The 72089-nt window shown below is 37.4% G+C and overlaps 4 protein-coding genes across 4 annotated transcripts; 2 read left to right on the plus strand and 2 right to left on the minus strand.

Annotated features, from left to right (window-relative positions):
• The first annotated feature begins 19003 nt into the window (after positions 1-19003).
• Positions 19004-20517, plus strand: LOC127105113 (tubulin-folding cofactor C). Its single transcript, XM_051042280.1, has one exon. The coding sequence runs from the start codon at positions 19284-19286 to the stop codon at positions 20328-20330; it is 1047 nt and encodes a 348-aa protein (XP_050898237.1). The 5' UTR covers positions 19004-19283; the 3' UTR covers positions 20331-20517.
• Positions 20518-27548: 7031 nt separating this feature from the next.
• Positions 27549-30052, minus strand: LOC127102232 (protein FAR1-RELATED SEQUENCE 6-like). The gene is made up of 4 exons (XM_051039631.1): positions 30008-30052; positions 29381-29399; positions 28965-29072; positions 27549-28405 (listed from the first exon to the last, which is right to left on the minus strand). The coding sequence occupies exons 1-4, from the start codon at positions 30050-30052 to the stop codon at positions 27549-27551; spliced, it is 1029 nt and encodes a 342-aa protein (XP_050895588.1).
• A 2658-nt stretch (positions 30053-32710) lies between these two features.
• Positions 32711-34114, minus strand: LOC127102233 (protein FAR1-RELATED SEQUENCE 6-like). Its single transcript, XM_051039632.1, has 3 exons — positions 33482-34114; positions 32989-33057; positions 32711-32791 (listed from the first exon to the last, which is right to left on the minus strand). Exons 1-3 carry the CDS (start codon positions 34112-34114, stop codon positions 32711-32713), a joined length of 783 nt encoding a protein of 260 aa, XP_050895589.1.
• Positions 34115-51820: 17706 nt separating this feature from the next.
• On the plus strand, positions 51821-53078 carry LOC127106900 (zinc finger protein STOP1 homolog). Its single transcript, XM_051044190.1, has one exon. It carries the CDS (start codon positions 51933-51935, stop codon positions 52833-52835), a length of 903 nt encoding a protein of 300 aa, XP_050900147.1. The 5' UTR covers positions 51821-51932; the 3' UTR covers positions 52836-53078.
• Positions 53079-72089: the final 19011 nt, after the last annotated feature.

Here is a 72089-nt window from a genome sequence, read left to right on the forward strand (position 1 = left end):
AGGTCTAACTTGGTCGTACATTAGACTGTATTTGAGCAGAATCTGAGGACTTGAAGGTCTAACTTGGTCGTACATTAGACTGTCTCTGAGTTGTTGAAGGTCAGAATGGATCGTACGTTAGATCGCATCTGAGTTGAAGGAGTCAGATATTGAGCTGAATCAGAATGAACCGTACGCTAGGCTGTATCTGATAGTATTTGTATATGTTGTATTTGCAATAAATGTCTGGGATGGGCTTATAGATGCCATCACTAGGAGGATGTCAGAATGAATGTTGACATGGAGTATATCTGAAAGATGTAGTTGAATCCTGAACGTAATTGATGAGGATGTCCGTCTGAACGGACCTTTGTTTTGACTATATCAGGGGAATAATTAACCTGAAAAATTAAGTTAGCTTCATGCCATGTCATGATGCATGAGATGTTTTATGCTTTCGAAAATAACTGCGAACGATGTATGCATGCGTATGCTGTGAAATAATGTAATGAATGAATTATGCATCTGAAAAATTCTTCCAGAGGACTCTACTGGGGAAAACAAATCTCAATCTTCTGGTTGGGAGATACTGGTATCGATGACCCTTTCTTAGCCGGGGATGCTTGATTTCTGTCTGATGGTAGAAATGTTCAACAGAAGCCCGGCTGGGGGTGGAAGAGATGACCCATTTGTCTAGTAATGCCACTCTCTTCTGGGAATGACTGGCTTTGCTGGGGGATAGGATTAGCAACGGATTCATTGGAAAGCATGGTTAGACCTTCTCCTCGATCCTGAAGTCTTTCAGTAACTGTTATTGCTATTTCATGCATGTATTTTGATAAACATTGATCATATTCAAATGCATATATCAATTCAAGTTAAATCAATGGACGTTTACGCAAACAAAACAGAGAAAGTAAAACAAAAGCATCTTTTTGGAAATGAAATTGTATTGATTTTGAAAGAGGGCCTATAAACAGGCAATTCGTGTACAGGGAGACAGAAATCCTAGTAAGAGGAAGTTGTCAAGAAAACGAAGACAAAGCTATGTAGAAAAAGTCCTGTTGATTTTAATTCCACTACTGTCATTATGTCTTCAAGCCTCTCATCTCCTGCTGTTGGATAAAAGTGATTGGCTTGTTCAGTCCCTTTGGCTCGGGTGAAAGCTGACCGAGAACGGGACATAGTCATACGCTTTAATCCCTAATTTTTGCCTGGACCGCCTTTTCAGGTTTTCAGTCCACCAGGATACCCTTTTTTGCCCAAGCTGCCTTTTCAGGTTTTCGACTTGCCGGGTGTACGTGCGTAGTATTTTTTTTTAACTATGTTCGTGTTCACGGGATGCGGGAAGTCTTCGCCGTCCACTGTAGCAAGCATCATGGCTCCACCAGAGAATACCTTCTTAACTACAAATGGCCCTTCGTATGTGGGAGTCCATTTGCCTCTGGGATCACCTTGTGGTAGAATGATACGCTTTATTACCAAGTTGCCGCTTCGGAATTATGGTGTTTTAGTTTGAACTGCGTGCAGAGTTTAGTAATCATCTTGTTGTTCAAATTAGCACCATTATCAGCGATAGCTCTTTTAGGAGACAACAGGTTTCTCAAATGGATATTTGATAAGATCCATCTTAGAAATCAATAAAGCGGCATGGTTCAACATATATTGTCTTAGTCGGCGAGCAGCCCAGGCCAAAGCGCAGCAAGCTTTCTCGAGCTGTGGGTATCTTGTTTCACAGTCGGTACCTTTTTGCTAAGGTGGTATATTGCATGCTCTTTTCGACCAGACTCGTCATGTTGCCCCAGCACACCCTATTGAATTTTCTAACACGGTCAAATACATGATTAGAGGTCCTCCTTCAATTGGTGGCATCAGAATTGAAGGTTCTTGGAGATATTTCTTGATTTTGTCTCAGTAATTTGGAGATGGATTTGCAAGTAGCGGTCGAATGGGAGCTAAATCGGGCGACGTGGTCCAAATTCACCATTTCGATCGATGCCTCATGCGGCTGAATAGTAGTCTGGCAAGTTCTCAGGTACTTCACAATCTTCCTCACTTCCATCCTCGGCTTGGTAGATCGGATTTTCAAAGTCATAATGAACAGTAGAAGAGTTATTACCAACAGGATCCAGAGTGGATATGGATCGGCAAATTGTTACGTGAGTGTGTGCAAGAAAACATAGCTTATTTGAAAGATTACAGGAAAGATAAAGAGCGCAATATTTGAATGCAAAAGGTCCATTGATTTATTGAATATGAATATGCTTATGAAAATGACAGAACCCTTGAAAAATTAGCCATTTTGCCCCGGGTATAGACACAATGCCTTAAAATGCTAAAACAGCAATAACAATTACTCCTGACTAAAGGAAATCGGGATAGTGTCTTCAGCCTTCCAATTATTGAGTCCGTCACCAATTGTTGGAAAAATCCAGCTATCCAGGTTGCAATCGTTATCAACATCTTCTACAGCATTAACAGTCTCGTCATGATTTGGCAGAGGAGCAATGATGACATTAGGAGTCTCCGGAGGATCAGAGGTAGCCACCTGTATTTTTCCACTTCGAATGCCGTTTTCAACATGTTCACCTGTTAATATAAGTTCAGAGAAACCCAATGAGGAACTCCTTAATAGATGGCCGTAGAATGGGCCAGTCAGTGTGCTCATGAACATGTCCACTAATTCTCGATCAGTCATAGGGGGTTTGACTCTGCCAGCCAAATCTCTCCATTTTTGAGCATATTCTTTGAAGCCTTCTTTAGATCCCCTGGTCATATTCTGCAACTGTAGCCGAGTAGGCGCTAATTCAGAATTGTACTGGTAGTGTTTGTAGAAAGCTGTCGCTAAATCAGTCCAGGTGCGGATGTCAGAGCTCTCGAGCTGATAATACCATTCCAACTGTGTGCCAGACAGACTCTCTTGGAAGAAATGGATCCATAGTTTCCTATTGGCGGTATATGGTTGAATCTTTCTCACATAAGCTCTCAGATGCATCTGAGGACAAGATGCCCCATCATACTTAGTGAAAGTGGGGGTCTTGAATTTGCGAGGAATGACCACATCAGAGACCAGACCCAAGCTTTCGAAATCCAGACCGGGCGCCTTCTGAGCCTCCATAGCTAGCATACGTTCTTCCAGCAACTTGTACTTGCCATCTCTTGGAGAGTACTGTTCATTCTCATAATCTTCATCGTCGTCCTCAGGGTTGAAGAGATCAACATTCTCATCTTCTGAATCTGTTCCCTCTTCTTGGTCCCTCGAAATTCTGATTTTGACTCCCGCAGCCTGTCCTTTAAGCCTTCCCGGGTTAATGTAACTCACAGCTTTCTCGTCTTTCTTCTTCTCGAGCAAAAGAGCCTTCAGTTCCTCCTGCCCCTTGGATAAGTTCAAGATCATCTCCTGGAGTTGAGCATTCTGAGCCTGGAGATCTTTGACAGCTTGTTCGAGGGTCATTTTTCTGCTTGGAGGAAAACCGTGAGAACACTGATCCCTTAGAATACCTGCTATGAAATGTTATGTCATGCTATGCAATGTATGAAATGTTTTCAATGTTTAAAGCCCTTGAAATGGTTAGTACAATGCCACGATGTCATGATGTTATGATGTTATGATGTTATGATGTTAGGTGAATAACAAGCACAAGCAAGTCACACAACAATCATTCCTAAGTTTAAGGCTTGCATGAGTTCCATAGGTAAGTACCCTCCCCACTGAAGTTTGGTTGGTTCAACCTGTACTAGAATAGTAACCGGGTTCTAGAAGGATCTCAAATCACCGACCTTCCTTTAAGTCCACTTCAGTGCAACTCCAAGTGGTTGACCGAAGCTTCCCTAAAGTCCAATCTCAAAGAGTGTAGTATCGAGTATCAACCAACCCCAGTCGGAACCGAAGCCAGTTATCTCACTACTTTCTAATGGCTAGGATGAGTCAATTAGGGTTCTAAAGGTCTGGTTAATGCTTTGATGACACCACGCGAATGCCAAATTTTTCCTCAAGTAAACATGAGGAACATCAGGACATCCAAAGTGTCACATTAACCGTAGCTATCATTTTAACCATTCCAGTATACGCCGGATAGTCGCGATGATCTATTGCTACTTACCTAAGGTACACTAGATCCGGGTGTAGGATCTTTCACTCAAGAATACCCAAGCAATCCCTTAAAAGTAAATCAGACAATTTGAATAAGTGATCTTGTTTTTAAGGTAACCTCTCTTTTGATTTCCCCAGCAGAGTCGCCAGTTCTGTCATACGGTGAACTGACTTTTGTGTTTTGCTTTTAATCGCAATGTCGCGGATAGCAAGAGTCGCCACCGACTTTTCTTTTATCCAATAAGGAAAGGTGGAAAAGAACAGGAAAGACCTCAATAGATTTTGGGTTCGGGAGGTACATTATACAAAGGGAAGGTGTTAGCACCCTTTGTATCCATGGTTATCCATGGGCTCTTAATTGCTGGATCACTTATCTTTTTGTCTGAAAAAGTGTTGGTGAATTGCTTAAAAATGTTTGAAAGAGAGTTTAACCTTGTAATGATTCTCGTATGAATGTATACAAAGTATTTATCTCGTTTAATTTTGAAAGCGGTTTAGAAAAGGGTTTTGAAAAGAGAATTTAACTTTGTAATGATTCTTGTATGAATGTATACAAAGTGGTTATCTCGTTTAGTTTTGAAAGTTGTTTAGAAAAATATAACTCGGTAATGATTCTTGTATGAATGTATACCAAGTGGTGATTTTCTAATAATTGCAAAGTGTGAGGTGTGGAAATGTTTTAGGTTATGATCCAGCAATTGAGAGTTATACCTTCCTAAGGTCGTTATGAACTTCTCCTATCCTTATGGGGGTAAAATTGTCCTTACTATTGAGAAGTAAGTAATTTTACCCTTTTGGATGTTTAAGGGTCATCGTAGGGTCATCGATTGGTCATTGAAGGCAACAGTTGTAAGGATACCTTAGCATTCGAAGGGACGATCATCATTTAACCGTAGGCTACACCGAAGGGTCATCGAGGGACAAAATCGTATTTTCGAAGGCAACATCCGAGGGACCATGATTTATCTTATGATGATTTAATCGAAGGGTCTTTGCTAAGTGTATCCCCACATTCGCGGGACATGACCATAATACCGTAAGGCAACAAAGAGAGGTCCCAAGATCACATATTTAAAGGCCCTATTTTAAAGTCAATTAGGTGATTAGGATGAATCTCCACATTAAAATCAATACATTAAAATTAATACATTAAAATTAACACATTAAAATTAATTAAGCAATTTAGGGTGGATCTTCACAAGGGTATCCCACAAAATGGAAGACCTAAACAGCAATCTTCTCCTGGGACATATGAACCTTGGCAAAATTCAGCAAACGGGTTAGAATACCAAATCAGGGTGCAATCGAGGATCACACCGCAAAAGAAACACAGCAGCAAAAATGTCATGCAAAACAATGTATGATGATAAGGGAACAGATCAGAGAAGCATAGCGCAGAACAAACGAAATATGAGCGACTGTCCCGTTCGCCTCTGCCTCGCCTAGCGAAGGCCTAGCGAATACTCGCTACATGCTCGCTTAGCGATGTGCTAGCGAGCGGCTGCGGGTTTTGAATTTCAGAACAGTATGATCTCCGAAAACCTGGACTTGTATGGCACTTGATTACAGGAATAGCATGGACAAACATTCATGATATTTAAGCATATTTAAATTCGCATGTGAAATCAAATTACATACTCGAAACTTCAATCATGATGCTTTATGTATATAGAGATTACCGATTGAAAGCATAAAGCAATAGTGATACGCAAACCTGCTTGCAACTAAGCTGCTATGTTGAAGAGACTGATCGCTTTTGGTATCGGATGGAGTTGGGCGGCGGTAGCTTCGGAGCGGCCTTCAGGGTTTCTTCACTCGGAACTCTCTAAAGTAGCCTCCGGGGTTTCTGTGCCAAGGTTTCCGTCCGTCCTCCTCTGTTTTCCCCCTTTTCGTCTGTCCCCTTTTCGTGACTGAAGCTTGGCTATTTATAATGCTCTTGTTGTGACCTAATGGGCTCAGAATGAGGCCCAGAAATTCTGATATTCGCAAGCTTCGCTAGGCGAAGGAATTGCTCGCCTAGCGAGCCAGCTAGTTTGGGCTTTTACTGGATCTGGTGCTTCGCTGGGCGAAGTGTCATAACGAGGTGTTCGCTAGGCGAAGGAGTTGCTCGCCTAGCGAGCAAGCTAGTCTGGGCCTTTTCTTGGATTGGGCCTGTTGTGAGCTGGGCCTTTGTTCCTTTAAGATCAGTGCCTTGCAGAATAAGTCGGAGTGTCTTGAAAAGTGCCTTGTAATATTAACGGGCAAATTTTGGGGTATGACAGTTATCCAAGGGAGAAAACTCAACCTAAAAACCACAAATCCACCATGTGAGGATAGCTTCAACATGCTAGTGAGGGGTTAACCCTATAATAAGCATGGAAGACTCATTGTCCATCACTAAGGATATAGGTGAGTATTATATCAACCCTAAGGATAACTCAAACCTAATAGCTAAAGGTTATGAAAAAAACTTTTGGTAAGAAGTGCCCATTGAAACCACAAAAGCATTTGAATGAGTTATGTTTACCAATGAAAAGTATTTACAAAATATGGTCAAAGTTGACTTAAGGATTCAATTCAAAATAAGTGTTATGAAAAGAAAGTTTGAAAATCAAAAGCATAATGCTTAGGTTTCTAATGTTTGAAAACAAATGTTAATGTTTGCACCAGAGTTTTGGCTTGGGTTAGAGTGGAGGGAAGAAGAAGAATGACTAAGTCCTAAACATACAAAGGTGAAGGAAAAGAAATAAGACCACAAATGGAGTTCCCTTCTTGAGATCATAGTGATGATCCAAGTAGCTCCCATCCCTTGGAATAAGCAAGCAAATAAGCAAATACTCAAGCAATCAATCAATCAAGCAAGCTCTTAGGAATCTTCCAATGACTCTTGTATCTCTCACTTTAGATGCACATGACAATGGTTTTTCAATTTGGCTCAAGTTTGGGATCCCTAGCACAAGAATACACACATCAAAAAGTTCCATAAGGCAAACAATGAATGGACAAGAGTGAGTTTAGAGATTAGGTCCTTCCAATTCATCTTCAACATTAAGGCCTTTTTACTCCATTTTTACATAGGGAATGTCCTAAAGTCTAAGTCCTTTTTGTCCATTTTGCATTTGGTTGACAACAATCAAAATAAAACACAAGCACAATAGTATATACACAATTATGTGCTCAAGTGAGCAAAAGGCAAATTGCGTTAACATAAACATGTGCTCAAGTGAGCAAAGGGCAAAAGCAAATGAATAATATGTACAAGAATATTAAATTGCATTAATGTAAAGTGCAAGAATTAAATGTTAATGGTTAATAGTTAGTGTTAGTGTGCCATAAGGCAATTTAGCGCTATGTTAAGCAATCGTAAGTGGACTAATGTAGTAGTCACACCTATCTGAGGCCGGTCAATAAAATATAGGCAACAAACACAAGTTAGAGATCTTGATTAGTAAATCAAGCTCCTACAACTTGCCATGCCAAAAGAAAGTGAGAAATGATCTAATATTGATTTAGGTTTTCATGCTTGATTAAGAAGTAACCTATCCTTAATGCAAAGTCATTCACTTGATCTATGATCAAGATGAATTAGATTTGAATCAAGGAAGGTTAAACCTCCCATACATCAAGGCTAACCACCAATCTTTAACTCATTGATCAAAAAAAGAAAAAAAGATGAAGAAGAAGATGAATAAGAATGTACATTAATTGATCTTCAAATGAAATAAGCAAATTGCACTGACTAAAGACAAATGGAATCAAGGTCAAAAACTAGTAAACAGAAGCAAAATGAAACTTAGAAGTCAAGAAACAAATAAAATATTTTTGGTATTTTTCAAAATTAGAATAATACTTGAATTAAAATAAACAATTAAATGTCAAACTTCAAATTCATCTCAAATCAACTTTGAAAAGTTCAAATGGATCATCCTAAGTTCAACACAAAAAATTTCAGCATTTTTAGAAACCAGAAACTATTTTTAATCAATTAAAATGCATAAAAAATAACCTAATTGAACTAAAATCTCAAATAAATCTCAAATCAATTAATAAATTGATGAGAATATTTTTCATAGATCCATCATCATTCAAAGAGGTTAAGAAAATATTTTGGTATTTTTTGAATATTGAAAACTATTTAAAATGAACTAAAAATAACCAGAAAAGAGAAAATTCATAAAAAATATCAAATGCCAAAATAAAAAATAAATAAAAAATCATTTTTAGAAACTAGAAATAAAAAGAGAAATAATGCAATTGGTCTCATATTTTTTGGAATTAAAATGAAAGAGTTATGATTTTTTGAAATAAAATGAAATAAAATGAAATAAAAGAAATAAAAGAAATTAAAATCAGAAAAAAGAAATTAAGAAAATATGTGATGCGTTGGATCCAGGCTCATTAATTGAGCTGGCACATCCAAAGGTCCAGGCATGCGCGCGCACCAAACGCCTTGGTCAATGAGAAACACAAGGCCATTAAAAAAGTCATAAAAATGAAAGGACGAGATTAGATCTGGAAATTGCATCGCACGACTCAGATTTGATTTGGCAAATAGACGGTGGTGTACACCACCGTCTTCTCCGGCGAGCTCATCAGCTCCGGTGAGAATTGCAGACATGGCAATCTCAACCAAATGAAGCGATCTATACATCAATGGAAAGCTGGGGTGACGTACATCACCCCTGTACCATTTATTTTCACTCTAGATCTCCATGGGAAGAGAAATCAGAGGTGGAAAATGATGGTGTTCAACTTGAACTTAATGGATTTTCAAAATTAAAAGCACAGTTTAATTGCCTCTGATGAGAGGACTTCAGCCAAACCAACAAATGCAAGAAACAAGCTACAATCAGTGTGTTTCGAAGAAGAAAAGTTTGTGTAGCAACCTCTGAAATGTGGATCTATAGAGCACAATTCCTCTTAGTTATTGATTGCAGTGTGATCTAGAGATGAAGATGAAGCAAGGCCAAGGAATTTTGAGTCTGATAATCAACCAATGAAGTTGAAAATCAGATCTGAAATTTTGAAATGAAAGAGTGAATTCCTTTAGGTATGGCTATGGAGTGAGTTTTGCAGCATAACAGGCGCCTTCAGGTTGTTGAATAATGAAGCCAAGCACTCTTATTTATAGCAATTGGCAAGGCAATACATGAAAGTTTCATGTGCATGAATGAAGAGGACCTCCATGCATGGGCCTGTACAGGCGCATGGAGGGCCCAAATCCTATTGGTTTGGCAAGCTTAACATCAGCAAAGAAGTTTTGGACGTGCAGATGAGGTGTAATTGGCTTATGCAATGAGTTTTCAAGTAGTTTCCAAAAATGCACCAAAATGTTCTCCTCTTTGAAAATGCCTTTTCCAAAAATAAAACATGGTCTTATGGGTAATGGTTGGAAAGCTCTTGACATGAGTATCAATTGTTATGTTGAGCAAAACTTAATTTGGAATTGGGAAATTAGTGAAAATTGGCCATAAAGTTCAAGGTGCAAAATGTGTGTATGTGAAAAATTCCAAAATGGGCCAACTTCAAGCCCTTATGTTTCAATGATGAAAGCCCTAAATGACAAATCCTCCAACATTAAAGTTGTATATCTTTTCAAAACAATCAATTTGGACTCAAATTTTGCATAATTTGAATTTTTGATGAGAAAGTTATGGGCACTTGAAGTTGGATTTTTTCACATTTCAATGCATTCGGTCCAAAGTGACCTATAATGTTTTGCATTATCACATGTATTTCTTTTAGGATTATGAAAATTTGTTCAACATAAAAAATTCAGTATACATCTTAAAATTTCCAATTCACTTGATCCCACCTCAAAATCATAAAAAATGAATGAGTTATGTCCTTGGGAAGGTGGCCCAAAATTAGGGTTTCAGTTAAAATGACCTATAATGTTTTGAAATGGATGATGACTTTCCAAGCTTCAAATCAATTTTTGATGAACATTAAAGTTGTTCATATGGTTCTTAAGAACATGTTTTCCCTTGGGGTCATCTCCATTTGACAAACACATAAAAAGTTAGGTCTCAGTGTACTTCAAAATAGTCAGATGAATTGACTGATCAACTTCTCAAGTCCAAGCCTCAAATCTTGAGGAATTGATGATTGAGGATACTCAAATAAGCTAAAATATGCACGAAATGATGAATGAAAGAACTTCCCTTGATTTTATTTGATCATGGGTTGAGGTTGCTTCATGAGCAAGGCACAATTGATGAACAAATGAATTAGGGTTTCCTTGGGAAACAAGCCTTAAGCCCTTTGGTTTGCTTTGATCAAAATGACAAATTGAGATTATTGGGAGGAATATATGATGAATGAGAGATTTGGGAACCATTGTCATGATTGCTTTCATCTTCACCTGGCCATATCAATGAGCATAGGGTCTCCTAGGAGCCTTGGATCTTATGATTGCTCAAGCTACAAAATAAAAGATGTTAGTGACATATTTTTGTGCTTTTGGTTAGTAAACAAAGTAAGAAAAGCAATAATATACAATTCAAGCATGCTTGGTGATCTCAAACCAACTCAAAAGTGTTCCCACCCAAAGGTTAGGAGCCAAGATGCTATGATCCTTGAGGCAAAAATGCAAATGCAATGATATAATGCCATGAGGGATCTTAAGGTCAAAATTAGGGTCTTACATGAATGCTAATTGTTACTACAATATCCTTCTTTGACAAAAATCAAGAGTGGCGTGCCACATTAGCTTCCACTAGAGGATTTTGATGTCATGGACCAAAATTGTGTACATAAAACTAATTGCATCTAGGTCTAACATTATGTTTAGTGCATGCATGTGCACTCGATATTGTAACGCCCCAATTTTATTTAAATTATTTTTTGTAATTTAATTATGTGATAGTTGTGGTTGTGTTGTGTTGAATGGTGTTTTGATGTGTTGTGTATCCTTGGTCTGGAGTAGTTGCCTTAGAAATTAAGGTGTTGGGGAGTGTGTTAGCAAAAGTGTAGAAGGGTGGTGTGGTGAGTAAAACTAATTAACTATTTTAGTTATTATTTAATTTAATTAGTTAATTGAGTGTATTATTATTGTTATTATCATTATTATTACGAAAGAGATTAATTACTATACACTGTCAGTGTAAAAAGATTTACAATGTCGATTCATCACCATCACCCGTTTGCATTACTTTATAGGTTTTTAAAATAAAAGTCAAATTTATTTCAATATCCAACGTCTAAGATTAACTGACGGTGTAAAATCTTTTTACACCTTCAATTAAATCCATTTAGTGATAATATAATAAGTTAATGAAATAATAAGAAAAATAAAAATAGAAAAGAGGGGATTTGGGATAAAAACTCAGGGAACATAATATTTGGGAGAAAAGAGGAGAAACTGAGAAAGGGAGAAGAATATGCTATGGCTAAAGGGAAGAATTCACCATCGTTGAAGGTCAAGAATCTATTGATAGGAACTCTAAGATAAGGGTGAGATTCTGATTATCTAAGTGTTAACATGATGATGGTGGGTAGGTTATGCCATGTAAGTTTTGTGTTTTTTTCTCTATGTTCATTATCATGGTGATATTGTTAATTGTTGAATTGTGTGAATGATGAATTGTTGCTGTTAGAATTATGAAATTTGATTGAATTATTTGTTATCGATGTTGTGTGAATTGATGTTGTTTTGGGTTAGAGTCGGAACTGAGTTATGAATGTTTTCGATGTAAATAAGTTGGGGTTTTGAACTTTGGAAAAATGATTTTTGTGTTAAAATGTGGTACAAATGATTTGAGAGAAAATGGGGGTTTTAGGATGAATTTTAGTTTTTGAAAAAGTTGCAAAAAAGTGCTTATGCAACAGTGTAATCGGTTACCAAAATTGAAGTAACTGGTTATACTGCTTAAAAACATGTTTTTGGGCAAAGCTTAGAGGGTGTAATCGGTTACAAGTTTTTGGGTAACAGGTTACCCTGTGTAACAGATGTCACGCAGGGGCTGGAAATGGGGGTGTAATCGGTTACCAGTTTTAGGATAACCGATTATCGTGTGTGTGACAGTGTGGGTTGCACTACTGGATATAGTGTAACCGGTTACTGGTTTTGGGGTAACCAGTTACACTGGGAGAAATTTCTTAAAAACTTTAAAAATTCATAACTTTTGTTCCGAGTGTCCGATTCGAGTATCGTTCGAAGCGTCGGAAAGCTGAAAGCGTGTATTATCATTAGAGTGGTTACAGTACCTGAAAGTGAATAATTTTATGTGTGATGGTGTTGATATGCATTGAAATATTTACGTGGTGGTGTGACATGACCTTAAATGCATTTGTCGTTGCTTGTTATGTTGTATGTTGATGTTGTTGAGCTATATAACATGCGTTGATGCATGATGGCCAGTACTGGCGGTGTACATTGACTATGATGGTGGATCATTGTGCATGATATTGTTATTACATGTATAATTTGTTGCATGCATTCATGTTGTTAGACAAATGGCCAGTCATTGGTGAGCCTTAAATCCCATTGTATGGATTGGGCCGATAGCTAATTTCGGAGGTGATGAGTTCAGTGAGATGTTATCGGAGTTGATGGTAACGAATTGGTAACTTTGATCCTATGAGGTGAGGATCGAAGCGATGAACCCGAGTGTTCACATATTGGTACTACATGCATTGAGTCGAGTTGTTGAGTCTCATTGCATTATACATTGGTTGCATTTGTTATTGTGTTGGATGGTTGATTATGTTATTGTTATGTTGGATGTTTGTTATGTTGCTATTATGTGTGAATAACCATTATATGAATTATATGGAATTGTGTAGTGGAATGGGTTATGTGCATGTGATAATATAATGCTTACTTATTATCGTGCTTTTCTTTATATAATTATGATATCTCACCCCTTATGTTTGAATGTTGCCTCCACGTGGGTAACGTGCAAATAATCCGCAGTATGAGCTCAAATGTGAGTGGAATATGAAGTCTTTCATTTTATTTTAATGCTTGAGTCTGCTCTGATGTGTAACATCGGAGAATTGGGAGTGATGTGTCTTTCATTATGTTTTAACATTTCTTATAATGATATATTATGTTGATGTTGAATATGTTGAGTTAACTATTTGTTATTGTTGTTCCGCTGCTATTTAATAAAAATTAACATTCAAACATGTGGTTATTACTACTATTTTTATAAATGTCAAAATGTTACATGTCTTTTCAATTGAGTAGGTTGATTGTATGTTGTAATGTAGCATCCTAAATTGCATGTTGATTTGTTTTACTCTGATAAATGTTTTAAATTACGCAGGGAAAATTTAGGGTGTTACAGATATCAATCCTCTCCTTAGGAATCACATTTAAAAGTTGTAAAGTGCATCCTTAGATGCCTTTATGGTACATCTAAGTATGGACTTTGGTTTTCCAAAGGTAGCGATTATAGTTTGGTTGGTCACTCTTATTCCGATTTTGTCGGTTGCAAATCAAATAGGAAAGGTACTAGAGGAACTTGCCACATATTTTCAAACTCTTTAGTTAGTTGACATAGTAAGAAACAAGTCTTTGTTGCTTTCACAAAACCTCTTGCGACTGGGCCGTTTTTCAATATTCGTAGAAAATTGGGCATTCTCGATATCTCAAATCTTGTATAAAATATTTTTTTGCATGTACTTCTTATATTTGTTTTAACCTTCGCTCAAAAGTTATACTTCATGTGAGTGCATCCTCTGTCTCTCATCTTATGAGGTAATATCGTTTCACTTATCTCTTTGTTCTTAATATTTTATATAATATGTTGCTTATCTATGACTCTTGTATTTGTTTGCATGTTTATGTTCCAATATTCTGTGATATATTTGATGTATTATACATTTCATTTTTGTTCACTTCCAAAAAATTCATTGATTACTCATGAGTGTTTCAATCAATATGTTTATAGTGACGTCATGTTTTTATTTCATCATCACATGTATTTCATGCTATTCTTCAAATTTGAAGTATTTTTTATGTTATTAGTGTTTGATCATATTATTTATATATTTTTGCATGAAAATGTTATTTTTGCATGAATTTTTCAAAGTCCATAGAGAATGTCTCGACACAATCTCCATGGTAAATTGGATGTATCAGATGAATCTAATAAAAAAGAATTATCAAGTTAAAAGCATTCTTTTGTTTTTATTCTGGACTTCTTAATCAATGGACAGTAAAATAAATAATTATGATTAAAAGATGGTATGCAAATTAAAAAGGGAAAATATCTTCATTGACTTGGAGGAATGATTACAAAACGGTATGAATAACATTAATCTTAATCATACCTAGTTTCCTAAGCTTGGAAAAAGTATTCCCGTTCCAAATTCACTTATTCTTTTTCATCAGAAACAAAATGAATCACTCTTCTTCTTCTCTTGGACTTCTTTTATTCTTACTAATCTTCTTTTGTGACTTCAGTGTCTGAGGAAGAGAGGTTGAAGGAACCTCTTCAGAGGTTCTGACCCCCTAAGAAGTTGCCTCAGATACTTTTTAAGTCTCTGAAACAATAGGAGAAACATATTACTCAGAAGTTGTATTCATCTTGAATCAGATGTATGTTGAAGCGAATATGGATTTGTGATCTGGCTAGAACAAAGTTGTGTGCTTTTATAATGAAGACTCTCGAAGCTAATCACTAATTAAGAATGTCATACTAAGTCATAATTACTTATTGAAAACTGAAACGATTGTGATTTACCATCATAAGTAAAGAATCTATTGGGTTAAAATGCTTTTATTTTTTAAATTGGTATCAATTTGTTTTAAACTATCTATTTGTATTAGACTTTAAATTGTTTTTCTACCGTCTTCTTCTTTTGAAAAATGTTGTAATCTTTTGGATGTTTTATTTGTTTCAAATTCTTTTGTGTTCTTTTAAAATTTTGTGCATTTAAACTGTTTTAAAATTCTTTTAGTTTTATTGTTTTTCTCTTTCTTTTAATATATTTTTGATAATGACAAAGGGGGACAAAATATATTTAAGAAGAGAAAAACGTCTGAACAAAGTAGTGTCTGCCATAACAACTTCAGAGTAATAAGTTTTAAGTTAATATTTGTAAGTTTATATTTATATTTTGTGTAATTTATTGAGCTTAAATGACTAATTTTAATTTAACAAAGACAAATATTTAAGGAGAAGCTTACAAACCTTACCTTAATGGAATGTCAAGACTAAAGGAAGAGCTTACAAGCCTCAGCCTAAGGTATGTGAAAGTCATGGGGGGCTTACAAACCTCGGCCTCTGATGTTAGACTTTGTTGATTACAATTATAGGATTAAATTAACATAGATAAGGAGTTAAGAAGAGCTTACAAACATCGTCTTAATGGACTATCAGACTTAGGGATAACTTACAAACCTCATCTTAAAGTATTGTTCAACTTAGGGAGAGCTTACAAACCTCAGCCTATGATGTTAGAATATGTTAGTTAAACCATTAACCATTATTCTTAAATACATTTGTTTGTCATCATAAAAAAGGGAGATTGTTAGAACAAGATATGTTCAAGCTCCTAAAAGGTTTTGATGATAACAAAGTATTTAAAGAACAACAAGGTTTATAAATGGTTATTCTAGTGTGCAGAACCAAAAGACATTAACCTTGATATTAATCAAGTTAATCACTCTGAAGAACCATTAAAGGGAAGCAAAGCTGTTCTGAATCTAAAGTATCAGAACCAGGCTTCCAGACTCTTATGAGTCCATCCAAGTCTTTCAGATGTTGAACTCGTGCCTATCATGGAATCCAAATATCAACAAACTGTAAAGACTGGAATCTTTTGAAGCAAGCAATCACTGTCACAAGGAATGACCCTGCAACTTTTGAACGTGCTTAACCAACACTTATGAATGATCTGCTTCAAACAAATTTGTCTACATCAAGTCATCAACTATATAAATGTTAATCCAAACTAGTTCTGATCAAGACTATGATGAATACAAGCTCAGAACCTATGAACTCTTGACTCTGAAGTCTCACTTCAACCAGGTTTTGCAGACATACTCAACTTATGATCAAGCTTTAACTAATTCTATAAAAAGCCACTGAGTCAAGAAGTTAAGTATAAGGATAGCAGCGACCCTGAACAAGCTTCAACAAACGTCTATAAGAAGATTTCCAGTCTGAAGTTATCCATAGAAGATCACGTGATAACAATACAATACTTTATGTCTAATCAACATAAATCTATGTTGTAAGGATCTTATCTCTCCAACTGCTTTGAACTATACTCTCTTCTCCTAACGTCTCTATGATAGCTAAGTTTTGACTCATTCTATTGTCCAACAACTAAAGACCTTAAATGGATACTTGTACCATGATAGCTTCAACGATTATCTGTACTATGGTAGTTTCAATCTTCAACGGGTATGTTCCATAATCTACTTATAGATGAAAATTGAAAACATTCATGAGTGTTATGAACTGGTGAAGTTCATGGAACAATCTCTATGAGTCGAACCTCTACCTATCAAGAAAATGAATGTGAGTTGAATATTTTGTGACCGTGTTCATGTGGATGTGATACCAATTCACTAAAATGAGTTAAGAGAAATACACTTCAAAATATTTATATAACCAAAAGAGTTAAATGTGTGAGAATATGGATGAAACATATTCACATACATTATGAAGATAGAATATGTGAATATGTTCATCAGAACATAAATGCACAACAAAATGAAAATTTATGCAAGGAGAGAAGAATAATGACCACTTCATTCTTCCACACTTATGAGCAAACAACACAAATCTGCTCAAGAGTGTAAACCCTTGTGCATCTGCTTATTCAAGAAGCACACACATGGACACAAGGTTATCTCAGATTCTTACGGTTAAGAGAATTTGAAGACTACACAATGTGCTCAGAGTAAGTCTCCTTGTGATTAGATTGAGCATTAAAGTCCTAATCTAATTAGTTAGAAAAATAAGTCTCTTTCTATGTAATTGAGCAAAACTCCTTAACACGAGCTTAAGGTGAGAAGTGTTGGAGGATCCAATCCTGAAAATTGTTGGAAAAACTAATTATTAGTAATGGCGTTGTAAAAGTGTTATGAAAATGCACACAAACACTAAAAGACCAGGAAATATTATAGTCAATAGTGTGATGTTGCATGTCACCTATTTGGTCTTTCACATACAACCTTTGAATAACTTGGGCTACAAGTTGACCAAACAAGCGCCCCTCAATTGTATTCATGGATCCGCTCAAAGTCATCGAAGTATCACATGTAGACGACATCCACATAAGTGGCACTATTGTCCATAAAAATGGAAGTGACAACCAAATACAACATGTATGCTCTCATAGCATGCTCTATGTTTCACATCCTGATCGTCATCACCAGCAACCTGTTGTGCTATAAGTAGCTCATATGTATAAACCTTATATCGAAACCTAGCATGAGTCCCTTAAGTGGTTTCAAACTCTTTTATGGCCGCCTCTGGGTCAACTCCCAAATAGTCTACCATTATCTCTAGTGCATCGTCTCTGTTAATCTTCCTATGATCTTAAAGTTTTCCCGTAATCGAAAGATGCAACAGACACGGGGCATCGTCTAATGTGATAGACATCTCACCATGTGGAAGATGAAATGATGATGTCTCCGTGTGCCATATCTCTACAAACACGGACAATATATCATGGTTAATCGTACCATAACCAGTCTTGCACATGTCTCTCATCCCAGATAGCTTCAAAACATCTTAAAACTAATGCTCATTAGGCTGCTGCAGACCAATAATCTTTCGCCCATGGTTGATGAATTTTAGAGCATCACGGTTCTATAGAAAAATGAATCATCGTCACAAATTTTTAATATTATAATAAACATAATTTAAGAAGAATTAATCTAACTAAATTCCACCTCTCCATCCCAGGTATGTCTGGTAGTATGGTTTGGATAAATAGGAAGAAGTGACAAGTATGTCGAGCCTCCTCTAAAGCCCTGCGGTGCCTGAGGTGCCTATACTACCTCATATGCCTGGGGTGCCTCAGGTACCTCTAATGACTGAGGTACCTCTGGTAACTCAGGTACCTCTGCTGCCTCAGATGTCTGAATAGGTGAAACATGTCACCTATGGGAAGATGGAGGCAAGGATGCATGAGTAGGTGACACGCGTGTCATACGGGAAGAAGAGCGCAGATATACATGAGCTCTAGAAGTTGACGCCTCTGCATCATCCAGACTAGAGGTAATAGGAGCCTGCGAAGATTGGCTTTTTCCCCTTCGAACAGATGCACCCTGTGCAATTCTGTAGTGCCTCAATCGGTCTTGCTAATTCTTATAAGGAAACCAGACAAGAGTTATACAATGAATACAAGTAAAAATTTCCAAAAAAATGCACTAGAAAACTCTGGAGACGCATCTCCGGTTTCTGAGAATCAAAACGTTCGAAAATTCCGGAGATGCATCTCTAGAAATTTCTACAACTCTCATCAGCGTCAATGGCGAAAATGTAGTCCCCCAAAGTCGAAAAAATAGTTCATTGATCAATAAAACTACTTATCAAACATGTTTTTCATTTGCATAACATGTATAAACTACTTATTTCTTTACCTAATTATCAATTTCTACAAATTTATGCATAAACTCAAAAAATCTAGAAAAGAGAAAAAACTTACAAATTTTGAAGTTGGTTGAATGAATTTGAGAGAATGTGAGCTCTTTGATGGGGTTGATGTTGATGGAAGAAACTTTAAAATTTATTGAGTGATTCCGAGAGAATGTAAGTTGAGAGAGTTTGAGAAACTTAAGTGTTTTTTTAAAAGTGAGAAATGAGAAAGGATTATGGCGTGTTTTTAAGTAAATAGCACCGGAAGATAAATCTCTGTAATGTATGCAAAAATACATCTCTATAAATTTTTTTAATTAAATTAGAGCATGATTCAAAAATGTATTGAGTTCAAGTGCGTCTAAAGATTCATCCAAAATCTGAAAGTATTACGGTATTTCCCGAATAAAATCTCTTAAGGGAAAAAAAAAAAATCTTATGGATTGGCCAGAGCCGACGGCCCATTTTTGCAACTCATGTTTTCCTTGTTACCAACAAAAAAGCCCTGTTTTTCTCACATCAACGCCGCTGCAAGAGCACCTTACGCCGCTTCCGTCCGTCCAACTCAAAGCAACCTCTTCCCATTTACGAAAAACGACATTCATCTGCTTTTCATAAAGCATTGGGATTTCAAAACTTCAGTGTGCCTCTTCCACCAACACCACTGAGTTAGAGCTAGAAAAATGGATGATGAAATGGAGAAAGAAATTATTTCAGATAACAAAGAAGCAGAAGCCTTACAGAAAAAGCACTTATCAATGCTAGACCGTCTCTCCAAACGCCAACAATCCCGTTCAACCAGCTCCACTGAACCTTCCACCGAATCAACTTCCTCCTTCCTCTCCCGCTTCTCCGAACTAAAATCCTCCATCGAGTCTCATCTCTCCGACTCCCAATCAGTTGCTTCCGATCCATCTCAGCTTAAACCGCATTTGGATAAAATCTCCGAATCAATCTCCGATTTGGAAAAACTCGTCGCTCAAAGCTCCTACTTTCTTCCTTCTTATGATGTTCGATCTTCCCTTAAAACTGTTTCCGATTTGAAACGTAGCCTTGAGAATCTCAGCTCCGAGCTTATCCCTAAAAAGAAATTCTCCTTCAAGAATAAGGCTAGTAAGAAAGAGCGAGATTCCGTTGTTCCAGAATCCAAACAAAGTATAGCACCGGTGTACAATTCCGTCCAACCGAGCTATGTGGCGCGTGATTCTCCAGGGTTTAGGAACAAAACCGGTGAGGTTTTGGTTGGAGAGTTTAAAGAATCGGAGATAGGGGAATTCACGATTTCGGATCTAGATTCTTGTGAAGTGAGGATTATTGGTTGCATTAGGGCGCTTTTCATTCATAGATTGAAGGATTGTAGGGTTTACGTTGGGCCAGTAACGGGATCAATTCTGATTGAGGAAGCTGAGGGTTGTGTTTTCGCGATTGCGTCGCACCAGATTCGGATTCATGGTGCTAGAAGAAGTGATTTCTACCTTAGGGTTAGGAGCAGGCCTATAGTTGAGGATTGTAATGGTGTGAGGTTCGCCCCGTATTGTTTGAGTTATGGAGGGATTGAAGAAGATCTTCGAGGTGCTGATCTTGATGCTGAGACGGGAAATTGGGCCAATGTGGATGATTTCCGGTGGCTACGTGCGGTGCAAAGTCCGAATTGGTCGATTTTGCCGGAGAATGAGAGGGTTGGGATTCTTGATATATCTAATTCAGGAAGTATGAAGAAGGAGATTTGATTTGAGTTGTAGAGAGTGTTCTCAAGATTGTTTATTTTCATTTTATTAGTTTATTAATATTGCAACTGTGAAAGCTATTTGATTCTTCATCTGCATAGGAGTACTCTTCTTATCGGGATTTTGATGCTGAGATTAATGTGATTTTTGAAATGCAAATGCTTTTGCATATGTCTCTCTTTCATTGTTATTTATTTTTGCAAAGGAAACGGAGTATTTATGTTAGTCTGCATGCTTTTGTGTTAGTCAATTCAGGAATCACTGCATTTGCATGTGTTACAAATTCCTTGGCTACAAAGGGTGGATTATTTTATCTTAGGCCACAATCCCTTGTATGGTTACTCACTTTGTTATCCATAAACTATTTTTTTTACATAGCTTGGATAACTTCAGTATTTGATAGAATTGTATTGGTGGCACTCACCTGATACCTTTTTTGGAAGTTTTCTTTTGGATGAGCTCAAGGAAGCTTCAACTAATTTTACGGAACTAGAGATTATTCGACTATCTTACAAGAATTAGTTGTTCAATGGATCCAATATTTCTCCTATGTTCACTCTTCCGTACCTACTTGATTTTCTCTTCCTCGTTAACCAAATTGAAAGAGTTGTTGTTTGCTTGGTACCCCAAACACTGAAGAGTGGACTGAAAGAGTTGTTGTTTGCTTGGTATGCCAAATACTGAAGAGTGGAGATACTTAATTTCTTATGGTGCTTGATTAGCTTTCACTGACGACTTATTCATGGGTGCTTAAGCCATAATCTTTTATTTTGGTATGATAGTGTTGAATAAGAAAATGCATATCATAATTAATGTATTGTGCATATGATTATTTAAGTCACGACTTTCTAATATTGTGTTGGAATGTAAGTGAATCCAATATATCAGTATTATTAGAGTACCAATTTTTGGACCTAAAGATACATGAGTGGTCAATTTTTGTACTCAATATTGTCATTCTTTCATAGACTATTTTACATGACACTTGTGGTATACTTTTATTGGTGTTGTTCTTAATTGTGATTGTTTCTTGGGAAGTAAGTAGTCCTTTGCTCAATGACATATTAGGTTTCATTACTGGCATTAACAATAGTGTGAAGCCAATAATTATTCATATAGCAGCTGGCTTTCTGATATTTTCTCTATATTTGATTATGCAGACTTATATGATTCATATTATTTCATGTTTTCAGCATCACAGCATTTGTAGTCTACTATTCTATCTAATCATAGTGCTCTATCTATTCATCATGTATGATGTCAACAACTATGCCTACAAAATCACAGAATCTAAATGGAAGTCTCTCCTTTATATCTCAAAAATAATAATTGTGCGGAAAATATTTTGAGAAGCCAAATCTGTTGCAGTAGTGACAGGAGTTTGGTTGTGTTGCCAAATATTGGTACAGTGAAGTGTAATGGAGATTCTGTGAGAAGCCAAATCTGTTGCAGCCATAACAGGCATTAGTTCTGGTGTAGAATTTGATGGACATTTCATTGGAGTGTGCAAGGATTTTCTCTCTAAATTGAGTTTATGGGTGGAGCTGGTGTAAGTGTGTCTCTGCAACCACAACAGCTAAGAGCCTACTTGGAATCATACATTTCACTAAAGAGATGGCATCAATGTTCCTGTCATGTGTTATGTTTTATTCAATATTGATAAGATTTAACTTTTATTGTGTGGTGTATATTGTCTTACTTTTTTGTTTTTCTCTGATGAATTTTTGTTTTATGGAATACTTCAAAATTTGGAATTTAGCAGCTGTATATCTGGGTATTAATTTGTGTTGACTGAAGCTTTTAAAAACTAGACATAATTTGCATGAAATAGACTTTGATATGGTTTAGTTTGGTTATGATAAGGATAGAGAAAATTGAACTTTAAGTTCAGTTACTGATTTGAAATTCTACAACTATAAATTGGACCCTCTTGCCAGTATTTTGCTCTAACTCATGCTGCATAGGTCTTTTAGGAGTGAAACATAAAGCATTAGAAAATAAATAAAATTTGTCACGAGTTAGACAATGGAAGGACTTCAATTGATTAAGTATAGTGTGATATATCAACTGCAAGTTGAGGATTTAAACCTGAATTATGTGTGGACCATACTGTAGCAAATTAAACAGAACTCGCTGTTTAGAATTCAGAACATATTCCTGTATCATTATAAAGTAGAGTAAATTGCCTACATATTAGACAAATATTTTCTAAATTCTGATTGAAGAAGCTGAGAGATGCGTTTTCATTATTGCGTCACATCAGATTCGGATTCATGGTGCCAGGAGAAGTGATTTCTACCTTAGGGTAAGGAGCAGGCCTAAAGTTGAGGATTGTAATGGCGTGAGATTCACACCATATTGTTTGAGTTACCGGGGGATTGAAGAAGATCTTCGCCTCGCTGATCTTGATGCAGAGACTGGAAATTGGGCCAATGTGGATGATTTCCGGTGGCTGCATGCGGTGCAGTCTCCAAATTGGTCGATTTTGCCGGAGAATGAGAGGGATGGGAGTGTTGATATATCTAATTCGGAAAATATGAATGAGGAAGTTTGATTTAAATTGTAGAGCTAGTGTTTTCAAGATAGTTTATTTTCATCTCATCAGTTTATTAATATTATAACTGTGAGAGCCATTTGATTCTTCTTCATCCTCCTAGGGATACTCTTATCAGATTTTTGATGTCGAGGTTAATTTGATTTTTGAAATACAAATGGTTTTGGATATGTTTCTCTTTCATTGTTATTTTGTTTTGGTATGATAGTGTTGTATAAGAAAATGCATATGATATCTAATGTATTGTGCATATGATTATTTAAGTTATGGCTTTCTAATATCCTGTTGGAATGTTAGTGAATCCAATACAACAGTACCAATTTTTGGACCTAAAGATGCATGACCGGTCAACTTTTGTACTCAAAATTGTCATTCTCCCTGAGATTATTGCACATGAAACTTGTAGTATACTTTTATTGGTGTTGTTCTTAATTGTGATTATTATTTAGGAAATACGTAGGTCCTTTGCTCAATGACATATTTGGTTGTGCATACTTATATGATACAGTACATATTATTTAATGTTTTCAGCATCACATCATTGGTAAGTTTTTACCATTCCATCTAATCATGGTTAAGTGTTGCCAAATACTGGTACAGTGCAGTGAAGTGTAATGGAGATTCTGTGAGAAGCCAAATCTGTTCCATTGGAGGCTAGTTATACATTAAAGTATGGTTTGTAAGGTTTCTGTCAACTTTGTGCTCTGGAGTTATTTTTTGACTGGTGACATGATGTTAAGTTGGTTGTTTTTCTTTATGTCTTGCAAGTAGTTGAAGTCTAAGTCTCAACAAGTTATTGGAGTTGTTTGGCAATAATGACATGTTCTGTTATGATTGCGTTACAGGGTGGGATTTATCATTGGTTTTCTATCTAAAATGAATTTATTGGTGGAGCTGGAGTAATTGCGTCTCTGCAACTGCAAAAGGTAAGAGCCTACATGAAATCATACATTTCACTAAAGAGATGGCATCAATGTTCCTGTCATGCGTTATGTTTTTCTCAATATTGATGAGATTTGAACTTTTATTGTGTGTTGTATATGGTCCTTTTGTTTTTCTCTGATAAATCTTCGTTTGTGGGATACCTCAAATTTTGGAATTTAGCAGCTGTATATCTGTGTATTAAATCTGTAGGGTAATTGGACCGATAAGTATACAGTCTTAAGGCAAAGATTGATATTTTGAAAAGAACCTATAGGTGTAATTATATGATTGTATGACAATGTCTGTAATATTTTCAATTAAGATGAAGATGGGTGCTGTTGCTTGAAATGATACATGTTAAGTTTAACATTTAGTATGGTAAAGTAAAGAAAGAGGGAGATCAATGTTATATAGACTAATCTTTTGTTATAAGATACATTAGCCAGATCTTGTTTAGGAGTTCAGAGTGGAAGGGAAGGGAGAGATTTGAAAAAAAAGATAGGATTGAGTGGAAAGAATTGAATGATTTTGATTGGTAGGATTTTGGAAGGTTTGTTTTTATTCATAATATCAAAAATCATATAATTTGGATAACTCAAAATTTGTATTGAATATAGGTTTTGGAGGGCTTACATAAAATTTTCAAATATAATTTATATTATTATAATATTATGAAAATTAAAAATACAGTAATTAACACTCTTTTATAGTTTTATATAAAATTATTCTTTCAATAAATATCAAATATTTTCTTATATATTTTTTTAAAAATTGTTTTCGGAAGCCCTCCCCTCCTCTTCAATCTCTTAAACAAAGCCCTTAGAATTTTTATTAAAAGAACATGGGCAGTATATATAGACTACACAATTAAGATTCAATAATATATTTTAACAATACGCATGAGAGCTTATACATAACTTATAGTAAAAAAGATGAGCTTATACATAAATTATGGTAAAAAAGGTGATAAAGGTACATTTGTACTCATGTTTATACATTAACTTTTGAGTTATATTATTTGAATATTTGATTTTACTCGTGATATTTTACAATGTCTGTTAATGTGTCTCTTATTTTTTGATCTTATATATTTTTTGAGACACTTAATTTAAGTGTTCAAGTATCATTCTCTTAAGTTTTAAGTTTTTCTATATGCATTATCTTTCAAATCATAAAATAATAAAATATGACCTACACTTTTTGTTTATCTATGTGTTATTATATGTGTATCATATTCAAATCACTTGTCATTTCTTCTTCTTTCTCTTTCTCGGCTATTTCTCATCTCTTCTTCAACTATTCTTTTCTACAATCATATCCAATCAAATACATAGTTTATCATTTTTTTATTTTTATTTAGAATCATTATGTGATGAAGATGAAGATTTAACTCAGTAAGTTTCTAGATATCATTATAGATTCATCCAATAATATCAATGTTCTTCTTTTGTATCATATGTTTGTTCACGATTGTTCATATGTTTATAGATTTAACATAATATTAACCAACTTTGTTTGCTGTTATAGATTTCATATGTTTATTCACGTTTGTTCATTAACCATGTTCTAAACAATATTCATCTACTTTGCTTACACCGTTAACCATGTTTATTTCGTGTGAAACGATTTGATTTCATATATTTACTCATGTTGGTTCGTTAACCATTTTGGGAATTGTATTAGCCAACTTATGTTACACCAATAACCAACTTTGTAATAAACAATGTTATAAACCTGCCCACATGTCTGGACGTTTATTAATCAAGTTATAGACAACATTAACCATAATTTTGAATGCTATTAACCAACGTTGTTATAAATTTATATTATACATAACATTGACATTTTTTATGCAGCTTGTGTCATAATGGACAATTCAAGCATTTTTATAGAATGTGGTGGTAGTCTAGGGAAAGATGTAGAAGTTGATCACGGTGATTGTGGTGGTGATGATGACGACTCACTTTGGATTCCTGTAATTGAGATATGTTTTTCTTGTCTAGAGGAAGTTAAAACATATTACCAAGAGTATGCTTTAAAAAAGGGGTTTAGATGGAGGATTAGATCATTGAAAAAAGGAGATGACGGGGAGGTCAACTACCTAATACTTTCATGTTCAAGAGAGAGGTATAACATTTCAAAAATTTCATGCACGTTAAAGACACTACCATCTAGAGCGAAAAATTATCCGTCCAAGATTTGTATTAAATTGAAACAAGATGGTTTGTGGTACATTACACAATTTGAATCTAACTATTCTCATGAGACTAGCCCTACAAAAGCAAGATTGTTCAAGGCTAACAAGAAAATGAACTTATATATGAGGAGAACAATCCAAATCAATGATGATGCGAGAGTAAGGATCAACAAGATTTTTCAATCGCTTGTTAAAGATGCAGGAGGACATGAAAATATTCCATTTTGTGAAAAAGATGTGAGGAATTATATTAACAAAGAGCGTCGTGCAATTGAAAAAGAAGGTGATGGTAAGGCTTTGCTTAGTTAATTTTGTAAAATGAGGGAACAAAATACAAATTTCTTCTATGACATAGATTTGGATGATGATTTTCATGTGAGGAATGTATTTTGGACTGATGTAAGAAGTAAACCCGCTTACGAATATTTTGGAGATGTTGTAACTTTTGACATAACATACTTGACTAAAAAGTATGACATGCCTTTTGTTGCATTCGTGGGTGTGAATCACCATGGTCAATCAACATTACTTGGTTGTGGATTACTATCAGGTGAAGACACAAATTCTTTTGTGTGACTATTTAAGTCATGACTTCGTTGTATGCTAGAAAAAGCACCTTTGGGAATTGTGACTGATCAATGTAAGGCTATGAAAAATTATATTGAGTTAGTCTTCCCTACAACTCGTCATAGGTGGTGTTTATGGCATATAATAATTTTTTTTCCAAAAAAGCTTAGTGGATATGGTGAACACAAAAGGGTAAAGTATGCAATGAAAGAAGCAGTCTATGATACATTTACAACTAGTTTTGAACAAAAATGATGTTTGTTCATAGAAAAATTTGATCTCCAAGAAAATGATTGGTTGGGTGGATTGTATATTGAGTGTCATAGGTGGGCACCAACTTTGCTAAGGAAATATTTTTGGGTTGGTATGTCAACTACACAGCGTAGTGAGAGCATAAATGCTTTCTTTGATGGATATATCAATTCTACAACAAGTCTAAATCAGTTAGTAAAATAATATGATAATGCTCTTAGAAGTTGGACAGAAAAGGAATTTGAAGCTGATTTTAATTCGATGGATACAACAAATCCATGTGGGTCAAACTCGTCCATTGGGAAGCAATTTCAAAGTGAGTTTACTAATGCCAAATTCAAGGAAATTCATATCTAAAATGAATTGTTCTGCCTCATTAAATAGCATGGAAGGTTGCTTTGCTACGTATCATGTGTTGGAGGAGATATTGGTTAGAGACATAGGCAAAGAGCGAGTCTTAAAAGTTGTCCTTAATAAGGAAAACCATGATTTCAAATGTGAATGCTCATTATTTGAAATCATGAGCATTCAATACCTCTAAATTCAAATAATGAGCATTCAATACCTTTAAATTCAAATAATGAGCATTCACATTTGAAATCATGGTTTTCCTTATTAATTACAACTTTTAAGACCCGCTCTTTCTGTATGTCTCCAACTAATATCTCCTCCAACACATGATACGTAGCAAAACAACCTTCCATGCTATTTAATAAGGCAAAACAATTCATTTTAGATCTGAATTCCACTTGAATTTCCTTGAATTTGGCATTAGTAAACTCACTTTGGAATTGCTTCTCAATGGACGCGTTTTCCCACATGGAATTGTTGTATCCATCGAATTAAAATCAGCTTCAAATTCCTTTTCTTCCTGACTTCTAAGAGCATTATCATATTGTTTTAAGAACTGATTTAGACTTGTTGTAGAATTGATATATCCATCAAAGAAAGCATGTATGCTCTCACTACGTTGTGTAGTTGACATACCATCCCAAAAATATTTCCTTAACAAAGTTGATGCCCACCTATGACGCTCAATATACAACCCACCCAACCAATCATTTACTTGGAGATCAAATTTTTCTATAAACGAACACCATTTTTGTTCAAAACTAGTTGTTGTAAATGTATCACAGTCTGCTTCTTTCATTGCATACTTGATCCTTTTGTATTCACCATATCCACAAAGCTTTTCTGGAATTTTTTTCATTATATGCCATAAATACCACCTATGACAAGTTGTAGGGAAGACTAACTCAATAGCATTTTTCATATCCTTACATTGATTGGTCACAATACCCAAATATGCTTTTTCTAGCATACAACGAAGCCATAACTTAAATAGCCACGCAAAAGAATCTGTGTCTTCACCTGATAATAATCTACAACCAAGTAATGTTGATTGACCATGGTGATTCACACCCACGAATGCAACAATAGGCATGTCATACTTGTTAGTCAAGTATGTTGTGTCTAAAGTTACAACATCTCCAAAATATTCGTAAGTGGCTCTACTTCTTGCATCAGCCCAAAATACATTCCTCAAGTGAAAATCATCATCCAAATCTATGTCATAGAAGAAATCTGTATTTTGTTCCCTCATTTTACAAAAATAACTAATCAAAGCCTTCCCACCACCTTCTTTTCAAATTGCACGACGCTCTTTGTTAATATAATTCCTCACATCTTTTTTCACAAAAGGGAATATTTTCGTGTCCTCCTGCATCTTTAACAAGCGATTGAAAAGTCTTCTTGATCCTTACTCCCGCATCATCATTGATTTGGATTGTTCTCCTCACATGTAAGTTCATTTGCTTGTTAGCCTTGAACAATCTTGCTTTTGTAGGGCTAGTCTATTGAGAATGGTTAGATTCAAATTGTGTAATGTACCACAAACCATCTTGTTTCAATTTAATACAAATCTTGACAGGACAATTTTCGCTCTAGATGGTAGTGTCTTTAACGTGCATGAAATTTTTGAAATGTTAGACCCCTCTCTTGAACATGAAAGTATTAGGTAGTTGACCTCCCCATCATCTCCTTTTTTCGATGATCTAATCCTCCATCTAAACCCTTTTTTAAAAGCATACTCTTGATAATATGTTTTAACTTCCTCTAGACAAGAAAAACATATCCCAATTACAGGAGTCATCATCATCACCACCACAATCATCGTGATCAACTTCTACATCTTCCCCTTGACTACTACCACATTCTATAAAAATGCTTGAATTGTCCATTATGACACAAACTGCACAAAAAATGTCAATGTTATGTATAATATAAATTTATAACAATGTTGGTTAATAATATTCAAAATTATGGTTAATGTTGTCTATAACTTGGTTAATAAATGTCGAGACATGTGGACAGGTTTATAACATTGTTTATTACAAAGTTGGTTATTGGTGTGACATAAGTTGGTTAATACAGTTCCCAAAATGGTTAAAGAACCGACGAGTAAATATATAAAATCAAATCATTTCACAGTAAATAAACATGGTTAACGGTGTGAGCAAAGTAGATGGATATTGTTTAGAACATGGTTAATGAACAAACGTGAATAAACATATGAAATCTGTAACAGTAAAGAAAGTTAGTTAGTACTGTATTAAATCTAGAAACATATGAACAATTGTGAACAAACATATGATCTAAAAGAAGAACATTGAGTTAAATCTTCATCTTCATCACATAATGATTCTAAATAATTTTTTTTGATAAACTATGTATTTGATTGGGTATGGTTGTAGATGTAAAGAAAAGAATAGTTGAAGAAGAGATGAGAAATGGCACGGAAAGAGAAAGAAGAAGAAGAAATAGATACATTGGCTGATGATATATGGTTGTTGTTAGGAGAGAGAAACGACAAGTGATTTGAATATGGTCCAATATAATAACACATAGATAAACAAAAAGTGCAGGTCATATTTTATATTTTAAGTAGTATTCTTACACTATTCATACGGTGTAGTGTATGAATCAAGTGTAAGAATAACAAAATTGCTGTTCAGAAATGATATGCTTACACTCACTTATACACCTACACCGTATGAACAGTACAATAAGACTGGTTTTTTCGTAATTCATTAAATTAATTGGGGTAACTTGGTCATCTGCGCTTTATGTTTTAGGGTAACTCAAACACACAACCAAAAACAGTAGTGTGCGATGCTGAAGGATTACAACTCCTCTCTCAAAAAGTGGTAGAACGACGCTCTCCGTCTCCATCTTTGCGTCTCCGTCTCTGTCTTTGGTTCACCGTCATTTCGTCTTCATCTTCTTCGTGTCACCGTCTGTTCATCTTTATCTTCTCCGTCTCAAAGTTAGATGGTTCCACTTCCACCATATTAACATGAACTTTGGACATTTAAGGTTTAATCCTTTTAGGCACCGTTTACAGTGGAATCAGAAGCATGTACAAGAGTCCTTTGAAATTTAGGGTTTAATCCTTTTAGGTTAATGTAATAAAAAATTTAATTCCACGGTTGTTGTACTGATTATGTGTTTCTTTGGTTTTGTTTTGTTATTAGGTTGAGTGATTTATTGCTGAAACTATGACATCATCAAAAAATGGTGACGAAACTGAAGTAAGTAATAGGCATAGGTTTAAACTTTTATTTGTTTACATATTCTAGTTTGTCTGTGTCGTTGGTTAATCAAGTTTTTTCATGAATTTAAGGTGCGAATGAGGCATAGTTGTATCCCGGTGAATTTGAGCAGCATCAATGAAAAGTTAACAAAAACTCAACATGCTCACATCGAATGCACCCCATTCAAATGGGCGATGGATATTTCTAACAACTTCTCAATCTCAGGTGGTTTATTATGGGAGTTAGTAAGTAGATGGTACGTACGTAGTAGGGGATTTAGGGTTAGGGGTAGAATAGTTTCCTTTACTCCAATTGATGTTTCTTTTGCTCTTGGATTGTCTATTATTGGTAAGTCTCTAGTAGTAGAAGAAGATCAACAATGTCAAACATTAGATCTATTTAAAAGGGCTGAGGTAACCATTAACAATATCCGTAAACAACTTCGTTGCCATAAGAAAAAATTAGTTAATTTTGTTAGACTTTACATATTACTTGCATTTGCGGAGTTTTACTTTCCCAAAATAGGGAATAAGATATTTACGAGATTTTTTAAGCAAGTGGATGATTTGGATTCCCTTGATGCCCATAGTTGGGGAATTGTTGTTTATAACTTTGTGGTTTCTAGTTTATGTGAGTCTTCAGCTGTGTTGAAGGAGGGAAAAAACAGACACAAAGATATTTAAACGGGTGTGCTGCCATATTGCAGGTAAATATATTATATAACTTTATAGTTCCATCTTGTTTTTTGAAACTTTGAAATTTTGAAATTTACAACTTCTAATATTTGTTATAGATTTGGACATTCAACCACTTATCTTTGGGGAAAGTACCTGTTGTTTCTAGGTTTAGTTTTCCACGTGTATTGAATTGACCGGTTATAAGTATGCAGAAGAAAAATATTGAAAAAGCATTTGAATAAAATATGGTAAGATTTTGTGTGTTTGAATTGATAAAAATAGGTTTTCCGTTGTTGTGTGTTGATTGACTTTTTTGTTAGATAATTGATAGAGTGGTTACAACATAGGAAGAACTAAAATATGACATAGTCAATGATGCTCTGTTTGAACAAGGACAACATCTTGTGGATGTTATTGATTATCATAGATTGGTGGCTGAGAATAAAGATTTCAAAGAGAGGATATCAGTTCTTGAGTATGAAGTGAGGATGATGAAAGAAGCAAGAGTTAACACTCCGTCTGAGGATGAGGTTGTTCAAGATGATCGACAACTTGTGAACTTTATAACTGAAGATGAAGTAGGAACTTTGGCTGGAGATGTTGGACATAACACTCCATTTAATGATGATGCCAATGTTGCGGAAAATCAATCAAAGTCTAAATCCAACATGGCTACAAGAATGAGGAAGAAACCAAGGAAGCGTGGAAAAAGAACCAAACTGAATTTGTAAATCATTAATGTTGTAGTGTAGAATTTGTGTAATATGTATTGCAAAATTTGTACCAACTATGATGTGTTGTAGTGCAGAATTTGGCACAATGTTGACAATTTGTGGTTGTGTTTTATTCATGTGCATAATGTCTTGATTATGTTATCATTCATTTTGTGGTTAATGTGTTGGGTATGTTATAGTTTATTATGTTGTTAATGTGTTGAGAATGTGTTATAGTGAATATTGTTCCATCAATGTATTAACCAAGTTTGATTTAACAATTTCCCTTGTTTTGAAGTCTGGAACTGCATTAACCAACTTCATGAAATGTATTAACTAAGTCTGGGACTGCAATTTCCCTTGTTTTAAAGTCTGAAACTACAATTTCCCTTGTTTTAAAGTCTGGAACTGTATCAACCAAAGTTAAACTTTTGCTAACCAACTTCATAAAATGTATTAACCAAGTTTGGGACTGCAATTTCCATTGTTTTAAAGTCTGGTACTGCATTAACCGAAGTTAAACTTCCATTAAACAACTTCGTGCAATGGATTAACCAAGTATGGGACTGTAATTTCTCTTGTCTCGAAGTATGATAATGTATTAACCTAAGTTAAACTTCCATTAACCAACTCCGTGCAATGTTTTAACCAAGTCTAGGACTGCAATTTCTCTTGTTTTAAAGTCTGGCACTGCATTAACCGAAGTTAAACTTCCATTAACCAACTTCGTGCAATGTATTAACCAAGTATGAGACTGCAATTTCTCTTATTTCGAAGTCTGACACTGTATTAACCAACTTCATATTTTTTTATGTTTGGATACGAAGTAATTGCATTAACAAAATATTTTATATATTATATACACCAATAAAGTTTAGTACAATTTAAATTATGACAAAAGTCAATTTACAATACTGCACCATTTACAATTTGGGTTAATACAAAATTCAATTTACAATCTTGCAACATCCCACTCGAATATTCCACCTGAATAACATGAACCACCAAATGTAACTATTGTTAGTGCATGTAATGTTTTGAACAAGATTAAAAGAAATGTTTGAACATCATACCATCATGTCAAAATTTTCAAAATAGTATATATATGTGACAATCTCCCCAAAATACACATGTCACTAGTCAATAACCAAAAATTCCCAAAATCATCATAAATTTGTACAAACTTGAGATGAACCCGTCAAGGGTGTTTCACATGTTGTCAAAAGATCCATGAATGACATACAATTTCCAACCTGTACAATAACATACAAAAATCAAAAATATGACGTACGTAAAATCAAATACATAATAAATTAGTAGTTTAATGAGTACACTTAATTTATCCTAAACAACTACATATGTTTTCTGCAACTTGTACATACAAATTCCTCAAATTTAAAACACAATAAATTCTTCAAAGGGTACATGTGAATTCAAACATTATTTAATACAATCTTATAATATACACAAACCACAATACTTGAATCTAAGTAATGCTCTCCATTAACAACCTCAAGAGACGATTATACACAAATATTACTTCCAAACTGATTTCCCACCATTCCAATATTGCACTCCTATACATTTAAGAAACAAAATGCTAGATTCCATATATATATATATATATATATATATATATATATATATATATATATATATATAGACACACACACACACATTTAAGATATCATTTATTAAGGAAAGTAGACATATTGTAGTAAGCTCAGTGTGATCACTTTTTTTTGTTCGTTTCCTTGACCTCTTGGCGATCGTTTCGGCGACAGATGTTTTTCTTTTAGATGGAGGACGACCTTTGTGCTTGACATGTTTTGAACTGCAAATTCTATTACTATTGATTGGATTAAAATCATCATTGAGGTTTTCTTCAATAAGGGCACTATCCTTTGTGGAAATATTAGAGCTAAACAATTGTAATGTTTCATGGAGGTCTTCGGTAGTCTCTTCTGACTCAGCAGCTACCTCATAAAAATGCTTGCATAATTTCTCAAACCTGTCCATTTGTGACTTCAACTCTGTTACACCATAACTAGTCTTGATATATGAATGCTTCCTTTTAATGTTTTTCTTCCATCTCGTTAAAACATACTTCTCTAGAAGATTTATAATCCTCTCCTGACTACACACGGATAACACATGCCGACACATAATACCTCTAAACTCAAATAATGAGCATTCACATTTGAAATCATGGTTTTCCTTATTAAGCACAACTTTTAAGACCCGCTCTTTGCGTATGTCTCTAACTAATATCTCCTCCAACACATGATAAGTAGCAAAGCAACCTTCCATGATATTTAATGAGGTATAACAATTCATTTTAGATCTGAATTCCACTTGAACTTCCTTGAATTTAGCATTCGTAAACTCACTTTAGAATTGCTTCTCAATGGACAAGTTTGACCCACAAGGAATTGTTGTATCCATCGAATTAAAATCAGCTTCAAATTCCTTTTCTGCCCGACTTCCAAGAGCATTATCACAATGTTTCACGAACTGATTTAGACTTGTTGTAGAATTGATATATCCGTCAAAGAATGCATGTATGCTCTCACTACGCTGCGTAGTTGACATACCAGCCCAAAAATATTTCCTTAACAAAGTAGGTGCCCACCTATGATGCTCAATATACAACCCACCCAACTAATCATTTAGTTGGAGATCAAACTTTTCTATGAACGAACACCATTTTTGTTCAAAACTAGTTATTGTAAATGTATCACAGACTGCTTCTTTCATTACATACTTGATCCTTTTGTATTCACCATATCCACTAAGCTATTCTTGAATTTTTTTCATTATATGCCATAAACACCACCTATGACGAGTTGTAGGGAAGACTAACTCAATAGCATTTTTCATAGCCTTACATTGATCGGTCACAATACCCAAAGGTGCTTTTCCTAGCATACAACGAAGCCATGCCATAAATAGCCACACAAAAAAATCCGTGTCTTCACCTGATAGTAATCCACAACCAAGTAATGTTGATTGACCATGGTGATTCACGCCCACGAATGCAGCAAAATGCATGTCATACTTTTTAGTCAAGTATGTTATGTCAAAAGTTACAACATCTCCAAAATATTTGTAAGCGGCTCTACTTCTTGCATCAACCCAAAATGCATTCCTCACATGAAAATCATCATCCAAATCTATGTCATAGAAGAAATCTGTATTTTGTTCCCTCATTTTACAAAAATAACTAATCAAAGGCTTACCATCACATTCTTTTCCAATTGCACGACGCTCTTTGTTAATATAATTTCTCACATCTTTTTCACAAAAGGGAATATTTTTATGTCCTCCTGCATCTTTAATAAGCGATTGAAAATTCTTGTTGATCCTTACTCCCGCATCATCATTGATTTGGATTGTTCTCCTCACATGTAAGTTCATTTTCTTGTTAGCCTTGAACATTCTTGCTTTTGTAGGGCTAGTCTCATGAGAATGGTTAGATTCAAATTGTACAATGTACCACAAACCATCTTGTTTCAATTTAATACAAATCTTGGCAGGACAATTTTTCGCTCTAGATGGTAGTGTCTTTAACGTGCATGAAATTTTTGAAATGTTAGACCCCTCTCTTGAACATGAAAGTATTAGGTAGTTGACCTCCCTGTCATCTCCTTTTTTCGATGATCTAATCCTCCATCCAAACCCCTTTTTTAAAGCATACTCTTGATAATATGTTTTAACTTCCTCTAGACAAGAAAAACACATCCCAATTGCAGGAACCCAAAGTGAGTCATCATCATTCACCACCACAATCACCGTGATCAAGTTCTACATATTCCCCTTGACTACTACCAGATTCTATAAAAATGGTTGAACTGTCCATTATGACACAAACTGCACAAAAAATGTCAATGTTATGTATAATATAAATTTATAACGTTGGTTAATAGCATTCAAAAGTATGGTTAATGTTGTCTATAACTTGGTTAATAAAGGTCCAGACATGTGGGCAGGTTTATAACATTGTTTATTACAAAGTTGTTTATTGGTGTGACATAAGTTGGTTAACACAGTTCCCAAAGTGGTTAACGAACCAGCATGAGTAAATATATGAAATCAAATCGTTTCACAGTAAATAAACATGGTTAACAGTGTGAGCAAAGTAGATGAATATTGTTTAGAACATGATTAATGAACAAACGTGAATAAACATATGAAATCTATAACAGTAAACAAAATTGGTTAATACTGTGTTAAATCTAGAAATATATGAACAATTGTGAAGAAACATATGATCCAAAAGAAGAACATTGATATTATTGGATGAATCTACAAAAATGATATCTAGAAATTTACTGAGTTAAATCTTCATATTCATCACATAATGATTCTAAATAACTGTCATACGGTGAACTGACTTTGTGTGTTTTTGCTTTGGAAAGCAAATGTCACGGATAGCAAGAGTCGCCACCGACTTTTCTTTTATCCAATAAGGAAAGGTGGAAAAGAACAGGAAAGACCTTAATTAGATTTTGGGTTCGGGAGGTACATTATACAAAGGGAAGGTGTTAGCACCCTTTGTATCCATGGGCTCTTAATTGCTTGATCACTTATGTTTGTCTGAAAAAAAAAGTGTTGGTGAATTGCTTGAAAAATGTTTTGAAAAGAGAGTTTAACTTTGTAATGATTCTTGTACGAATGTATACAAAGTATTTATCTCGTTTAATTTCGAAAGCAGTTTAGAAAAATATAACTTGGCAATGATTCTAGTACGAATGTATACCAAGTGGTGATTTTCTAGTATTTGCAAAGTGTGAGGTATGAAAAATGTTTTAGGTTGTGAGCCAGCAATTAAGAGTTATACCCACCCAAGGTCTTTATGGGCATTTCCTATCCTTATGAGGGTAAAACTGCCCTTACTATTGAGAAGTAAGTAGTGTTATCCGTTGGATGTAAAAGGGTCATCGTAGGGTCAGCGATTGGTCATTAAAGGCAACATTTGTAAGGATACCTTAGCATTCGAAGGGACGATCATCATTTAACCGTAGGCTACAACGAAGGGTCATCGAGGGACAAAATCATATATTCGAAGGCAACATCCGAGGGACTATGATTTATTTTATAGGGACATGATGATTTAATCGAAGGGTCTTTGCTAAGTGTATCCCCACATTCGCGGGACATGACCGTAATACCGTAATATCGTAAGGCAACAAAGAGAGGTCCAAGATCACATATTCAAAGGCAATATTTTACAATCAATTAGGTAGTTGTAATCAATTAGGTAATTAGGTCCATATTATAATCAATTAAGTAATTAGGATGAATCTCCACATTAAAATTAATTAAGTAATTAGGAGGAATCTCCACAAGGGTATCCCACAAATAAAGCGGAATACCTAGCAAGCGACCTTTTCCGGGAGTATGTGAACCCTTACAAAATTCAGCAAACAGGTCAGAATACCAAATCAGGGTGCAATCGAGAATTACACCACAAAAGAAATCACAACAGTAATAGGGTCAGGTAAACAATGCATGGTTATGATAAAACATGTCAGATGAGCAAAAATCAGAACAGAAAAGTCAGCGACTGTCACGTTCGCTCCTGCCTCGCCTAGCGAAGGCTTAGCGAATACTCGCTACATGCTCGCTTAGCGATGGGCTAGCGAGCGGCTGCGGGTTCTGGTTTTGATAACAGTACAATTTCAGCAAGCTTCACACCCTATGGCATCCATTACAGAGATTACATGGTTAAACATTCAAGATATTCATACATACTTAAACTTACATGCAAAACTTAAGATATTTTTATAAATTCAATCATAATGCCACATGCAAGTTAAGAACATAAAGCGGTAATAGTAATGCAAACCTGTTTGCAATTGAATTGCAACCTTGAATTGGCAAGTCGGATTGAGTTGGGCGGGGGTAACCTTGGTGCAGATGAGTTTCCCTCAGGGTTTCCTTTAGGGTTGCTCTGAATTCTCTGGGTTAGCCTCCAGGGTTTGCTGTGCTTTCTTTCTATCTCCTGTTTTCGTTCCCTTTTCGTTCTCCTTTTCTGAATGAGGTCCTTGGTATTTATAATGCTCTTTTTATGACCTAATGGGCTCAGAATGAAGCCCAAAATTTTCTGGTATTCGCAAGCTTCGCTAGGCGAGTGGCGTAGCGAAGGGTTCGCTAGGCGAAGGAATTGCTCGCCTAGCGAGCAAACCAGTTTAGGCCATTTTCTGGATTTTGTCATCTGTGTGCTGGGTCCTTGTTCTTTTAAGATCAATGCCTTGAAAAATAAGTTGGGGTGCCTTAGAAATGCCTTGTAATATTAACGGGCAAATTTTGGGGTATGACAGCTGCCCCTGTTCAATATTCTTGAACCGAGAGAGTTATAATGGTGTGTATGCCATTCGTGGTCTGGAGGTGGAAGATTATTGAACACTAGAATGCCCCAAAAATTTGCACTTGTTAATCAAAGGTTAGTCTTGATGGAGATGGGCTTAAAGATGCCATCCAGGAAGTTTGATGATGAAAGATCAGAATGGATCACACGCTGCTGGGGATAAAGGATCAGAATGGACCATATGCTAGATCGTATCTGAGTAGCAGAATGAGTTATCCATTAGGCGGGTCACTTCGTTGGGGATGAAAGATCAGAATGGATCGTACGCTAGATCGTATCTGAGTTGCAGAATAAGCCGTACGTTAGGCTGTATCTGACGAAGGTAGAATCAGAATGGATCGTACGCTAGATCGTATCTGAGGGTTTGAAGATCCAAATGGGTCGTACGTTAGACCGTATTGGAGTTGCAGAATGAGCCGTACGTTAGGCTGTATCTGAAGAAGAAAGTAGTTGTACGCTAGACTACACCCCGGAATGTACCGTACGCTAGGCAGTATCTGAGGGTTTGAAGATCCAAATGGGTCGTACGTTAGACCGTATTGGAGTTGCAGAATGAGCCGTACGTTAGGCTGTATCTGAAGAAGAAAGTAGTCGTACGCTAGACTACACCCCGGAATATACCGTACGCTAGGCAGTATCTGAGGGTTTGAAGATCCAAATGGGTCGTACGTTAGACCGTATTGGAGTTGCAGAATGAGCCGTACGTTAGGCTGTATCTGAAGAAGAAAGTAGTCGTACGCTAGACTACACCCCGGAATGTACCGTACGCTAGGTAGTATCTGAGGGTTTGAAGATCCAAATGGGTCGTACGCTAGACCGTATTGGAGTTGCAGAATGAGCCGTACGTTAGGCTGTATCTGAAGAAGAAAGTAGTCGTACGCTAGATTACACCCCGGAATGTACCGTACGCTAGGCAGTATCTGAGGGTTTGAAGGTCAGAATGGATCGTACGTTAGATCGTATCTGAGTTGCAGAATGAGCCGTACGTTAGGCTATATCTGCTAGTATTTGTATATGTTGTATTTGCAATGAATATCTGGGATGGGCTTAAAGATGCCATCATTAGGAAGATGCCAGAATGCTTGCCAGAATGAATGTTCATATGGAGTATATCTGAAAGATGCCATCATAAGGATGTCCGTCTGAATGGATCTTTTATTTTGACTATATCAGGAGGATAATTAACCTGAAAAGAAAAGTTAGCTTCATGCCATGTCATGATGCATGAGATGTTTTATGCTTTTGAAAATAACTGCGAACATTGTATGCATGTATGTGATGTGAAATGATGCATGGAATGAATTATGCGTCTGAGAATTTTGCCAGGGGAAAATAAATCCCCATATCCTGGTTGGAGATATTTGTATTGATGACCCTTTCTCAGCCGGGGGTATTGGATTTCTGTCTGATGGTAGAAATGTTCAACAGAAGTCTGGCTGGGGGTGAAAGAGATGACCAATTTGTCTAGTAATGTCAATTGCTTCTGGGGAATAACTGGCTTTGCTGGGGAATAGAATTAGCAACGGATTCATTGGAAAGCATGGTTAGACCTTCTCCTCGATCCTGAAGTCTTGTAGTAATCGCTATTTCTATTTTATGCATGCATTTTTGGTAAACATCGATCATATTCAAATGCGTATATTAATTCAAATTAAATCAATGGACGTTTACGCAAACAAAACAGAAAAAGTAAAACAAAAGCATCTTTTTGGAAATAAAATTATATTGATTTTGAAAGAGGGCCTATAAACAGGCAATTTGTATACAAGGAGACAGAAATCCTAGTAAGAGGAAATCGTCGAGACAACAACGAAAAGCTATGAAGAAAAAAGTCATATTGGTTTTAATTCTGCCACTGTCATTATGTCTTCAAGCATCTCATCTCCTACTGTCGGATTAGAAGTGATTGGCTTGTTCCGTCCCTTTGACTTGGGTGAAGTTGTCTGAGAACGGGACATAGTCATACGCTTTTAATCCCTAATTTTTGCCTGGACCGCCTTTTCAGGTTTTCAGTCCACCAGGATACCCTTTTTTGTCCAAGCCGCCTTTTCAGGTTTTCGACTTGCCGGGTGTACATTTTTATATGTTTATCCCTAATTTTTGCCCGAACCCTTTTGGTTCGCCGGGATGCCCTTACTTTTGCCTAGATACGTCGACCTAGCGGGTCTCTTTTATGCGTAGTATTTTTTAACTATGTCCGCGTTCACGGGATGCGGGAAATCTTCGCCATCCATTGTAACGAGCATCATGGCTCCACCAGAGAATACCTTCTTAACTACGAATGGCCCTTCGTATGTGGGAGTCCATTTGCCCCTGGGATCACTTTGTGGTAGAATGATACGCTTGATCACCAAGTCGCCAATTTGATACACCCGTCTCTTGACCTTTTTGTTGAATGCCTGGGTCATGCGCTTCTGATATATCTGCCCATGACAAACAGCCGCAAGTCTCTTTTCATCAATCAAATTTATCTGATCGAGTCGAGTTTGAATCCATTCATCCTCGTCTAAACCTGTCTCTTTCATGATTCTTAGAGAGGGAATCTGAACTTCCACCGGTAAGACGACTTCCATTCCGTAGACTAAAGAGAAGGGAGTTGCCCCCGTCGAAGTGCGTACTGAAGTGCGATAACCGTGAAGAGCAAACGGTAATATCTCATGCCAGTCTTTGTATGTTACTGTCATCTTTTGTATAATCTTCTTAATATTCTTATTAGCAGCTTCCACGGCGCCATTTATCTTTGGCCGGTATGGAGAAGAGTTATGATGTTTTATCTTGAACTGCGTGCAGAGTTCAGTAATCATCTTGTTGTTCAAATTAGTGCCATTGTCAGTGATAACTCTTTCAGGAATGCCGTATCGACAAATGAGATTATTCTTGATGAATCGTGCCACCACATTCTTGGTGACAGAAGCAAATGAGGCGGCTTCTACCCACTTTGTAAAGTAATCAATAGCAACAAGGATGAAACGATGTCCATTGGAAGCAGTAGGTTTAATCTCTCCGATCATATCAATGCCCCACATTGCAAAGGGCCAAGGGGCTGTCAACACGTTTAATGGGGCAGGAGGCACATGTACTTTATCCGCATAGATCTGACACTTGTGACAAGTTCTGGAGTGATGGTGGCAATCAACTTCCATGGTATACCAATAATACCCTGATCTCAGAATCTTCTTGGCCATTGTATGTCCACTAGAATGGGTCCCAAAAATACCGTCATGCATGTCTCCCATAATCTTTTCTGCTTCCTTTTTATCCACACAGCGAAGCAGAGTCGAATCATGATTACGTTTGTATAATACTCCATTACTCAGAAAGAATTTAACGGAGAACTTCCTCAGAAATTTTCTGTCATTGATGGATGCCCCTTCAGGGTATTCCTGAGCTTCTAAATATCTTTTTACTTCGTGGAACCAAGGTTTCTCTTCTACTTCATCAGCGTTAAGTTCATAACAGTATGCTGGTTCATCTAATCGTTCAATGGTGATCATGGGAGCTTCATTGTCCCATCTGACTCTGAACATAGATGACATGGTAGCCAATGCGTCTGCCAACTGATTCTCCTCTCGTGGAATATGTTTGAATGTAATCTCTTCAAAATATGGGATTAATGTCAACACCCGTTCTCGATAAGGGATGAGATTCGGATGTTTAGTGTCCCATTCTCCTTTGATCTGACTGATCACTAAGGCTGAGTCTCCGTACACACTCAAAAACTTGATTCTTAGGTTTATAGCAGCTCTGAGTCCCAAAATACATGCTTCGTACTCGGCCATATTATTGGTACAATCAAAACATAGTCTAGCGGTGAAAGGCGTATGGCAACCCTTGGGAGAAATAATTACAACCCCAACACCATTGCCCAATGCATTAGAAGATCCATCAAAAACCATAGTCCATCGGGAACCCAGTTCGGGTCCTTCATCTGGTCCAGGTTCTTTGTAATCAGTAACAAGCATGACATCCTCATCTGGGAACTCAAAATTCATAGATTGGTAATCATCAACTGCTTGATGAGCCAGATGATCGGCTAACACGCTTCCTTTGATTACTTTCTGAGTAGTATACTGGATATCATACTCTGTTAAAATCATCTGCCATCTTGCTATTCTTCCGGAGAGGGCAGGTTTCTCAAATATGTATTTGATAGGATCCATCTTAGAAATCAACAAAGTGGTATGATTCAACATATACTGTCTTAGTCGGCGAGCAGCCCAGGCCAAAGCACAACAAGTTTTCTCAAGCAGTGAGTATCTCGTTTCACAGTCGGTAAACTTTTTGCTAAGGTAGTATATGGCATGCTCTTTTCGGCCAGACTCGTCATGTTGCCCCGATACGCACCCCATTGAATTTTCTAACACGGTCAAATACATGATTAGAGGTCTTCCTTCAACTGGTGGTACCAGAATTGGAGGTTCCTGGAGATACTTCTTGATCTTGTCAAAAGCTTCTTGACATTCATCATTCCATATCATCTCTTGATTTTTCCTCAGTAGTTTGAAGATGGGTTTGTAGGTAGCAGTCAAATGGGAGATAAATCGGGCAATGTAATTCAAACGTCCCAAGAAACCTCTGACTTCTTTATCTGTACAGGGAACTGGCATTTCTTGAATAGCTCTCACCTTAGCCGGGTCAACCTCAATTCCTTTACAACTGACAATAAATCCCAAGAGTTTACCAGATCTTACTCCAAAGGTGCATTTGTTCGGGTTCAATCTCAGCTTGTATTTCTTCAACCTCTCAAACAATTTGTACAAATGATCGAGATGTTCTTCTTCAGTATGAGATCTGGCTATCATGTCATCCACATACACTTCTATTTCATGATGAATCATATCATGGAACAAAACCACCATAGCATGCTGGTATGTTGCCCCAGCGTTCTTTAAACCGAATGGCATTACTTTGTAACAGAAAGTGCCCCATTGCGTCACAAACGTAGTTTTCTCCATGTCTTCAGGTGCCATCTTAATCTGGTTATAACCCGAGAATCCATCCATGAAGGAGAATACTTTGTGTCGAGCGGTGTTGTCTACCAGAACATCAATGTGCGGGAGTGGAAAGTCATCTTTGGGACTCGCTTTATTCAGATCTCTGTAATCGACGCACATTCGTACCTTACCATCCTTCTTCGGTACCGGTACCACATTAGCAACCCATTGAGGATAAGAAGTAACGGCTAGGAAACCGGCGTTAAATTGTTTCATAACTTCGACTTTGATTTTCTCGGACATCTCAGGACGCATGCGACGAACCTTTTGCTTAACAGGATGACAATCTTCCTTCATTGGCAAACGATGCACTACTATATCAGTATCCAGTCCTGGCATGTCTTCATACAACCAAGCAAAAATCTCCATATAGTCATGTAACATCTGAATCAATCTTTCCTTGACACTGTTTCCCAATCCTGCTCCTATTTTGACTTCTTTCTTGTCCACTTCATTACCCAGATTTACAATTTCGATTGACTCTTCATGCGGATGTATAGTCTTTTCTTCTTGCAGTACCAGTCTGGCAAGCTCTTCAGGTACTTCACAATCTTCCTCACTTCCATCCTCGGTTTGGTAGATCGGATTTTCAAAGTCATAATTAACAGTAGCAGAACTATTATCAACAGGATCCAGAGTGGATATGGAGCTGCAATTCGTTACGTGAGTGTGTGTAAGAAAACATAGCTTGTTCGAAAGATGACAGGAAAGATAAAGAGCGCAATATTTGAATGCAAAACGTCCATTGATTTATTGAATGTGAATATGCTTATGAAAATGACAAAACCCTTAACAAATTAGCTATTGTGCCCCGGGCATAGACACAATGCTTTGAGAATTTCAATTTAAAAATTTGCAACACTAAAATAGATAATAACAATTACTCCTGACTAAAGGAAATCGGGATAGTGTCTTCAGCCTTCCAATTATTGAGTCCGTCACCAATTGTTGGGAAAATCCAGATATCCAAGTCACAATCGCTATCAACATCTTCTACAGCATTAATCTGATCTTTGACTATCTTTTCAGAGTTAAACCCCAGGCCAGAGTTATCAGACTTGTACGGTACATCGATCAGTTGACCCCAGCCAGTACGACCACCATTTTCAACCACGGCTTGAGCATCTTTCAGAGAAATCATAGCAGGAGGGGCACGAATGACTTTGGGCACAAGGGAAGTTGGCTTAAGGACATGACTGGTCGGGTGAACCATTTCAAATGACTGAGAAGGAGTCTCGAAGAATTCGCCATCCATCTCGACGTATCTGAAGGCCTGCACACTACTAACAATATACTCTTCTTCTCCACACACAGTGACAATCTTACCCTCTATTGGATACTTCAGCTTTTGATGGAGAGATGAAGCTACGGCACTTGCCCCATGAATCCAAGGGCGTCCCAGCAAGCAGGAATAGGCCGGACGGATGTTCATCACGTGGAAGGTAGTGTTGAAGACTTGAGGTCCTATCTTGATAGGGAGAACCACTTCACCATGAACAGCACTTTTCGCACCATCGTACGCACGCACCACAGTATCACTAGGTTTCAATTCGATGCTCTTACAATCAAGCTTATCGAGCACAGCTGTCGGCAGTACGTTCAAAGAAGAGCCATTGTCGATTAATACGTGAGATAAGGTGATCCCCTCACACTCAATGGAGATATGCAGAGCTCTATTGTGATTCTTTCCTGCCGGTGTCAGGTCAGCATCGGAAAAGCCTAGGCCATTGTCAACAGTCAAATTGGCCACATAGTTTTCGAATTGATCGACGGATGTCTCCTGAGGTACATGAGCAGTCTTTAAGAATTTTATCAATGCCTTGGCATGAGATTCAGAAGATAATAACAAGGATAACATCGAGATCTTAGACGGAGTATGCCCCAGCTGTTCTACCACATCAAAATCACTCTTACGGATGATTTTCAGCATTTCCTCCACTTTCTGTTTGGCAACGTCTTCGGTAATAACTTCGACCGGTGTCCTTGACTGAGAAGGATTGACTACTGGTTCCTTTCCTCGAGTTTCAGGGGCGGGAGGTGAGATTTCTGGAGAGAAGATCCTTCCACTTCGGGTAATTCTACTAGTCCCAACAATGTCGTTAGGATTAGCAGAATTACCAACCTGCTTTACGCCATGGATGTAAACATCACCTCCATAATTCCACGGAATGGCTTTGCTTGAGGAATACGGTACTGGGTCAGGTGCAGTAATGATCAGGGGAGCTACCTTGGGCTCAACCGTAATCTTCACAGACACTCTAGTAGCGGTAATCTTCACCGGAACTTTGGACCTAGCAATCACAGATATTTCTTCAATAGGGTTTTCCCCCTTAGGAATCTTCTCAAAGAGAATTGTACGATCATCCATCAGCCACTGAATACTGTTCCTCAATTTCAGGCAATCATTGGGTCGGAGCATACAGAGATCGCAGTTTTCAGCACAACCTGGAAATAAACCAGCTTGCCACAAATTCTTCTTGATGATCAGGAGAGGAGATGTTAAGTCCGCTACAGTAGTAATGTGGGAATTGTCATTTACAACATTAACGGTCTTGTCATGATTAGGCATAGGTGCAGTGATGACATTGGGAGTCTCTGGAGGATCAAATTCAATTTCCCCAGCGTCGATCATGTCCTGAATCTTATTCTTCAACAACCAGCAATCGTTTGTATCATGCCCGGGGCTATCGGAGTGATATGCACACCTGGCATTGGGATTATAACGAGGCGAAGTAGTGTTGAGATTTGCGGGAGGGCCTCTGAGGGTAATTAAATTTGCCTTTAGCATACCCTGCAGTGCTTGTACTAAAGTCATATTGATCTTGGTAAACTGCCTTCTTGGCCTGTCTTGTCTGTGCTGGAAGTTTTGAGCTGGCGGGGCTGCAATTGTAACCGCTCTGATGGTCTGGTCACGACTTTTCTTGTTATGACCCCTTTCACCGTACACAACATTTGACTCATTCTTTCCCTAATGGGGCTTTCTGGTGCTTGCAGAGGTAGCTGCCTGTATCTTTCCACTTCGAATACCGCTTTCAACATGTTCACCCGTCAATATAAGGTCAGTGAAACCCGATGAAGAACTTCCCAGTAGATGGTTGTAGAATGGGCCAGTCAGTGTACCCATGAACATGTCCACTAATTCTCGATCAGTCATAGGGGGTTTGACTCGGCCAGCCAAATCTCTCCATTTTTGAGCATATTCTTTGAAGCTTTCTTTAGATCCCATAGTCATATTCTGCAACTGTAGCCGAGTAGGCGCCAATTCAGAATTATACTGGTAGTGCTTGTAGAAAGCTGTCGCTAAATCAGTCCAGGTGCGGATGTTAGAGCTCTCGAGCTGATAATACCACTCCAACTGTGTGCCAGACAGACTCTCTTGGAAGAAATGGATCCATAACTTCCTATCAGTGGTATACGGCTGAATCTTTCTCACGTAGGCTCTCAGATGCATCTGAGGACAAGATGCCCCATCATACTTAGTGAAAGCGGGGACCTTGAATTTGTGGGGAATGACCACATCAGAGACCAGTCCCAAGCTTTCGAAATCCAGACCGGGCGCCTTCTGACCCTCCATAGCTAGCATACGTTCTTCCAGCAACTTATACTTATCATCTTTTGGAGAGTACTGTTCATTTTTCATAATCTTCGTCGTCGTCCTCGGGGTTGAGAGGATCAGCATTCTCATCTTCCGAATCATTTTCTGTCTCCTCTTCTTGATCCTTCGGAAGTCTAATCTTGACTCCTGCAGCCTGTCCTTTAAGCCTTCTTCCCGGGTTAATGTAACTCACAGGTTTCTTGTCTTTCTTCTTCTCGAGCAAGAGAGCCTTCAGTTCTTCCTGCCCCTTGGATAAGCTCAGCATCATCTCCTGGAATTGAGCATTTTGGGCCTGGAGATCTTTGACAGTTTGTTCTAGAGCCATCTTTCTGTTTAATAGGAAGACCGTGTGAATATTTATCCTTTAGAATACCTGTTATGTAATGTTATGTTATGCAATGCAATGTATGAAATGTTTTCAAGGACTTTTGGAATTTAACTTTGCATAAACTAAAAAAGAAACTTTTATTAATAATTTTTTAATCAATATTCATTATAATAAATAATAAAATACAATAAAAGCTCAAGTCTCCCAGGGACGGCTTCTTTTTGGGCGAAGATATGCGTTGAGTCTTCGTTCCTCATTAAGCTGGCTGGTGAGCTCTAACACTTTCTTCCTTTCAGCACAAAATTGAGCTTCAAAAGTATCTCTTTCCTCTCTCAACTGGATCCAGGATTTCTTTAGCTCTTCAACATCGGTAGGCATATCTGGATAAGGAATGATCTGAGGAGTACCTCCTTCAACTTCTGGTTCAACAATCAGCGGTCCGACTGCAAGATATGGCATGACAAGCTCACGAGCTCTGGCGCGTACCCATCTGAGATAAGGTTCCATAGGAATAGAGTTTTTCTGTCCTAAAGTGCTTCTTTTCACCATGCCCCAAGCTCGTACAAACCTTTGACGGAGACCTTGGGAATCGTTGTCATAGTCAAACACCGTGCCTTGGATAATCATTTCATGTGGACCATCTCTTCGAGCACAACCAAACTGACGTAGGGCTAAAGCAGGATTATAAGTAATACCTCCTCTTATCCCCATGAGTGGTACATTAGAGAATTCTCCACAACGGTCAATGAGGATAACATTTTCTTCGAGATGAGGACACCAACGGATGTCTGAATGGGAGAGTGACATTATCCTTTGAGACCATTTCAAATTCTGCTCATTCTTCAAGACTGATTGAGGAAGGTGCGAAATAAACCACCTAGATAATAAAGGTACGCAGCACATGAGAGTCCCTTGCCTTTTCATAGTACGAGTGTGAAGGGAATGCAAAATGTCTCCCAGCAAGGTAGGCACAGGGTTATGAGTGAGAAATATCTTAATAGCATTCATGTCTATGAATTGGTCGGGATTAGGAAATAGCACCAAACCATAAATTAGTAATGCTAGAACATCTTCTAAAGCATGGACCTTCATAACTTTTAGGAATTCTCGGGCCTTATTTATCAGAAATTTGGCAAGTAAACCCTTAATTCCACTTCTTGTTACCCAATTGGTTTCAATGTCTGACTTTGTCATGTGTAAAGCTGCGGCAACTTCTTCAGACTTCGGAATCTTTTCTAAACCACTGAAAGGTGTTTGATCAAGAATAGGTATCCCAAGCATCCTGGAAAATTCTTCTAATGTGGGTACCAACTGATAATCTGGGAATGTGAAGCAATGATGTTTAGGATCGAAGAACTGGAATAGGACTCTTATCATATCTTCTTTGAAACCAGTGGTAACCAAATTGAGGAGAGAACCATGTTTCTTGATGAACTGAGCCTGATCGGGAAGTTCTGACACTAAATCCTTGAGTTGAGGAGAGATGGCTACAAAATTGATCCGGATGGTCTTCCTGGGAGTCATAGCCTTACAAAATAGAGCAACGTTAAATCCCTAAGTCCTTGAAATGGTTAGTACAATGCCATGATGTTATGATGTTATGATGTTAAATAAGAAACACGCACAAACAAGTCACACAACAATCATTCTTAGGTTTTAAGGCTTGCATGCGTTCCATAGGTAAGTACCCTCCCCACTGAAGTTTGGTTGGTTCAACCTGTCCTAGAATAGTAACCGGGTTCTAGAAGGATCTCAAATCATTGACCTTCCTTTAAGTCCACTTCAGTGCAACACCAAGTGGTTGACCGAAGCTTCCCTAAAGTCCAATCTCAAAGAGTGTAGTATCGAGTCTCAACCAACCCCAGTCGGAACCGAAGTCAGTTATCTCACTACTTTCTAATGGCTAGGATGAGTCAATTAGGGTTCTAAAGGTCTGGTTAATGCTTTGATGACACCACGCGGAAGCCAAATTTTTCCTCAAGTAAACATGAGGAACATCAGGACATCCAAAGTGTCACATTAACCGTAGCCATCATTTTAATCATTCCAGTATATGCCGGATAGTCGCGATGATCTCTTGCTACTTACCTAAGGTATACTAGATCCGGGTGTAGGATCTTTCGCTCAAGCATAAAATACCCAAGCAATCCCTTAAAAATAAATCAGACAATTTGAATAAGTGATCTTGTTTTTTAAGGTAACCTCTCTTTTTAAGTCCCCAGCAGAGTCGCCAGTTCTGTCATACGGTGAACTGACTTTGTGTGTTTTTGCTTTGGAAAGCAAATGTCGCGGATAGCAAGAGTCGCCACCGACTTTTCTTTTATCCAATAAGGAAAGGTGGAAAAGAACAGGAAAGACCTTAATTAGATTTTGGGTTCGGGAGGTACATTATACAAAGGGAAGGTGTTAGCACCCTTTGTATCCATGGTTATCCATGGGCTCTTAATTGCTTGATCATTTATGTTTGTCTGGAAAAAAAAGTGTTGGTGAATTGCTTGAAAAATGTTTTGAAAAGAGAGTTTAACTTTGTAATGATTCTTGTACGAATGTATACAAAGTATTTATCTCGTTTAATTTCGAAAGCAGTTTAGAAAAATATAACTTGGCAATGATTCTAGTACGAATGTATACCAAGTGGTGGTTTTCTAGTATTTGCAAAGTGTGAGGTATGAAAAATGTTTTAGGTTGTGATCCAGCAATTAAGAGTTATACCCATCCAAGGTCTTTATGGGCATTTCCTATCCTTATGAGGGTAAAACTGCCCTTACTATTGAGAAGTAAGTAGTGTTATCCGTTGGATGTAAAAGGGTCATCGTAGGGTCAACGATTGGTCATTGAAGGCAACATTTGTAAGGATACCTTAGCATTCGAAGGGACGATCATCATTTAACCGTAGGCTACAACGAAGGGTCATCGAGGGACAAAATCATATATTCGAAGGCAACATCCGAGGGACTATGATTTATTTTATAGGGACATGATGATTTAATCGAAGGGTCTTTGCTAAGTGTATCCCCACATTCGCGGGACATGACCGTAATACCGTAATATCGTAAGGCAACAAAGAGAGGTCCAAGATCACATATTCAAAGGCAATATTTTACAATCAATTAGGTAGTTGTAATCAATTAGGTAATTAGGTCCATATTATAATCAATTAAGTAATTAGGATGAATCTCCACATTAAAATTAATTAAGTAATTAGGAGGAATCTCCACAAGGGTATCCCACAAATAAAGTGGAATACCTAGCGACCTTTTGCGGGAGTATGTGAACCCTTACAAAATTCAGCAAACAGGTCAGAATACCAAATCAGGGTGCAATCGAGAATTACACCACAAAAGAAATCACAACAGTAATAGGGTCAGGTAAACAATGCATGGCTATGATAAAACATGTCAGATGAGCAAAAATCAGAGCAGAAAAGTCAGCGACTGTCACGTTCGCTCCTGCCTCGCCTAGCGAAGGCTTAACGAATACTCGCTACATGCTCGCTTAGCGATGGGCTAGCGAGCGACTGCGGGTTCTGGTTTTGGTAACAGTACAATTTCAGCAAGCTTCACACCCTATGGCATCCATTACAGAGATTACATGGTTAAACATTCAAGATATTCATACATACTTAAACTTACATGCAAAACTTAAGATATTTTTATAAATTCAATCATAACGCCACATGCAAGTTAAGAACATAAAGCGGTAATAGTAATGCAAACCTGTTTGCAATTGAATTGCAACCTTGAATTGGCAAGTCGGATTGAGTTGGGCGGGGGTAACCTTGGTGCAGATGAGTTTCCCTCAGGGTTTCCTTTAGGGTTGCTCTGAATTCTCTGGGTTAGCCTCCAGGGTTTGCTGTGCCTTCTTTCTATCTTCTGTTTTCGTTCCCTTTTCGTTCTCCTTTTTTGAATGAGGTCCTTGGTATTTATAATGCTCTTTTTATGACCTAATGGGCTCAGAATGAAGCCCAGAATTTTCTGGTATTCGCAAGCTTCGCTAGGCGAGTGGCGTAGCGAAGGGTTCGCTAGGCGAAGGAATTGCTCGCCTAGCGAGCAAACCAGTTTAGGCCATTTTCTGGATTTTGTCATCTGTGTGCTGGGTCCTTGTTCTTTTAAGATCAATGCCTTGAAAAATAAATTGGGGTGCCTTAGAAATGCCTTGTAATATTAACGGGCAAATTTTGGGGTATGACAATAACTTTTTATTTTTTTTCATAAACCATGTATTTGATTGGGTAAATAAAAGAATAGTTGAAGAAGAGACGAGTAGATGACGCGGAGAGAGAAAGAAGAAGAAGAAATGAAAATAGTGTGACTAATGTATGTGGTTGTTGTTAGAAGAGAGAATGTGATCATGACCCACATATAACACCACGTAGATGACCAAAAATATATAAGGAATATTTTATTATTTTAAGCAGTATTCTTACACTGTTCATACGATGTAGTGTATGAATCAAGTGGAAGAATAAGAAATGTGTTAGCTGATCATGTCATTTTACACTATTGATCATGTCATTTTACAGTATTGTATTTGTCATAGAAACTATAACACGCGTTATCTCCTAGTTTTAACTACTACTACTACAGTTATGCTGAATTTTCTAGTGAACAACATGGAATTGGCCTTTTTGACCAAACAACACGTGCTCTATGTACATACAAAAACAACGTGCATGCCCCGTCTCTATCCACCTCATATATTCAAATTTGCACAAACCATTTCCATATTTAAAGGCTATTTATGGAAAATCAACCTGCATCATTTCACTCACCAAAGTCACTCTCCCACCACCCTCTACCAATACACCATTCAACATACCCTACACTTAAACATCAATCAATATGCAAGATCACTCTGAAATAACTAATGTTCCTCTTCAAAACCTCTCACAACTAAGCACCAAAATGGATTCTCTTCAATGCTTCATATCTCAATCCATCAAAACCAAAACTCTCCTCCCCAAACAACACTTAGACACACTCTCCAACCAAATCTCCTCAACCATTTGCGAAGTCATCATCAATGCAACCGCTCTTCTTGCCACGTGTCATGTAACAACACCGGCCGAGTATTACACGACACGTGGCAAAAACGACATTTGCGTTTACGATGATGCAACAAATTACGAAGATTCCGACATAGTGGAACTCGATGCCGTGGAGTTACTCGCTAAAAATTTTCATTTATGTGAGATTTGCGGGAAAGGATTCACGCGCGACGCGAATTTACGTATGCACATGCGGGCTCACGGGGAACAGTTCAAGACTCCAGAAGCTTTGCGTGGCGTGAGGGAAACGCGCTTGACCTCGACGCGATTTTCTTGTCCGTACGATGGATGCAAAAGGAACAAGTTACACAGGAAGTTCACGCCGTTGAAGTCGGTGTTCTGTTTGAGGAACCATTTTAAGAGAAGTCATTGTCCGAAAACTCACACGTGTGATCGGTGTCGGAGAAAGAGCTTTGCGGTGGTTTCGGATTTGAAGAGTCATGTGAAGCAGTGTAAGGGAGAGTCCACGTGGAAGTGTTCCTGCGGAACTACGTTTTCTAGGAAGGAGAAACTGTTTGGACACGTGGCACGGTTTGAGGGGCATTCACCGGTGTTTGTTGTGGCGGCGGCAGAAGAAGGGAGAGGACAATCCGTGGCGGCGGAAGGGGAAGGTGTGGCCGTGGGTGCAAATTTGACTAACGAAAGTGATGGGTTACCTGAAGGTTTCTTTGATGATTTGGATAAGTTTTGGGTTTGACTTTGACTCTTTTTTGGAATAATTTTTTTGGACTTTTGCACGATTAATTAATAAATTTTTCAGAATTATTTTTAGATTGATGAAAGATTTTGTATTTGCTCTTTGATCAATATTATTTAACAGGAGGGTTGAATTTGTTTTTAGTTTCTATAAATAGATCATAATTCAATTTTATAGTCCCTTATAATTGAAGGTTTACGTGAAACATGTTTTATATTTATCAATGAGAATTATTTTTTTCAATTATTTGTTAGCATGGATGATATTCGATGTTTAAGAAATTAAAAGTTTTAATTCATTTGCACCATTCTTCTTTGAAAGTCAAGTCTTATATCCTTCTTCTTCATCTGTGTGGTGTGGTGATGTGGTCCCATATATTGTGCTTGTGGTCCCTTGCGAAATGCATTTAACTTTAACTACCCATGCGAGGTAACGAAGAGCTACATGAAAGACAATCACTTGTTATCTCGGTGATTCTAAAACCGAGGTTAGAAATTAAAAGACATTTTTATTATTTTTTGAACTGGATGGCGCGACCAATATTATTACCTCAGTTTTATGTAAACACCGAGGTAATTTCTCAATGTTATTACCTCGGTTTATGTAAACACCAAAGAGTAAAGTTTTTTTTGTACCGTCGTTTGCACCTGTATTACATAACCATTTACAAAATCATATTCCTGAATATATAATAATATTTTTAGAACCAATTACAAGAATATACAACCATATTTTTTGGAACCTGTGTTACAGAACCAATTACATGACTATTTTGAAAACTAAAACAAAGGATTATGAAACAAAAGTAATAACCAAAATGAATTTTTTTTTTATGTTGTCCAATAGGATTTGTCATTGGTCCTTAAGCACCTATAGTTTGAACAATATTTGAAACTAATTATTAGGCCAGTCAACAACAATTTTAAATATATAGTACAATGACTAAAAAGGAGTAAAATGATTAATTATAGATTTCAAAGGGATATAAAATATTTACTTACTAGTTTTCTCATATCTCCTTTTCATAATCACAACGAATAACATGCACATCATCTGAATCATTTTCTTCATATGCTTGACGTACATGTGTTGCTAAACAAGGCGTCTTCATATGCAAATGTGCTTGAAGAACTACTTCTCGGGAAAATGTTTTAACATTTAAACCTTGAATACATCTACCATCATAAAATCCATCATTATGAGACTCAGGAATTCATATAAAGGAAGCTTCTGACAAATAGTTTGTACAAAACTCAATAGCTTCTTTTGTGATGTACATTTCTACGATCGAAGCTTCCAGAAGGTGATGATTCTTTGTATACCCTTTAAAAATATTCATGTAACTCTCTACCAGATACATCCATCATAAATAAACTGGACCACAAATTCAAATATCCCTTACTAGATAAACAACTAAGTGAACCATAATGTCAAAGAATGATGGATGGAAAAACATCTCTAATTGGCACAAGATAACTACAACTCCGTGTTCTAAGTCATCTAAATTTCCAGGTTCAATAACTTTACTACATATAGCATTGAATAAACATCAATGTCGTTCCCTGGTTGTTTTGGAGCCGAAATCATCATCGATAACATCATATACTTGCGCTTCATGCACAACCATGGAGTTAGGTTGTAAAGTATGAGAAGAATAGACCATGACGTATGGTTAGTACTCAAATTACCAAAAGGGTTCATTCCGTCAGTGGCAAGTCCAAGCCTAAGGTTCCTCGGTTCAAGGGAAAAATTTGGATACAAGGAATCAGTTTTCTTCCATTGCAATGGATAAGCTACATGGAGAATTTTTCCATCACACACTTTTTCATTTGCATACCATATAATATTCTTTGCATCACTAATATTATCAAACAATCTCCTGAACCTTGGAATTATCGGTAGGTACCACATTATCTTGGCAGGAATATCCTTGCTAGTTACACCATCATCGTCATCAACATCATTGTCCTTCTTGTAGTGTGACTCATCGCACCTCGGGAACTCCTTCATGTTTTCAAAATATTTCCTATATAATATGCAATCATTACGATATGCATGTATTTTAAAATAGTCCAAACCCATTGGACACAATATCTTCTTGGCCTCATAAGTACGGTTCGACAGCGTGTTACCTTTAGGAAGCATTTCTTTCAACAATTCAAGCAATTTAGTAAAACTTTTATCCGTCCACCCACCTCTTGCCTTAAGATTAAATAGTATTATCACATATGACAATCTTGTAAGATTTTTACATCCCGGATACAACGAATCTTCCATGTCTCTTCGAAAAGTATCTACCACATTAGCATTCTTGAAAGCATCTACTCTAATATCACGAATGATGTCTTCTAGAGTATCATTCGTAACTTCATAATCTTCAACTGTATGTGACATAGGTCTTTTTTTTGTTGCTTCACCATGCCATACCCATTTTATATAATTTTGAATAATTTCATCGCAACGACAATGATTGAATATAACATCCCTATAATATTTTTTCGTATTAAAGCGGTTTTTACAAGGACACCAAAAATCCCATTATTGTCAGGAAGGTTTTTTCCAGCGAGATCAAGAAATTGTTTCAATCCATTCTCATACTCTATACTTAATCTATTCGCTTTCATCTAACTACGATCCATAACCATATAAAGCTTCTGAAAAAAATAAAAATAGCACACAACCAACAAAAATAAAGCTTCTCAATAACAACAACAACAACAACAAGAACAACAATAATGGAGAATAACAAGAACACCATTAATGGACCAAAGCAACAACAAGAACAAGAACAACAACAATAACAATAATAACATACCAGAGAATAATGGTGTTCTTGCTAAAAAATACTAAAATGTTGAATTCCTTGTTCCAGTTCAAGGAAAGCCTAAAATGAATGGTTGAAGTGTTCGTTATGTGAGGTTTTTGTGTTTTATGTCTGCCTTTTACCCTCAAAATATCTTCTTGTTTATAGGTCTCCTTCTCCCTCTGCCTAACTCTCCATATCCATCATAAATTCTCCTATCAATAACATCAGCCGCCACTATAATTGCTTTTTAACGATCGCCTCTTCAATAATTACAACTCCCTGCCATAATGTATCATATTGTATTTGTCTCTTGTGAGCCTTCAAATGGCGTCCGGGCCTTGTTATCGGGCCCGACTTGTACTGATGGGATCATTCTCGATTTATAAGAGGTCGGATCCATTATGCCTATTCTGATGTCCTAATCGGATTCTGATTAGTAGATCTGATGTCCTACCCGGGTTCCGACTTGTAATGGTAGCATGACTATCCGGTATGTTGACCTTACCATACTCGGCTATTACGCTAATCTGACCTTAAAGAACTCAAATGCTCAAGTAGGCTTCGCCGACCTCCTACCTCGGTTGGTCAACTAATTTTCCGGGATGTACTTAAGCCCCCTGAGCATGAGATCTAAAAGGTTGAAATGCTTGGACAAAAGAAGCCCGAAAATTTATTTTTATGCCTGATCCTTCCTTATGATTTGAAACGCTTCATACTGTTTAGGTCTTTTTATCAAGATTTTCTCCTAATTAAAATCACGCCTCTTTATCTTCTGATTTACCATTCGTTGGAATGAGTCTTTTCCTCTTCTAAGCACATTTTCAGAGCTTTCATTTGTCTTCCCAGACCAGGTATATTTTCTTTTCATTTCTTCCTTCTTTTATTCCATGGCTATTATTAATGCATGTGAGGAGAATGTCAAAACATTGAGAACCTTGAGCGCTCATGTAGAGATACTCTAACCTAAGATGATTTTGATCGTATTGTAAAGGAGACTTACGGAGATATTACCACCTTTTTTAGCAATTTTGACTTTGATTCTTCTTTATCAGGTTCATCCATGGAGGTGATGATGGAGATTATAGAGTCATTTGATCAAGAGGTAATGAGTTACGACCACAACTGCATAGACGAGGTGGAGATGACTAAACTCCAATCTTTGAGGAATGTATCTGCTACTGGAAATGAATATGATGTTATTTGGGAACCCTGTTTTCCAGGGGAATGTGTTTTCCTAGCCTGCGCTAGGGGATTTAAAGACGCATATTTCCATTTCAACGTCGAGGTATTGAAAGATTTTAACATCCACCTTCCCTTTACTGACTTTGAGTCTGATCTATTAAAAACCCTAAACACCACTCCTTATCAACTTCGTCCTAATAGTTGGGGGTTTATCAAGGCTTTCAAAATAGTTTGTGAGACCATAGATATAGAACCCACTTTAGGCTTATTTTTCTCCTTTTTAGAAATCAAAGGTGTTGAAAAGAGCGGATGGGTGACCATTAGTGGTTTTCCCGAAAAGAGTTTTCTCCAAGCTTACACTACTAACTATAAAGGTTTCAAAGACTAATTTCTTCGCATTAGATGTGGACAGAGATGTCCTAAAGTAATATATGCATTAGACGGATCCCATCTTTTTCCCATCTATTGGACCGAGAATCCTCTTTCGGTATCCGGGTTGGATTTCGATAAATTAAACGACCAAGAAGTCAGGTCATTAGTTATCTTGGACTCTTTCTGTATGATGAAGGTCTGAGATCTATTATATTCATACGAAGATTAAATGCTTTCCTTTTTGGGTAATGTTTGACTATTTATTTCACGTACCATTTTGTGATGTCATCTCGCATTCTGCTAACTTCTCTTCTTGTTTTGTTTTCAGAAAAATGACTGACATTTTTGTGAAGGAGCAGAAAAGGCTGATACTAGAAGCCCGGGCGGCGAGGAGAGCAGTTGACCAGGCTGTTGTTAAATTGTACTTTTCCGGTTTAGAAACCCGACTGTTGAAGAAAAGAAAGGTAGCCCAAAGCAAATCCATTCTGTAACACCTCAAAATTTGCCCTCCTCTCTTGGGACTAGCTTAACATATTGCATTTCATTTTTTAGGTCATTAGGCATTGCATATTTGCATATCATGTGGCTACATGGAACAAGTCATCCTCCCAGGTCTTGATCAGAAGATAAAGAGGTTAAGATGCAAGTCAGGGTTTCATTGGATTGATCATTAATCATCTGAGGATGTGTGGTACAAATTAGGGTTTCTTGATTTCTCAAGGGGGTTGAGCTTCATCTTGGGTGAAATGGTACATCATCATCATGGTCTTGATATCATCCAAGAGATTGATCAGATACCTTGGGATTAGGGTTTTGACCACTGGTCAACCCTAATCAGTTGAATCATCTGCATTGGGCCAATCAGGGCTTGGCAAGGAGATGGGGTCTACAATGGATTTGGGGATCATTTTATGATTATATGGAGCTTATGGAAGCTAGGGTTTCATCATTGAGCCATTTCATCAGGAGTTTGAAGCTCAAGTTGATCAAGGCATAGCCAGATTCATCTATCAGTCAGAAAAGTCAACTGTGGTCAACTGTGCCTGAATTGATGGATTTGGAGGTGGGAGAGAGTTAGAGACACTTCATTCATGTCTAAACAAGTTTCATTTGACATTTCAAACATCAAGAATGAAGAAAATAAAGTCAGATGGAGACTTTCCAAAAATAGAAAGTGACTTGTAATTGAAAACTGCCAAAAATGGAAAGTTTTTCTCCTCAAAATTACGTGTCCAAAAATGCTTCAAATGAAATTTTGTTCAATATAAAAGTTGTAGATATTGCTCTCACCTTTCCAAAAAGTCCAAGAACATGAATTTCTCATGTGTGGTTGGCAAGTTATGGATTGATCATTGTCCAAAAAAGTGGAATTTCAAAGTGGCATAACTTTTGATTCATTTGGCCAAATTGAGTGAGGTTTCTTTGAGCAAACTCCATTTGACATGTACTATCATGATCCATCATCACATGTCATGAAAACTCATCACATAAAAAGTCCATTTTTCAAGTGAATTAATTTTAAAAAGTGGAGGGAAAAAGTGATTTTGAGAAATATTCATGGTTTTTACATAATTCCAATTGCATTAGCTCACATACACCATTTGAAACTTGCTGCAACAAAAAAATTCCACTGTTACATTGCATTGCATAAGTGTGGATGAAATTACCAAATTGCCATTTAGCATGAATTTGCATTTTCACTAATCCACTTCATTAGCACTAATTGTGATTACTAACATGTTTATGTATTATAATCCTAACTGTTTTTTGATTAATCATAACAGAATTTCATTCTAGATCTGAAAATCTCAAAAACCTCTTCACTTTCTCTCTCACTTTTTTTCCAAAAATTTGCAATTTCTTCAAAAACTTTACATTGATCTTCATCCATTCATCATCTATATGCATTATTGAAGCTAATTGAAGCAAGATTTCCTCATTTCCAAGCCAAATTTTGGATTGTTAAAGTGAGGTGCAACAATGGCAATTCAAGATTTCATCAAGATCGTGCACAATTAACATCCAAGACTTGCTTCATTCATCAACTCAAGCATCGTAGAAGATCTGTTTTGGCATTACAAGGTGGAAAACGCACGAATTCACAACTGTACATCATTGAAGGTGATTTTTCGATCTCAATAATTCTTGAATTTGTTTGATGCTTTAGATAGATCTTTGAATGTAGAGAATTCTGCAATTTGAACCACTAAATTTGGTTGAGAAACGAGGAAGTTATGATGATTTGAAGTTTTGTGCACATACATGTTTTGCTTCGATTTTTTTTATTTATCAAGAATTAGATCAAAATAATTATGGATTCATGATGTACGTTGAAAGACCTTTCCGTTGATATAAAGTTTGTCCAATTTGGTGAACATTTGTTCTTGAGCCTATGAATGTCATGAAGAACTTGAAAAATTTCAAAAAAACATGTGTTAGATCCATTCGCGCGGTATTGTTCATGAAATCCCGTGTTTGTGCGCGCTGCCTTATTAGACCACTGTTCGGTCCTGCTGTATAGCATGCCTCCTTGGCCTAGCGGTTGGTGAGAGCGCCTGTGATCACTGCGTACAGGGTTCGAGTCCGCGCTATGTCCCTTTTCCACTTTGCCTTTCCATTAATTTTCATTATGTTTTCATGTGCTTCACTTGCTTGTTCAACTTTTTATTTTTTATTTTTTTCTCAACATCAAAAATCCATATCTAACTCATTTTTTATCCAAATTTGATGAGATTTTTTTCTCCATTCTCCTTGTGACGTGTAGTTTTTTATGGTGATTTTTAATATTTTTGTGCACGGGTGAAAAAATAAAATGCCTAGGGATTGTTTGAATGTGTCATTTATGTGTATGTTTTGCCATATTGATCATGAAATCTTGATGACTTATCCAAAATGCTTGAAATCTTACATGCATATTCTTGTCTCTTTTCCGGTGATTTTGATGTATAGTTTGCTGATTTTGAGTTTCTGGTTAGAAAGATATGATGTGATCAAGTTGAGTGTGACAATGTGTGTCACACTATGTTATGCCATGTTCATGAATTTTGTTTCCATGCCTATGCTATGTCTTTTGCCCTGGATTTTTGCATGTGATTCCATCTGGATGTTAGGTTTAACCATGATATTTTGTAGGATTTGTTAATACATTTCCTATTTGATTGGTATTTTTGTTTGCTTTTTAGTCATTTTAGGGTTTTTCTTGAGTGATCAACTTACATGACTTGTAAAATTCTCATTCCTTATCATATGAAGATGAAATTTTGTGGATTGGTTCTTAACATGTTTAACTTCATTTTGGGTTTAGTCCCATTCATTTATCATATTTTGTCACTGTTTTATGATTGGTTGAAGTTGGTGCTTGTTTTGATACCATGTATGAGTTTTCTTTAACTTGTCTGGACTTTATGAATTTAATTTCCCTACTTCTACTTGTCCAAATAGCCTGAAATTTGATATGCTACTCATGTTGTGTGTTCTGTTTAGGCTGGAATTTTTGTGGAATTTATTGAGCTGTTTTGATATTGATTTGATTGTGATCATTCTGTTTGCTCCAATGTGTTTCCAAAGTGCATAGTTTGGCATGTTTTGTATATGAAATGGATTTGGTGCATAGTTTTGGTGTGAGACCAATTGGATTCTCTTCTTGCTTGATAAATCTTGGTTTTGATCAATTTTTACTTACTGTTTTGAATTTTTCATCTCCTTTTGACCCTAGGCTTGTCCTAGTGGTCTTGTTTCTCACGTTTGGATGTGATTTTCAGGTTGAGATGCAAATGCTTTAAGGAGATTGCTTCAAGTTAATTGAGTTTGATTTGGTTAATTGTTGTGAACTAACTTGTTTTATTTTGTAGGATGCTTGGCTCACTTGCTTTGAGCTTGTGCTTGGCTCACTTGAGTTGATTGTGCTTTGCACATTGCATTGTTTGATTGCACATTGTCTGTTGATTCTTATCTTGTCTGTTTTGACTCTGTGATTGGTATACTGACTGAATTAGATTGATTTCAGGTACTTTAGTCGCTTTAGTTCTTTAAGAACTTGCTGTGCTGCTGCTTGGTTGTATAAACCAATTGAGGTAGACTCTCTTGTCTCCATGTAGTCTGGAAGACCTGGCTTGTTATTTAGCCAGGCAACTGTCTGAAGTCCTCCTTAAGAGGCGATGTTTGTGATTGTTTAACTTTGTCCCCAAGCAGGAAAATACCTTGATTAAGGCAATTGGCAGAACCCAAGGGATGTGCAATCCATCCCCTGCTATTCTTGTTGAGTCGTCACTCTGCTCACACCACTGTGTTGATGCATTGGGACATTAACCCAAGATCGGTTGAGTCAGAGTCTTGAGTGTAGAAGGGTTCCCATTTTCTGAACCCACGCTCCTTTGTCTGAAGCTCTCCCTGTCCAGGGATAAGAGTTGTGAAGTCTCATCTTCACTCACCTTTCATCTGCTTCACCCTGACTCTCAATGTCAGGGTTAAGAGCGAACACTACCCTGTACAGTTGGCTTGCTCTTGCAGCCTCACCCTTGTTTGAGCCTCACTTGACTGGATATAGTGTGTGCTACTTGTGAATGTTTGATTTGTTTTGTTTATGCTTGCATGCTTTGCTTTTTCCTGGTTAGGATTAACTCACTGTTGCGCAAGTAGATAGAAACCATAACATAGGGCAATGATGCATGATAACATCTAGGCTCGAGTCCAGCTCCCTAGTAGTGTGTCTCCCTTTGTATCTGGTTAGAATTTCTTTCCCGTTCAGGGGAACTACGTCGCCCTGATCCTCATACCAGATGAGGTACGTAGGCAGGAGACCGTGCGAGGTCTCTCCGGGCACCCTTTTCTTTTTTTGAGTGTGTTGTGCTTGACAACTATCAGGCTCGAGTTCCCGACTCCCTGTTAGTCTGTGTGTTCACCCTTCTTGGTGTTTGCTTGACAGTTGCTAGGCTCGAGTTCCCGACTCCTTAGTAACTTGTTGTTTGTTTCTTCTTGTGTGTGAGTTAGGAGACGGATGTAAGCCCAGCCATTGGCATTCCGTATCCTCTTGTTGTGTGCTTGGAGTCCGGTATAAGTCCATCAAGTGGCATCTGGTTTCCAGTGTGGGTCTGTTTGGTTCGGAAGCTGATGTAAGTCCAGCGATTGGCGTTCGGGTTCCAAGTTTGCCTGTGTTTGTGTGTGTCCTGTTTGGCGTGCGTGAGCCGAACTACGACAGCTCTGATTCTCGTTCCAGACGAGATACGTAGGCATAGGATGCGATGTCCTAGCGAGCCCTCTTCCTCTTCCCCCACCTGTGTTATCTTCAGTGTGTGTGTGTGATGTTTGTTTAGCAACCTTTTCTTTCTTTTAGAGCATGGATCCCGTCGAGTACGACGGACGTGAGGGGTGCTAATACCTTCCCCTTGCGTAACCGACTCCCGTACCCTTTCTCTTTGGTCGCGAGACCTGGCTTTTCCCAGGTTTACTCTGAGCGTTTCCTTTCCCTCTTTTGGGATAAATAACGCACGGTGGCGGCTCTGTGTTGTTTTGTTTTAGCCCGCCGGTTGTTTTTCGCGGATGCGACACATTCCTACTGTCTCAGAGCCACAACCTTCGACTGTTTTTCCTTTGAAAGGATTTCGTCCAAGTTCTCCAAAGAAGATGAAAACTTTAATGAGTGACAAGGTCTGTAGAGCTGATTAGAAAATTTCATCTCTGATGTGTGAGCCCGGTGGGGGCGACCACACCAGATCATCTAATGAGTTCAAGTTTTGGATCAACAACTTCAATGGATTGAAATTCCTCTACGATCACCTGAATGACACAGACGGCATGAACAAGGTGAAGGGGTATAGGGCAACAAAAGTGTTGTTTTAACCCGCAAAATGTTTGAAGTCGGGGATGAAAGTGAATAAAATGGGATGAAATTGAGCCAAGAGGTTACTCAATTGAGGGATCACTAGAAGGCGCAAGCAGTAAGACTATTTGACTTGAAGAAGCAATTATTGGAGGAGAAAACCAGGAGGGAGAAATTGGAGGCTATGAATCAGGAGTTAAAATCTACTATTAACCAACAGTCTGAGAAAATGAAGTCGCATCAGGATTCAAATGTCCAGTTGCAAAGTTCTTTGCAGAAAGCTCAAATTAATGTCCTTGACACCGGTGACGCCGCCTTTGATAGGGCCAAGGCTTAAACCTTACGCCTCTATCCTGACCTTGACCTGTTCGAGGTGGATTTCTTCAAGGTTGTGGTTAATCGTCACCTTATGGATATGGAAGAAGTTGAGCCCTCCCTTATTGACGATCTGATTCAAGAAGATCGTACTGCTGTCAGTGATCTTGAGGATTGGGGTGATGATAAAGATAAAAAGTAGCTTTTTTCCATGCATCTTGTAATGTTTTCGGGAATGACCTGCATCACTTTATATTTTTTTAATGCTTATTGGTTGCATTTATCTTTACAAATGTTTTTTCGAGATGGTTTTTACGGAGGTCTTAAGTGCTTGCTAAGCTTGGCGAATGCTTAACTTTCTCAAAAGCGTTTCAAGATATAATTTATGTATTTCTTTATAGCAAGCTAGTAGGAGGATAAAAAGGCTAGCACATATGTTTTGAATGATTTGTGAAATTTAGATTGTCGATCTTTGGCATTACCGAGTATGACCAAAATTTTCTTCTTGCAAATACTTATGACGTCTAAAATTCCAGGGAATTCGGTCGAGCTTATGATGTATAATAATGCAAGTAAAATTCTTAGTCATAGTAAATTATCTATGAGGAAGTTAGACCGAGAAATCGTGGAGCCCCGGTGAGATCTCATTGGATCGTCGTTTTACTATCTCCACATCTATCCATACTAAAACTTTGATGGTCTACGGGTGTTTTATCTTATAGATGACAATTATTTGTTAACCTAAGCCCCAAACATATTAGTCGGTTTCAAACACGTCAGTTCGACTCTTGTTTTATAGACTCATACCACATGAGCTTAAAGCCCTAGTGAGCCAAGCCTTTACATTTTGAAGAATTTTACCAATTCTCGGGCACGGGCCGACTAATTCTGATAAGATCATGTTAGATATTTGGAATCCAATGATTCCCTTACACTACTTTAAAGTCGAAGACTTCGACTGCATTTAATGGCCAAAGCCGATTATGCCAGAGGCTTCAAGTGCGTTTGGACTTCAGTTAGGCCATAAATTTTGTTAAATGTTACCCGACCAAAGTCGATTATGCCAGAGGCTTCAAGTGCGCTTGGACTTCAGTTAGGCCAGGGGTTTCATTAAATGTTACACGTTCGAAGCCGATTATGCTAGAGGCTTCAAGTGCGCTTGGACTTCAGTTAAGCCAGAGTTTTCATTAATTGTTACCCGGCTAAAGCCGATTATGCCAGAGGCTTCAAGTGTACTTGGACTTCAATTAGCCTAGAGATTTCATTAAACGTTACCCGGACGAAGCCGATTATGCAAAAGGACCTGTATTGCATGCTTTACACAATATATTCCTCAACCATGGGTGCCTCATTAAAAACCATTGCTCACGCAAGGGAAAAGAGTACATTCCCATAATTTTATTAATAACATTTATTACATAGACTAGTTATGATCAAACTTAAAACCGATCACACTTCATACTCTGGATCTTTCTATATCTTCTAAAGCCTCAGACTTGTAAGCCTTATTATTCATCCTCTGATTGGAAATAAAGGACCATTCCCCATCCGAGGTTGGGTTACCTCTTTTCCTGAAGCTCGTTACCATCAAACTTGCTCTGTGACATCCTTTTTTCCATACCTCAACCTCGAGTTTTCTGTTAATTCTTTGTGTGACAGTCATGCTATATAGGCCTACCAAACTGATTTCTTCATTCGGAGCATGATGTTCCCAAGTTGGTATGATATTCCTGATCCACATACTTTTAATCCTGCCTTGCTCCCTCCTTACTCTGAATGGTACAATCTTACTTGTTGCCTCTGGCGCTTCCAATCTGGTGAAGTGATTGATAGCCCATACTAGGAACCTAATATGTCCATTAGTCATGAGCAGTGAACTCAGAATATCTGATATTTGTTTGTAAAACTCCCATGGTATGCTTAAGAGGTCATGCACGAAGGAATTATGCCTTATGCTAAAGCTACCTCCAATGTTTCTATCTTCATCTTTCAATATTTGACTAGCTTTAATCTGAGTTGGGTGAACTAATCGAACGTAGCTATGCATCTTTCTTGACTCTCACTATTTATTAGCTGGTTCTTTGGTAGCTCCTCTCGTGGATCGATATTGATTGAGTTTACTTTTAACTAATCATCCTGGAGTGGTTCGTCAACATAATTCCTTCTTTTCTATCTTAGACTATCTTTATAACATTTACTGGCTATTCTGTGGTCGCTTTCACTATTCCAACTCGGTCGTCTTCTAAGGGATACATTAACTTTAGATACATGGTGGACAATACTGCTTTCAAAGCATTGAACAAAGGCCTACCAATAATAATGTTATAGGGGGATGCAACATTGATAATTATATACCTTACCTGGATACTCTTCGTATGGTCTCTACTTCCGAAGGTGGTCATTATGGGCATATACCCTAGTACTTGTACATGTTCTCCAGAGGATCCTACCAAAGTACCTTTGAACGGGAGTAACTCGGTGGTATCAAAACTCATCCTTTTGAATGCATCCCAGTATAAGACATCCACTGAGCTTCCGGGGTCTATAAAGACTCTTTTTATGCTTCAATCCCAAATTTTTACTTTAATCATCATGGGATCGTTTTTGTGAGCCAACACTCCTTCTGAGTCCTTTCTGGAGAAACTGGTCACAACTGAATCCTCTTTCCCCTTTGACGACGACTTTTCTTCAATATGCATTATTGACCGAGCATACCTTTTCCTAGCCTAGCTAGTTTCTCCTCCTTCCTTGAATCCCCCTGCTATCGTATTCAGCGTATGACAGGTTATTCTGGCTTCGTAGACTTCTTATGTACTCTTCCCTTTCTTTTGTGTAGGATTTTCCGAATTGGAGTCTTCTCGAGGAGGACTTCTTTTTCTGGACTGTCCTCCCACGTCTTTAACATACAATAATAACCGACCTCTCTGAATTAATTATTCAATTTCTTTCTTCAACTGGTGACAATTTTTTGTATGGTGTCCTCGAAGTCTTTGGTATGCACACCATGCACTTCCGTCTTTTCCTATCACAGTGTGCATGTCTTTTGGGACCATCGTCCTTGGGAGAAATTGGAGGTGATAGAACTCCTTTAATATGTCTTCACGCCTAGCATTTAATGGCGTGTCATCCTGATCTTTTTCGAATGGTCTCCGAAATGGTCTTGCTATTGGGCGATCTCTAGGTCTTGGCTTAAAGTATTACTTCCTATGTATGATTTCTTCTTCCCTGGTTCGCATTTTCTCTTTTGCATATCATGATATTTTCTCCATACTAATTTCTTGTCCTTTGATGTAACACTTTGCTCAGGTGATAACCTCATTCATGTTAGACACCGATTTTGGTGTTAAAGATTTGTTAAACTGTCCGGCCTTGAAACCGTGCTGAAATGCTCCGATGAACATTTCTTGATTCGGATGAGATGCCTTAATTATTTATTCATTTAATATTTCCATATATTCTCGGAGAGACTCTGCTTTCCCTTGTCGGGTGCTAAATAGACTAGTGGTCGACACCTTCCTATGCTTACTTGCCAAAAAGTGTTGTACCATCTTCTTGGTCAAACTCCTAGTAGTTGATGATCGAGAACCAGGGTAGACTCATATACCACCTTAAAACACCTGCCTTGAAGGTCCCGTCCATGAGCTTAAATTTGAGTAAATCAGAAGCTCCTACTATGGCCATCTGATTATTAATGGTAGTAATGTGTTATTGTGGATTAGTCTTACCATTGAAAGACACTAATGATGGTGGATTGAAGTTCTATGGGACCCGATCATCCCAAATAGCTTCGGATAAAGGCTGAGAGTCCATAGGCTCCTCTGTATCTCCATCTTGAAGACTTGGACGTTGTCTTGCAAGGCTTTGTTTTGCTGACGAAGTGCTTCTACCGCATCGAGCAATTGAGTTATACTTGACGGAGGAGGTGGGTCACTTCGATTGGGAGATGAGCCTGAATTTGTCCAACTGAAGTATTAAAGCTTTGATGATGGTTTTGTGCCTGGGAAAGTTTTACCGAGGCCCCATGGTGGGCGCCAAAAGCTCTTGCTAAAAATCACTAAAAGGTTGACTTCATTGTTCTAGTTCAAGGAGAGCCTAAAATGAATGGTTGGAGTGTCCCTTATGTGAGGTTTTTGTGTTTTTTGTATGCCTTATACCCTTAAAATATCCTCTTATTTGTAGGTCTTACTCTCTCCCTGCCCGACTCTCAATATCCTTCATAAATTCTCCTATCAATAACGTTTCTTGTCCCTTGTAATTTCTTTTTAACGGTCACCTCTTCAATAATTATAACTCTCTTCCATAATGTATCATATTGTAATTGTCTTTTGTGACCCTTCAAATGGCGTTCAAGCCTTATCATCAGGCCCGACTTGTACCGATGGGATCATTATCGGTTTATAGGAGGTTAGATTCGTTATGCATGTTCTGATGTCCTAACCGGATTTCAATTAGTAGCTTTGATGTCCTACCCGGGTTCCGACTTGTAATGGTAGCATGACTATCCGGTTTGTTGACCTCACTATACTCGTCTATTACGCCATCCGGCCTTAAAGAACTCTAATGCTCAAGTAGGCTTCGCCGACCTCCATTTCGGTTGGTCAACTAATTTTCGGGGATGTACAAACGGTGATAGAGTTTTTTCGTTCGTTAGGGCTCTTTGAAGAATAAGTGTTCTTTCGTTGGCTGGAGAAGAAGTGTTCTTTCGCTAGGGCTCGAGAAGTGAATGAGGTAGATGTCGCATCTTGAAAAATAGGATCATTTGTGATGGTCACGGAAAAAATGATTCAAACAGAGTCGCCATCGAACTTTATTTATTCCAATGAAGGAAAAGGAAAATATCGATAAAATCTTTAAAAAAGGAAATGGTCGTCGCGACCAAATTCAGGGTTCAGGAGTCGATTACGCAAGGGGAAGGTATTATCATCCCTCATGCCCGTTGTACTCAACAGGAACCTTTTAGATAAATTTTCGATTAAATGTTAGCTTATGTTAATTATTTTCTTCGAGAGATAAAATGTAAAAAAGTGAAAATAAAAGGGGTCGCAAAATATTTTTATTAGGTGCTTGACGAGATTGCAGGCCTCGCTCCTATGTATCATCGGATGCAATAAGGAAATTAAAGCTTTGTAGTTCGGGGAGAATGCTACGACTTGCCTATTGGTGTCTTTTAATGAGCAAATATTTAGATCGCATTCTAACAGTTAAACGTTACTTGTGCTCATAATTGAAGACTTAAAGCGTCTATTTGTATTCACATTAGAATGGACTAAACAATGTTCTTTCTGAAAAGGTTTTTTAGTTATTGATCGCACAGGGGGTGAGAAATTAGGTTTAATGTGTTGAATATTTTTTAGGCGAAAGACGATTTGTGATACGGTGAACTGACTTTGTGTTTTTGCTTTGAAAAGCAATGTTGCGGATAGCAAGAGTCGTTGTTAGGGACCAATTGGTACTACTTTTTATATCATTTTATTGGTCCCTTTTACCAAGTTTTGATGTAATTACACACTTTTATTCTCACTATTTTGTATAAATGCAATTAGGTTTAATTTATTTTGTTTTGAATAGTTATTTCACATATTTGTTAGTTTTGTAGAATTTTTGGATGAGAAAGCTTTTGGATTGCAGCATCATAATATGGAAGATTTTGGATGAAGCTTGCAAAGCAAGGAAGTTGAGGCAGCTTCAGTTCGCCCCGCGAACATCTTTCGCCCCGCGAACTGAATGAGGCAGCTTCAGTTCGCCCTGCGAACAAAGTTCGCCCCGCGAACCCTGCGAATCCAGCAAACTGATTTTGGGTCAAAAGTGTTGTTTTGAAGGCCAGCTGGTTTTGCCATTTTGGGTCTGCCTTGGAATAGCTTTTCTGCTTCGGATGGAAATGATCAATTAAGGAAATGTCAACTCTTTTAGGAGAGAAAAACATATTATTCATTGATTACTATGGACACATTGACATAGAGAGATTTTTTGGGAGAGAAAAATAGAGTTTTTCTTCTTTAACATTCTGGTGTGTAACAATGATGATGAGGAGCTAAACTCCCTTTTGTCAAGATTGGAGGTAGTAGCTATTCTCATATGTTTATGTATTCCATTTGATTTATATATATATGATAAAGATTGTTGATGTATTGAATACTGTTTTTGCCCTAAGTTGAAAACCATATTTGAGTAGTTGTCGAGAGAGATTATTTGAGTCTTGACATAAAACAGATTTTCAAGTAGTGAATGAGTTGTAGAGATAGATTTATTCATTACTCTTCTTTGGTATTAAACATTAAAGATTTCTATATTGATAGTTAGGTGGGGAGATCATCTAAGGATCAATATAGTGATTATCACAATATCATTTAGACATAAATGACTTTGAGAGGATACTTGAACATCATCAATAATCTTAAATCTATATAGTTATCATAAGGAAGCATAAGCATTTGAAATAGTGAACTCCAATCTTGCCAAGCTTTTATATTTGATTAAAACCATTTTACCGTTTTTAGTGACATTTACTCATAAGATAATTTTCCAACCAAAACAACTTTGTTACTTTTTAAACTTATAACATTTGGATTATAGAACGGCGGTAATATCAACCAATCTCTGTGGATACGATATAAAAATATTTGCCGAAGATATACTTCTCAATAAATTGGCGCCGTTGCTGGGGATTGGTGTTCGATATTACAAGCATTGCGATAATTCATTGTTTTAAGTTTTGTTACTTTTATTACTATCCCTCTTTTGTTTCACTTGGTTTGTTAGTTTTGTAGATTCTAGTGCATGCGAGGAAAAGTTACTGAGGAGCAACTTCAATTCGATCCTGAAATTGAAAGAACACTTCGGAAGCTCAATAGCAAAACACGAAGAAGAAGGAAACTAGCCGAAGAGAGGAACCAGAGAGAAGAGGCATCTACTTCCGCACTTGTTCCAATCAAAGAAGTGGCTGTAGAGGCTTGTGACGGAAACATGGCGGATGACAATCGTACCGAAATGTCCGCTAATAGTCCAAGAAGAAATGCTCAATTTGCCCGTGGAGGAAGAAATACGGAAATGAAGACCAGAATCCTCCAACTTCTCTATGCAAATCCATTCACCGGAATGGATCATGAAGATCCGTATACCCATCTCATCAAATTTTATGAGATTGCGGGTTCTACGGGAATAGATGAAACGGGTGAAGAGGCACTATTCAAAAGGATGTTCCCACACTCCTTAGTGGGAAAGGCAAAGGAGTGGTACCTTGATCAAGCATCGAGAGTGATGACAGATTGGAATTTGTTAGAAGAAAAGTTCTTAGAAAGATATTTCCCTCAATCCCGATTCATGGAAGCCAAAATGGCTATTGCGGTATTCACTCAAGGAGGCAACGAGTCTCTAAATGAAGCTTGGGAAAGATTCAAGTCAATGTTGAGAAAATGCAAGGGACATGGTTTTGATGAGCTCACTCAAGTCCATATTTTTCTAAATGGGCTCCAATCAACTCACAGAACACTTTTGGATGCTACCGCGGGTGGTTCTCTTATGTCAAAGAATGCTGAAGAAGCTAAAGTCATTATTGATCGGATGGCACTCAATGATCGCCAAAGTCAACATGACCGTAGCCCTTCACAACGTAAACCGGGAGTTCTTGAGTTAAATACCAATGACGCCATTCTTGCTCAAAACAAACTACTCTCTCAACAAGTGGAGTTGCTTACTCAACAAATGGCCAAGCTTCCATAGCAAATGAAGGAAATTCAAAGGTCTCAGGTTCGACATCAAGTAGCATGTTGCGAATTATGTCAAGGAGATCACCCTACTGGTTTTTGTCCTCCACTAGAAGAAGTAAGCTATGTGAACAATCAAAATCAAGGCTATCAAAGGAACAATCAAGGTTATCAACCATCAAGGTTCAACAATCAAAATTTTCAGCAGCAAAGTCCTTACCAACATCCAAATTCTCAAGGACAGCAGTCGCAAGGAGGAAGTTCCAAGCTAGAGGATACTCTTCAACAATTCATGCAAGCTTCCATGGCAAATCAGAAGAGTAACGAAGCAACAATTAAAAATTTGGAAACTCAAGTAGGCCAACTTGCAAAGCAACTGTCGGAACAAAACGCAGGATCTTCTTTCTCCGCTAACACTCAACCCAATCCAAAGGAGCATTGTAAAGCAATTTTTACTAGAAGCGGTAGAGAGTTGACAAGTAAAAAAGGTGAAGAAATTAAAGTTGAGAATGATATGGATGTTGTACTGGAAAATGAGGATGTGGCTTGTGGGAAGGAGAAAGTGGCAGAAACTGCTCAGTTCGCGCCGCGATCTCCCTTCGCGCCGCGAAAACAGCAGAACCAGCAATTGATGGAGGAACAGCAGTGTGAAGCGGAAATGAATAAGGAAATCGAACCAAGGAAGAGGAAGAAGAAGAAAGGAGAGAAAGGAGTGAAGGGCATTCCAGTTCAACATCTACCCTATCCGCACGCACCATCAAAGAAGGATAATGCTAGACAATATGCACGGTTTATGGACATATTCAAACAACTTCAAATCAATATTCCATTTGCCGATGCATTAGAGAAAATGCCGCGGTATGCAAAGTTCATGAAGGATATTCTCACAAAGAAAAGAAGACATGTGGAAGACGAGACCATATTGCTTGATGCACGTTGTAGTGCCATCATTCAAAAGACTCTCCCAAGAAAGGAATCCGATCCGGGTCGAGTTGTTTTACCGGTAACCATTGGAAGCACATACATTGGTAATGGTTTGATTGACTTGGGCTCTAGCA

Source organism: Lathyrus oleraceus, chromosome 7 (assembly GCF_024323335.1).
Source record: "Lathyrus oleraceus cultivar Zhongwan6 chromosome 7, CAAS_Psat_ZW6_1.0, whole genome shotgun sequence".
NCBI lineage: Eukaryota > Viridiplantae > Streptophyta > Magnoliopsida > Fabales > Fabaceae > Lathyrus > Lathyrus oleraceus.

Excerpts from the sequence above, each read along its gene's own strand:
- LOC127105113 (XM_051042280.1), top strand. The coding sequence starts at position 19,284 with ATGGATGATGAAATGGAGAAAGAAATTATTTCAGATAACAAAGAAGCA.
- LOC127102232 (XM_051039631.1), bottom strand. The coding sequence starts at position 30,052 with ATGGAGACGGAGAGCGTCGTTCTACCACTTTTTGAGAGAGGAGTT. Across the intron at positions 28,406-28,964 it reads TGGTGATGATGATGACTCCT|ATTTCTTCTATGACATAGAT; the intron begins GTAATTGGGATA and ends AACAAAATACAG.
- LOC127102233 (XM_051039632.1), bottom strand. The coding sequence starts at position 34,114 with ATGGAAGGTTGCTTTGCTACTTATCATGTGTTGGAGGAGATATTAGTT. Across the intron at positions 33,058-33,481 it reads TAATAAATGATATCTTAAAT|GTTGGAAATTGTATGTCATT; the intron begins GTGTGTGTGTGT and ends GTTATTGTACAG. Across the intron at positions 32,792-32,988 it reads CCTTGACGGGTTCATCTCAA|GTGGAATATTCGAGTGGGAT; the intron begins GTTTGTACAAAT and ends CATGTTATTCAG.
- LOC127106900 (XM_051044190.1), top strand. The coding sequence starts at position 51,933 with ATGCAAGATCACTCTGAAATAACTAATGTTCCTCTTCAAAACCTCTCA.